This window comes from Vicia villosa, unplaced genomic scaffold (assembly GCF_029867415.1).
Source record: "Vicia villosa cultivar HV-30 ecotype Madison, WI unplaced genomic scaffold, Vvil1.0 ctg.001648F_1_1_3, whole genome shotgun sequence".
Classification (NCBI taxonomy): Eukaryota; Viridiplantae; Streptophyta; class Magnoliopsida; order Fabales; family Fabaceae; genus Vicia; species Vicia villosa.
In genome coordinates this window covers 111,529-183,617 of record NW_026705684.1, presented here as the reverse complement: position 1 = coordinate 183,617, position 72,089 = coordinate 111,529, and the positions used below count along the sequence as shown (strand labels likewise).

General features: G+C 33.2%; 6 protein-coding genes and 1 pseudogene across 10 annotated transcripts in view; 4 read left to right on the top strand and 3 right to left on the bottom strand.

Moving 5' to 3' along the window:
- Positions 1-693, top strand: part of LOC131636142 (uncharacterized) — a 1,493-nt gene extending 800 nt beyond the window's left edge. The window contains exon 3 of the mRNA XM_058906798.1: positions 182-693. Within this exon, the coding sequence (XP_058762781.1) occupies positions 182-187 (6 nt within the window). The 3' untranslated portion in view covers positions 188-693. The remainder of the gene's footprint in view (positions 1-181) is intronic.
- A 9,118-nt stretch (positions 694-9,811) lies between these two features.
- Positions 9,812-12,588, bottom strand: LOC131636138 (protein POLLENLESS 3-like). The gene is made up of 5 exons (XM_058906793.1): positions 12,200-12,588; positions 11,671-11,883; positions 11,365-11,582; positions 10,459-11,270; positions 9,812-10,368 (listed from the first exon to the last, which is right to left on the bottom strand). Exons 1-5 carry the CDS (start codon positions 12,404-12,406, stop codon positions 10,046-10,048), a joined length of 1,773 nt encoding a protein of 590 aa, XP_058762776.1. The 5' UTR covers positions 12,407-12,588; the 3' UTR covers positions 9,812-10,045.
- An 11,235-nt stretch (positions 12,589-23,823) lies between these two features.
- LOC131636145 (endoribonuclease Dicer homolog 2-like) lies at positions 23,824-32,538 on the top strand. 3 transcript variants are annotated; one of them, XM_058906802.1, is made up of 23 exons: positions 23,824-23,967; positions 24,248-24,338; positions 24,531-24,708; positions 24,823-24,936; positions 25,200-25,334; positions 25,682-25,766; positions 25,865-25,929; positions 26,046-26,186; positions 26,367-26,495; positions 26,585-26,705; positions 26,797-26,896; positions 27,356-27,551; positions 27,632-27,792; positions 27,958-28,176; positions 28,319-28,533; positions 28,664-28,935; positions 29,027-29,421; positions 29,516-29,619; positions 29,783-29,976; positions 30,304-30,513; positions 30,926-31,333; positions 31,604-31,882; positions 32,074-32,538. In XM_058906802.1, the coding sequence occupies exons 2-23, from the start codon at positions 24,262-24,264 to the stop codon at positions 32,425-32,427; spliced, it is 4,152 nt and encodes a 1,383-aa protein (XP_058762785.1). In that variant the 5' UTR covers positions 23,824-23,967; positions 24,248-24,261; the 3' UTR covers positions 32,428-32,538. The 3 variants fall into 3 exon arrangements, with proteins under 3 accessions (XP_058762785.1, XP_058762786.1, XP_058762784.1); XM_058906803.1 differs by having other exon boundaries at positions 23,832-23,961; XM_058906801.1 differs by lacking the exon at positions 23,824-23,967 and adding an exon at positions 24,006-24,155.
- Positions 32,539-34,187: 1,649 nt separating this feature from the next.
- Positions 34,188-34,547, top strand: LOC131636149 (uncharacterized). Its single transcript, XM_058906807.1, has one exon. It carries the CDS (start codon positions 34,188-34,190, stop codon positions 34,545-34,547), a length of 360 nt encoding a protein of 119 aa, XP_058762790.1.
- A 1,385-nt stretch (positions 34,548-35,932) lies between these two features.
- On the bottom strand, positions 35,933-44,649 carry LOC131636146 (uncharacterized; annotated as a pseudogene).
- A 9,214-nt stretch (positions 44,650-53,863) lies between these two features.
- LOC131636135 (probable 3-hydroxyisobutyrate dehydrogenase, mitochondrial) lies at positions 53,864-57,084 on the top strand. Its single transcript, XM_058906790.1, has 10 exons — positions 53,864-54,047; positions 54,473-54,561; positions 54,746-54,860; positions 55,095-55,245; positions 55,491-55,573; positions 55,812-55,907; positions 55,997-56,139; positions 56,271-56,355; positions 56,463-56,542; positions 56,820-57,084. The coding sequence occupies exons 1-10, from the start codon at positions 53,940-53,942 to the stop codon at positions 56,914-56,916; spliced, it is 1,047 nt and encodes a 348-aa protein (XP_058762773.1). The 5' UTR covers positions 53,864-53,939; the 3' UTR covers positions 56,917-57,084.
- Positions 57,085-62,563: 5,479 nt separating this feature from the next.
- On the bottom strand, positions 62,564-67,272 carry LOC131636134 (LRR receptor-like serine/threonine-protein kinase GHR1). 3 transcript variants are annotated; one of them, XM_058906788.1, is made up of 4 exons: positions 67,128-67,272; positions 65,225-66,478; positions 63,577-65,127; positions 62,564-63,413 (listed from the first exon to the last, which is right to left on the bottom strand). In XM_058906788.1, the coding sequence occupies exons 2-4, from the start codon at positions 66,279-66,281 to the stop codon at positions 62,830-62,832; spliced, it is 3,192 nt and encodes a 1,063-aa protein (XP_058762771.1). In that variant the 5' UTR covers positions 66,282-66,478; positions 67,128-67,272; the 3' UTR covers positions 62,564-62,829. The 3 variants fall into 3 exon arrangements, with proteins under 3 accessions (XP_058762771.1, XP_058762770.1, XP_058762772.1); XM_058906787.1 differs by lacking the exon at positions 67,128-67,272 and adding an exon at positions 66,806-67,053; XM_058906789.1 differs by lacking the exon at positions 67,128-67,272 and adding an exon at positions 66,806-67,053 and having other exon boundaries at positions 65,225-66,475.
- Between the last annotated feature and the right edge of the window lie 4,817 nt (positions 67,273-72,089).

Here is a 72,089-nt window from a genome sequence, read left to right as displayed (position 1 = left end):
TGCTGCGTATTTGTTGTGGCTGCCAGTGTGACAATCGAGTAAACATTTTCTTAAGTAGTAAGAGTAAAATATTTTCTTGATAATCAGTTGACTATGCCTTAAATATAAGTGTTATAATTATTCTATTGTGTCAAATTATTGTCAAGATCGACGTTCTTGATGATGTGTTTTTTAATTGCAGACATGAAGCAAAATCGGTCAGACAAGATAATTTTATTAGCTGCTGCTGAGAGGTGTCAATTCATAATGTTGATGATGCATAACTGTAGCCTCGAAAAGCACACTTTCCTATTGAGATGCTCAGTCATGAAGTAATTATTTCATCTCTTTGAAAAGGAGGGCTCATTTGTTGAGGACCTTCACCAGTGCATAACAGCTTATATGGAAGAACACATATTGAATGATCTCAAATCATAAAGTCATGCTCACAATCATTCCGGTTCGAAATATTTTTAGAAAGAGCTTCGGAAATCTACTTGGTTCTTGCTTCTAGCTTGTCTGTATGTATTTGAACCCGGTGGAACTTGCAATCTTTACGGTTTATTTTCTGCCCCTTTGTTGATAGGTTGGGGTAGCCACAACAAGGTGGTTACTGGTTTTTGTAATAACGAAGTAAATCATGAACAACAAGAATCTCATAACATGATGATTAATGTTCATCATTATCTTGATTCTTGAGAAATAATAGTAGTATTCAGCAGTGTCATCATAATTTCCAATGTTCTTTCTCAAGATAGTTGTTTTCTCAAGATAGTTGTGTTGTATTTTATTGTTGCAGCTGTTGGAGTATTAAAGCTGCCTGTTAAAGTCGGTGCAGCAATGTCGTCTCCACCGGTTGGACTGACTCTTGGTTCAAAGGGTTTTAATATTATGAATTGTGAGAACATCTTAAAGAGAGCATTCCAACGTGTTGCGGCTGCGCATAAAACAATTTTGAATGTCAGTAAAGTTGTCCATGCATATTTGGTAAGTAGTAGTTGTGAGAAGCTATAACTACAGTAAGTTTTTTCGGTGTTGAGTGATTGTGTCATGTCGTGTCCAAATATCTATTAGAGTTCGTGCTTCATAGGCAGTTAGTTATGATTAGTTTGAAGTTGATTATATTAGTTATATGCTTTGCTAATCTTTCAATTATACCATTCTGATATTTTAGAGTTCGGATATTTTCGACATAACTGACCATGCGATTGTTGTTGTTGCTGCAGAATGTCCGAAGGAGTTTAATTTAATGATTGTTATAAAGTTGAAACGCCGGTTTCTGAAGGTTTGAATTAAATCTTTCGTTGTTCATTTGGGCAATCCGGTATTGATTTTTTTAAAAACTGATTTTGTCACTTAACTGATGAGATTGGAAGAAAGACTATCCTCTCCAAAAGTAAGCATAAAAAGTTATAATAATGTTGTTGTTAATGGATTCAATGATGATGATTGGTTTGTTGTGCACTGTGACGACGATGATGACTGGTCTGTAGCTCAAACGACTAACGTATTCTCCAAAATTTTGAACTTACTCAAGAGTGTTGTGTTACCTTTATCCAGAAATTGTACATAACTTCATTTGGAAGTTGTAACTTCTGGTCCAACTTTCTTTCTACTTATGCATATGACTCTCTTTTATGTTTGTAATTAATTATAATGTTTGATTTTTTTTACAGATTTTACTTTGATTTCAGCATGATTTAGGTTGGAAGGTGAATGATTTATTTACATGTTGTCAAAATTTATCATTACTAAATCCTTGGGTGCACTTCAAGAAGATCATAAGTAGAAAGAGAACGCAGTAGTTGCAATCTACTTTATTAATATTCGGTCAAACTATATTCATTTTCTATGATGAATCTTATACTGAATCTTCCAGCCAGGGGCGGACCTACATTGTGGCAGGGTGTGGCTATAGCCGCACCAGTTTTCAATTTTTTTTCTTTCTATTATATATACACACTTAGTTAATTAAATTAAACAAACCAACATACAACTTAATGAAACAACTATTATTGAATATATGTTGTATAATTTATATTATTTTATTTAGAATAAAAAAACCTACAATCTAAAAGACTAGAACTCTTGACCTCCTTTTTAAAAACTAACTAATATATTCAGTAACTATATTATATAATTGATAATTGGGTTAAATATGTTTTTGATACTATAAATATTTTAATTTTGGCTTTTAATACCTATAAAAAATATATTGACTTTTAGTCCTTATAAAATTAGTTTTGCACTCATTTTTTGGTCCCTCTACGGGGACTAAAACTGAGTACAAAAGCAATTTTATAGAGATTTAAATACAATATTTTTTTTATAGGGACTAAAAGTCATTTTAGATAATTTTATAGGACTAAAAACATATTTCCCTTCATAATTTATTATAATATATATTAGGTGAAATCTAAGGTGAGAGTTTAATTGAGTCATACCGTTAGATTTAATCAATGATTAAATTTGTTTAAAAATAAAATTAAAATACTTATACATTTTCATATTGAATCTCGTCTCTCTCTCTCTCTCTTCTCCTCTGAGTCTTCTTCCCTTCATGAAAATTTGCAAAAATATTATTGAATGATAAATAAAAAAAACTGTGCACAAATTCTTTTGGTCCACAATTTATACATATAACACACACCTACACTTTTTTAGATCAAAGTAGTAAACATCTGTACCAATTAAAATTTCCCATGCAGCTTAGAATAATTGACATAAATGTAATTATAATATTTGCTGCTCCCTCTAATATTTTTGACAAGATCCGTTATTAGTAAATATAATTTATTAAACTATATTATTATTTTTTTGAATATAATATAATTTATATTTTCTTTACGTTTAGCCACACTAATATATATTGTCTGGATCCGCCCCTGCTTCCAACCTTATACTTTCATAACTTGAAAACTGCATGATTATCTTGGGACTGCAACATCAGTGGAAATAAGCATGATTATCTTGTGACTATGGCATGATTAGTCAGTAGTTTGGACTGTTTCTAGACCTTTTGTTCCATTACCTTTGAAGTTATTTACTTCACTTGCTTGCTAATGTGTGTAGATTGTTGTGATGTGAGTGATGAATATGATGGTCAAATAAAGTATCCTAATACCTGTTGGGAGGCTGGGAATTTTGGTCGGGATAAGCTTAAGAAATATGAAACGGGTTCACACATTGAAGAAAATATTGTGGCAGGTAATCATAATAAATATTATGTCATTCAAGCACATAATAACATACACTTCATAATCACAACGGAAATTAATACAACTATCAACAATGACAAAACATGGTTCATATATTCCACATATATATATATATATATATATATATATATATATATATATATATATATATATATATATATATATATATATATATATATATATCATTAATACATATATATTCGCATTCTCATCATATATGCTTCATTCACATATATCACATCTACACACATCAACAATTCATATCAAATGAATCAAACTTCGCAAACTATGCATTCACACATCATAGCATTCACTTCATAAACACAACAATTCAAAATGCGACTCAAACTATGCATATGCATGTGGTACTATTTGAGTAAAACTCTCAACGCTATCAATTGCCAGTAATTCTGAGGCATAAGGCAAAGCCTTCAACTTACAACACGGTCACATATCAATATCACACCGTTTAACTTTATGTTATGCTATGCGGCATCATACAACGACTCGACAACGAAACAGCGACACAACAACAGTCACATATCAACATCACACCGTTCAACTTTAGCCATATGCTCACAACACGACTTAACAACAGCACAACAACAGTCACATATCAACATCACACTATTCAATTTTAGTCAAAGGTTCACAACACAACTTATCAAGTTCATAGAAACATATATGCAATATTAAAATTTGCTAGGATTCACACCATAAGGCTATCCACATAACAATGCATAATAATCATATTAGCAACCACAACATTATCCGCAACAAAGGCATCCAAACCAAAACCATAATTTTGGTTCAATTCGCAAAATAATCACAATATGCCAATATATCAAGTAAACCAATTCAACTTTCAATTAACATTTAACTAATTTAGATATCATGTTAATTATCAAAACGACATCATTGGCATAGCAATATATATTTCTCAACATAAATATTTAACCAAAACACTATTACGGCCAATTTCTCAAAATACCGTAGTTTACCGATAAACCGAATAATTTATCCAAGTCTAAGTATTTTCCAATCAAATAGACTTATTGAAATTAATTCAACTATTAATTAAATCAACCAATTAATAATCATATTATATTAACTTAATTCACTTCTATTTCTATTCTATTTCTAATTCTACAACAAAATCCATTATTTCACTATCAATGGTTTACCCACAACAAACACAAAAATCTAATACATAAAGATCAACAATTGCACACAACTTATCACATTTATATCATCACATTCCAACAAACCACCAAATACCCAAAATTGCAACATAGAAGAACATGGATATCAAGTATAGAATCTTCCCACCATAACCCACTATCATACACCCCTTTATCATGAAAGAACCCCACCCTTACCTTGGTAAATATGAACTCTTTCACCATAGCTCTAAGCTTTTCTCCAAAAGAAATCCTTTCTAACATCATTTGGAGACACACCTAAAAACCAGTTCGGGAATCAGCTTATCAGACAAACATAAAACCCTCAAAATCAAAATCGCTCCGGTCAGAACTTACCTCTATGGGCCAGGAACATTATGTCCAAGTACCGCAACGATCCAACGGTTGGATTAATAGATAAGTCTGTTTTTCCAAGGTGACTCTATGCTGAAACTTGCTGTGAAAATTGAGGCTTCCTCCATAATTTTTCTTCTTCTTTCTCCCCCAAAATGAGTTATGAGACTCCAACTCTAAAACCCTAACTTTCTACTCTTAATATCTCTCTTATGTCAATTGGGCTTAACCCACCAATTCATCTATTATGTTTCTATCACTTAGGCCCATTTAGTTATATCTATCTAATAACTCAATTAAGTCAAACACTCACATAATTAAATACTTAAATAATTATTATATCACATAATAACTAAATAAATAAGTAATTATTAAAAACACCAAATAACATAATTACTAATATAATTAATAAAAATATTAATAAAAATTGGGATGTTATGTCATCTACGGTTGATTGGGATCTAATCCTACGAGTCATGGTGACTGTCATTGGTGGTGTGAGTGTTCGTTGTTGACTGAGGTGTGTCTGTTATCCTCAAAGGAGTGGGTATCTGTCGTCAATGGAGGTGGAGTATGAAGGTGTGTGAAGATGGAATTATGTGTCGACAGTTGTATATGTTTTCTTTTTAAATTGAATGGATCTAAGCCATTGATTTTATCTAACGATAAAATTTTATTGGTCCACCGACGAGGGACTTATCAACTCCCTCATCTTAGACATCACCTACTTTTTAAATAAAAAATGGGTAAGAGAAAAAATTAATTAATTAAGAATAGTCATCTTACATTGTTTTTTTTTTAAATTGGAGTATATGCCTCTACATTTTTACCATTATGATAATACTATGAATAATAGTTGAATATTTCATATCAGATTCAGGAGAGAAAAAGAGCACCTTAGAGATAAGGGTTAAAGATTTTTTTTTTGTTTTTCTTTAATCAGTTTTAGAAAAATAATGGTTCTAGATTCGTTAGTCATTGGATCGATTTAATTTTGAACACAAGATATTTGGAGACACAGTGCAACACTTTCACCATTCGGATCGTCAAAATAAGGTTTAAGGAGGGAGATACAGTGTTCACACGACATCAAGTTTTTTGGGATGCTATGTATTAATTTAAAAGAAAACCTAACTAACATGGACTTTTTTGGTGTCGACATTGCATGGAGACCTTACACAGTACTTTGGGGGATACTACGCCCATGGTGATGAAGGAGTTATGGTTTAACAAGGGTGTTCAGTTTCTCCTCTCCTGGCTTCGGGAGAGGTATACGACATTTGTGGAGCAGTCTATGTATGAGCAACCGCTAAGGTATACATGTTACATATTGTAGGATGTCTTATTTTAGCAGATAAGTCTCATGTACATATTGATGCTAGATACATGTCTCTATTTGTTGATTTTCACCATGTCAATTGGACATGAGGTGTGCTACATTGAATGTACTATATACTACACTTAGAGAGGCGTCTGTCTTTGAGACGAGGCAGCTTGCCAGTTATATGAGTTTATTTCAGGTATAAATTTATTATGTCTTATTTAGTTCTTATTTATGGCATTTGTTGATTTGCCTATATTTTATGTAGTGTTGGATATACGAACATATCTCGTCCATTTGTGACAGGCGTGTTAGTGTTCATACCATTGATGGCTTCCCACTGGCAAAAAAGATAGAGGGTAAAACATTCACATTCAGGTGATCTTTAAGAGTACATGCGAAGGATCGATAGACTGACCGTAAACGATGTTATATGGACACTCAACGCAAACCATAAAATGCATAAGGAGTTTGATGACACTTCCTTTTTCTTGTTATATGTGATGGGATATCTTATTGGCTAGATACTTACATGAGAGGAGTCTGGGCCTGTTTGGGTATGTTCAAGACATCCCTCAACCATCCCCTATTATGCTGGCTGAGGGCATTGATATATGGTTTGTGTCTAACATTGTCGGTTGTGTGTGTGCTATTATAGATCATGTAGTGGAGGTTTAGTTTCTTGGGTAGTGTGTGAGTAGTTACTTAGAGTGGTACTTTACAATATCACACCTTCGCATCATCCCACTTGTTCAGCATGGGGATGATGCTAGACCTTCTGATGCTGCGGGACATTCTGATGACGTGTCACCGACTCCACTGCTTACACTTAGTGTGGTTGGTCAACAGCGTGTGCAGATGATAATAGTACTTACAATTAACCTCGTGAGTTTCGTAAACCCGGATAATGAGGTTTAAACTTTGGCATCGTATATAACACATATCATGTGGGGGACCTTTGTGGATTTATTATTCTTGTATTATTTATATACTATATGTATATTACTGACATTTTAACTAAACAGTTTATTAGATAAACATTTAACATTGTATTATTGCATAGATTAACATAACTTAATACGAAAAATAACATGACCTAACAAAATAATAATAAATAACAACATTTAAACACTATTAGATGATTATGAACATTTCAACAACTTAATTATATCGTCGACATATTTAGTAATTGTCGTATCAAATTTGATCGATCCCTTTGTTGGCCTACGATGATATGTTCTCCACATAATTGTTGTATTTCACCTTTCCATCAATATCAATTAAATTTTTATGAAAATTCAAAACCCCAAAAATAAAATATGATAGCAATATGTCTTGTCACCCCTAAAACATGCTTTACAACTCCTAAATAAGTCAACTCTTAGTTGGTGGTGGTGAATTGTATCCTTTTAGATTCTATTGTTGAAAGCTTTGAATTTTTATTTTTAAAATCTAAAATAAAAGAAGGGAATATCATCATGAAAGATTCATGCCTCCATGGCTCCTCTACTCATCTCCGTAACACGCGGATAAACCGTCGTCAAACTTTCGGCTTGCTCGTCCTGAACCTCAAGTACCTTCAAGTTAGCTAACCTAGGTGGTTTTCTAGGAGCGTATGGTGTTATGATAGGGTGTGACACTCTATAGAACCATGTCATGTAGCCCTCAACATAAGCACGGTGCTCATGAGTGGGATCCCGGTGATACTCATTTGAAATCATCTAGTATAACACCAAGATCTCTACGACGGACGCTAGGAGGAACGACCTCATAGGGAGGTCTCACAATGATTTCCATGTAGCAAAAGTGGCACGTCGCTCGCTCTGGCAGATAGGGATACATGAGATATGATCCACATGTCATCCATCTGGAGTATAAGGAAATGACGTCATACAGACGTGTTTGGCGGTGACCGTCATATGGGCAGAAGCAAACGTCATATGTTACCATATAGTTAAGAGATATTTTAAATGGCTTGAATGCATCATTCCCCATATACTGAACAAATGTGGGTGCATGTGGTCAGTCCTCATTGTGGTCAGTCATGGTTTCTCATCCGATGATGCGAGGGAAATGAAAGATGATCCATCCCTAAAAATGGTTTGGATAAAATATTAGTAACAAGTGTAGCAAATGAATTATGAAAATATTAGAAATAAGAAATTACCTCAAGCAGCGTGCAACTCCATATCATTTGTTTTGTCTTCCAAAGACAACTCTTGTCCAATTTTGAGCACTGGTAGACCAAACAGGTGGCACCTCAGTCGTACTCATGAATTGCAGTCTCGTCAGTGAAGTACGTAAGGTAGACCATATCGACATAGGTTTCACTTTCATCTGCAAACATGGATAAGCCAACGAAGAACAAAAGGTTACACCTCAATGCGCAATGCCGATGGTACTCAACCCACACATCATCGCCTATGGCATCCAAGGCCAACTGCACATGGTTTTTATAAAGCTTTACCAAAAAACTAAACCTAGTATGAACACCTCTAGTGTGTCATGTGCGGCATCAGCTGGGTCAGCCTCCAATTGGGTGACCATCAAGCCGACATCTTCCTCTCTACCGATCCTCTTGTGGTCCTGTAATCTTCCCCGGATGGAAAGATGTTGGAGGCAAGAGAAGTCATCTAATGTCATGGTCATATCTCTTATAGATAAGTGGAAATATGACGTCTCTAAGTGCCACCTCTCAGCAAAATTCGCCTGCATATCATGATTTATGGTCACGTACGCAAAAAGATAAAATGCCAAGATCGGAATAAGGATAGCATTAAAGAACCAAGAAGTTGTGGGTTGTGCCAGCTCCAAAATCTTCCTGTTGTGGTTAATCATTTTCAAACAATCACATATGTGTAAAAAGAAAATATAACCACTACTTAGGATTTAATTAGTTGACAACATATGTATTGCAAAAGAAAAGAAATATATCTATCCATACCATACATGCCTAGCAGCATGATCTACATAATTATAAAGTAAAAAGATGTCAAATGGCTCTCCTGGATAACTCTCTAATGGGGGCATTCAGATCTGCAACGACTTCCTCATAGCTTTAGCGGCTTCAGGGACAACAGGGGCTTCAAGAACCTCAGGTTTTGCTGCATCAAATCATATGCCTGAGATGCCTGAGAGAGTTGACTATGAAAACTAGACGGTCGAGGTTGCGAAGTAAATGTACCATCAAACGACTTTTCAGTAACATAATAAACTTTTCATGGTGGTGTGGAATAACAACTAGGGTAGAAAGAGTATCCACTATTATTTTGTGAAGCCTTTGACCTCTTTCTCTATAACATTATCAATGGTGTTTTGCTTTGTTTTTTTGTCTTAAACCCTAGGTTTCTAATGGATCAGGATCCACTGCAGTTGATTTTTCCAGCAGTTTACTCACAAAATTGCTTCTTTCAATTTTTTATGTTTGAAAATTTGTCTTTTCTCTCCTTTCATAAGTAACACCCATCTCTCATAAATACATGTGTGTAATTTTCGGTATTTCTCATGGGAATCACCCATTCAACATGCCACTTGGAAGAACTCACATTTCCAAATCATGATAGAGTGCCTCAGTTTTACTATGGCCCATATTGTATTCTAGTTCACAAACCCTCAAAGACACAAACCCATATTGTATTCAAGTTCACAAACCCTCAAAGACATTTTTCTATTGAACTCTCTTTAACTGTCATTGTCAACCATAACAAAAATATTCATACCATTTGCTCTTATATTTCATTAAAAAAGAGTATGCCAAAAGAACTATTGTATATATTGCATATTTGTATCCTGCAGAATCATGGATTTACAAAGACATTACAAATAAAACACATGATTATGATGAATGAAAGAATAAACTAAGCTACTAATCAAAAACAAAAAATGGCTTCATTGAATGCTAAACCATGATAAGGATCTAATAAAATCTTAACATAATAAGGACATTTTTGGTCCCTTCAAGAGGCAAATAAAAATCTTAGGCAAAGGTGTTTTCAGGATGAGGAAGTAATATCCTGAAAAACCTGCAACCTCACTCTTCTTGTTAGCTTCTCTTCTCCAGTGAATAAATCCCTTTCACCCGGATTCGTAAACAACGAACGCCTTACCGTTGGATTCCTCGATAAAGGATCTTTAACAGGTGCAGCATTATATCCATTCTTCAAGTTCAATAACTCAATGTTTGAGTCTTCGTTTTCGTTACTAAACATTTCAGCACCAAAATTTGTATATCCATTTTTGAAGAATTCGTATTCTTCAGTTTGTTGCTCTTCTTCTACCATATCTGCCCAACTCTTCTTCTGAATTGGTTTTTCGTCTGCAAATTCATACGAAGATTGTTAAGCAAGTAACTGTCAATAAAATCGGTAAAACTAATAGTAGTTTTGATATAGATATTTTTCACTACCTTGATCTTCTTGTTCAGTTCTATCAACAGAAGCTGCAAATTCCTTGGCTCCATTCACATTTGTATCAGATTTGTTGTTATCGTCATTCTTTGTGAATTTCACAGCCGTCTCTGTGTTCTTAGGATGTATCGTACCAGATCCGTATACGGTGATTGTATTTCCTTGCTTTACTGTTGTTGTAGGTCCATATTTTACTATTGCAGTATTATCTTCAAATGTCCTTGTTCTCCAACTTGCATTGGTATCTGGAAAAAACTGATTCTGTGTTGAGTTTGGCTTAATTATGCATGGAACCTTCTCATTAGGATAAGTAACAGGTGAAGGTTTAGAATCTGAATGATTATTGAAACCCCAAGATGATCGTTTTGGTTTTGCGTAAGGATCGGGAGACTCGTATAATCTTCTCCTTGCGTGAGAATGACGAGGTTCTTCGGAATCAGAAGTCAAAGACCAATTATTTTCTGTCCTAGTTTTAACCATATTATCTGAGTTCTTTCCACTCGAGTTCTCCGTGTTCGGTGTGGAGTATTGTGATGATGACATGTTATTCCTCCCTGAAAATCTCTGAGTTTCTATAAACTTATCACCTTTATCTTTGACTGGATCTACTAATGATGTTGATTCCATCTCTCGCAGCATTTCTGTAGCGCGTTCAAAAGACTTGACGAAAGAATCGTCCATTTTTCTGTTCTTCGTTGCTGCGGTTACTGCCTGAAGTAGAAACCTTGCTTCTGTAATCTTGTTCATTTGCATTAAACATACTGCCAAATTGCACTGTTTGTTCCTATCAACCTCAAAGGAAAGTGCTTTTCTGGAAGAAACAAATAAGGAGCTTTTATTACTTCTCTCTAACGAAAAACAAAAATCAGAAAATGCATTTTAATTCCATCTACTAAAATGCTCACCTATAATGTTCTTCAGCCGTTTTATAATCGCCTTTTTGCAAATAAGCCCAAGCCAAGTTCCCTAGTATCCTCGATATCTCTTGTTCCGCGGTTATTTGAATTTTCTTCCCTTGAGACCTCGCTTGTTTTGTCGACCTTCCCACAAACGTCATACCGTCTTCAATTTGCTTCAACTTGTGATGAAGCATGCCGATCTCTTCATCAACCCTTCCTGACCTCTACAACAACATACAATACATACATAAGCTGTTAAACACATGATCTTAAAACTCTTCACCAATCAAATACTAAAGAGAACCCTTATACCTTATACAGTTCAACCAAGATGTTGTCAAGAGATTCCTGAGAATCAGAAGGGCAGAGGTGGCGGAATGACTTGATGGCTTCGATCGCCTCATCTGATCGGTTCAATTGCTTCATAACTAAAGCCATGTCCTTCAAAGCACTCTCAACGCGATCACCGGCATTAATGGCAGCCCAGAAAAGGGAAATAGCTCTACCTGGATCCTTTTCCACTAACTGTAATCAAACAATTCAAATTCCCAATCATTGAACAGAAAACCAAGAAACAAAATAAACTGATAAAAATCACTTCAAATCTGTAATTGAAGTATTCAAATTCACAATCATTACACGCACAAAAAAACTATAAAAAGAAAGCAATCTGATAACAACAACCCATCAAAGAAAGAACAAAAATTACTGAGAAAAATAAGAACTTTCAATAGAAACATGAATCAAGACCAAGAATTCAAAGAGACCAACCAAGAACATCATAACCCAGAAGAAAAAAACAATAAAAATAGAAACTTTAAGGAATGAAAACTCCCTTTACCTGAACCTGTTTGGCCTTAACATAAGGAGAATCCCCAGAAGGAACCTTATGAATGACATGAAAAAGATCATCTTTATGAACAGAAGCAGGAGATTTCTTTCTCTCAGAAAACGGCACAGTGGGAGAACGCAAAGGTCTTGACGACTTCCACGAAGACGGCGGCGGTGTCATGTAGCATCTTGCAGGAGAGTTTCTTTCAAAAGTCATTCTGATAAGAAACTTTCAACGAAAAAGGGAAGGTTGGGTAGGGTTTTTGGAAGAGTGCCCTCCACTTTTTCTTCTTCCTTTCAGAAATGGGGTGAAAGGAAAAGAGAGAAAGAGAGGAAATTTGTTGAGAGATGAAAGGAAGAGACAGTAAAACAGTGGCAATGAGTGTTGCAAATGATGGAAAGTGAGGATGAAAAAACGAGAGTGAAGGTGAAAGAAAAATATGGAAAAGAAACTAGCCGTTTTATAATTACTAGCCGTTGGATTATTGGGCCACGTTTCATGTTGTGCTTTTTGCACCTTGCCAATTTCATTATCCACCCTTTGATACTATCTATTAGTCACCTAGCGCATTTTCATTTATGTCCCCTACTTTTATAGATATATATTAGAAAGCACTATTTTTTTTTTCGCCAAAATTTAGTTTTTTCTGGAGCTATATATACCGAAATATTTTAAATTAAATAACATTGGGAAAAACTTCATAATAATTCAGTTCAGGGGATCTTCCGAAGCTACATATACGAAATGTCTTAGCGCTAGAATATTTCATAGATATAGCTCCGAAACTTTCTACTATATTTTGAACCAACATGATCACTCCCCCATTGTTGTTTTTCTTCTTCAACACTCACATTCACCAACCTAAAAAACATTGCATCATCAATATCATTTTTCACTCTAAAACTCCAACTTTTTAATGCTACAAATCAAAAGGAGGAGCAAGAGAAGATTGAATTTGAGGTAAAGGTTCAACTTTTTCCATTACATTGCTCACATTAATCACCAAACTTTTGTAAAAAAAAGTAGCGTTGCTTCCGTAGGTACAGCTCCGGGACGTGTTGAAGTTAAACATTTTCGGGTGTACATCTCCGGAAGATGTATGTGCTATTTTTTTTATAGCAGTTTTGTAATTGTTTGTTATTTTTTTCAAATAGTTATGGTGCACCCCGATAATATCTCAAAATAATTAATTTCCACAAACGATGTTTCTCCGAATGTTCAAGAGGTTATCGTAAAGTCGGTAGATGTCGGCGGTGACTGTAATAACAAGCAAGAGTTTGACGATCGTGATAGCATGCTCGCATGGATTCGTAGGACTGCAACTAGACTTGGTTTTGGTGTGGTAATATGCGAAAGAAGCGGAAAATACTAGACTCCTTCTACGAAAGTTTAAAAGAGACAACACGGGTAGTACAAAATGTGAATGTCCTTTTAAAATTCGTAGTTACATGTTGGCTAGCAAGAAGTGAAAATTTAGTGTTATTTATGGTTTGCATAACCATGAATTGTGCTCAAAGTTACAAGGTCATCCTAGTGTATGCCGACTCAAACCGAAAGAGAAGACATGTATGTATTAGTGACATGACCTTGAATCTTGTCCAACCAAAAAATATACTTGCCACATTGAAACGGAAGGAACACGACAATGTATCAAATATAAGGCAAGTGTATAACATACGGTACCGCACTAACAAGGCGATTATGGGAGATAGAAGTGAGATGCAACAACTGTTGAAATTGTTGGATGATAACAGTTCGTGTCCCGGTACAGAACTTGCGATGATGGAGTTACGGTCTGAAACATTTTTTGGACTCATCCGAATTCGATAAAGTTGTTCAACACGTTCTCGACAATGCTCATTCTCGATTCTACATACAAGACCAACGAGTATAGTCTTCCATTATTTGAGATGGTTGGTGTTACATCTAATGAGAAGTCATATGCTGTTGGTTTTACTTTTTTCGAGTGTGAAAAAAAGGATAATTTTACATGGACATTAGAGGTGTGTCAGTCACTTTTGAAGGACAAGTCGAGATGCCTAAGGCGATAGTTACGGACCGCGATAACGCGTTGATGAATGCAGTAGCAAAGGTATTTCCTTCTTTTAATGTGAGAGAGTTTCTACGAAAGTTTCTTAAGTTGCAATAACTGGGTATTTTCCGTAGATATGCCTACGAAACCAAAATATCTGGGTTCTTTCCGTGGATATAGCTACGGAAAGTTATGTGACAGAAAATAAGTGGTCCATAGTCCCCTAGGTTTCCTATAAATTTGGGGTTTCTTATGTTGTCTTCCTGATCGGTCACCAATTTTACTTAGGTTCCATCAATTATTTGGCAAAAATTAATCATTTTGTTAACATTGTGGTTCGTCTGTTCATTGTTTTGATTAAGTTATTTCATATTTTACAATTGGGTGTCATTATAGTTTTCACTGATAAAAAATGCTTTTGATCGTTTGTGTTGGTAGTTATTGATGATTTCAGGTGCAAGGAAGGATCACCAAGAAAATGGCACCAGAACGGAAGGAAAAAAAAGCAAGGAAGCCCCGGGGCAGAAGCTGACACGGGTGCCCGTATCACAGGACACGGTCGTGTCAGCCTAGAGGGTGCAAAGAAGAATCGCAAGAAGAGATCAGAAGCTGACACGGGTGCACCTCACATACGGTTCATCATATTCCTATATATATAGTAAGAACCCCACCCTTACCTTGTATTCTGAGTCCACTCTACAATCCGTTCCTCCGATTGAAATTCTGGTCGAATCCAAGTTTTCTAGCTTCGCATAATTATCCCGTTTTCTCTTTTCCGGCACAGCTCACGTATCACTTTTTTTTCTCCTATTTTCCGCTTCACTGCTACTCTTCTATTGCTACCAAATGTTATGTTTTTGGTTTTTTAAAAACCTAGGTGTATACCTCACTTCTCCATTATTCCAATTTGGACCTATAAAAATCATATGCACAGTAACTCACTTATTCACTTAGCCCACTTACTGAATTAATACACTTCCTTATGACTCTATGTCTTAAATTCTCGGTCTAATCTTAATTACTCGGATAATTCCCAAAACTTCAAATATTGCTCTATTAATATTTTTAATATTAAGAATATTAAAATTCTCGATTAACTATCAATCCGTTATCGCGAAATAATACTGACTAAATCGCTCAAAATACGCCAAAACTCAATAAATACCAAAATAGTCCAAATTAAATAATAAATCGAAATACGAGCGTTACAATATTGACCTTACCAAAACAACCACTAACATCTTTGTGAGTCTTAGCACATGCAACAAGTGCCAATTGAAATTGATGGGCGAAACAATACACATAATAAGCAGATGGATTCTCATTTTGGATTAAAGTTCTCAAACCACCAAACTTACCTTTCATATTGCTAGCTTCGTCATACCCTTGCCCCCTAATGCTAAATAAACTCAAGCCATTAATAGACAACAACTTCTCAAGTGTCTCCTTAAGTGACTTAGCACTTGTTTCTTTAACAATGCCAAGAAACCTTTATTTTACCAAACCTTCACTATTAACATAGCAAATAACAATGACCATTTGTTCTTTACCAACAACATCACCAGATTCATCAATCAAAACATATCATCTATAATATCACATATAATTTGTTGAGTTATTTCACATGCACAAGCAGCGGTAAGATCCTTTTGAATCTTAGGAGCAGTCAAAAGGTTATTTCCTGGAGCACAATCTATTACACTAGCTATCTCTGGGTTAATTTCCTCTAAAGTATCCACCAAATCAAGAAATGGCCCCTTAAATAAAGAGTTAAGTGACTGGTCACTCCCTCTAAATGGCATGCTACACCTCAAGAGAAACTTAGTAGCTATAAGGGATGTGTTTACACGAACACGATATTCAACATTCATTTGCTTAGTTTGAATAACAAACGAGGCTTTACTAATTTGGTTTAGGTTCATGAGGGCATAACTCATATGCACACAATCAACATGGCTATTAGAAGAAGTAGCATGATTAGCCAATCTTTGAGCATTCTTCCAATCACCAAAATCGTCTTCCACAAAGTGAACCCCCCCCATATTTAGAGACATTTTAAAACAAAAAACATGGAAAATAAAATGTTAGATCCTTAGATTCATTATAATTAATCCAGTCATACAAATCAAACCAATTTTTGCAAAATTGATGTCTTTGTTTACCTTGAACAGACCAAGGGTAAACAAAATTGTGAGGAGGTTGATGACGACCTATTTTTAAATAAGCTTTTCTTACCTCGTTTTGGATGTCAGGATGATAACTTGGAATTGGAAGTCTAATTCCTGGACCCGTTTCCAACAATTCATAATCAACATCTTTGATAGTCTCATTTGGATGTTGAGTTTCTGATGCTTCTAGGTTAGCCGAAGAAGTAGCTTTGTCTCTATAAAGTACTAGAAAAAATTTCTTCATCCTATAAAGAGATCAATGAAACCATGTAAAATAGTTATTTATACTAATATTATAAAGGCAAAATACTCTTTTTGATCCCGTAAGTTAACATCGGTGTTCAATTTGGTCCCTTAACTTCCAAAATTTCCATTTTGATTCCTTAACTCTTCAAAAGGTGTCATTTTAGTCATTTTTGTCATATTAGCGACGGAAAAACTCAAAAATTGGTCGCTAAATCCGTCCCTAATATGCCAAAAAGGACAAAAATGACACCTTTTGAAGAGTTAAAGGACCAATATGAAACTTTTTTAAATTAAGGGATCAAAATGAACCCCGAGGTTAATATACGGGATCAAAAAGAGTATTTTGCCTATTATAAAAATAACATTGAAACTAATTCATTATAAAAGAAACCATTATGATAAATTGAAAAAATTGAATTTTTTAATAAATTGGGGTTTTAGTATTGAATCAACAAAGAAGAAAAAATAAGGGAAAATTAAAATACTAACTTTATCTTAGATTTTATATCACCCATAAACAAATGTATCCAAGCTAAATAGAAAAATTAGAGAAGAAAATGAAAGATTAACAATGAGATGGAGAATGAAAGATTAGTAATGTTTGAGATGGAGAATAAGATTAGTAATGTTTGAGAGCATTTTAAAATGAGAGATGAGAGGAATAAATATTAATCATTGGATTCATCAAGAAAGAGAAATTAATAGCCATATTAATGCATTAAGCTTCTCTCTCTTGATGAATCCAATGGTTGATATTTATTCCTCTCGTCTCTCATTTTAAAATGCTCTCACTTGATATGCTCCCTATATATATATATATATATATATATATATATATATATATATATATATATATATGAGGAGAGATATATCTACTCCAAGAGTAAGTTATTATAACTTACTCCATATATTGACTATTTATTCTTTTCAATTTAATCGTTAAAAATAATAAGTAATTAAATGTAGAGAGATAAAACTATTACTTATTATTTTTAACCATTAGATTGAAAAGAAATAATGGTCAAGATGTGAAATAAATTATAATAACGGAGTAAATATATCCATCACCATTATAATAACGGAGTAAATATATCCATCATCTCTCTATATATTGTTAGGGGTGGCATTTAGCTCCATTATTCTGTAACTTTTTCTACCATATTGGTTTTAAAAATGGTAACGTAAACTTGAACGTAAATATATCAATAAACTATTACCTATGTTGTCGTATTTATTAAAGGATATAATTTTATGTTTTTTTTAACGTTCATGTTTTTTTACCATCTTATAAGAAAATAAATTATAAAAAAAATAAAATTATATTGATATGCTACTTCTTTTAAACCTATCATCCAATAAATTTTGAGGCCTAATTAATTCAATTTTAGTTTGTTTTATAAGAAGCATTTTATCATAACATAAGAAACAACCAAAGATAATTATTTTTTTACTGTAATTAGTACACACAAAATTCTAATAGCGCGAGAAAAAAATTTAATCACATTAAATAATGTAGAAAATATTATATATTAAATAAATATTTATAATTTTATTTATTTGTGTTGTTCTTTTTAATATATATATATATATATATATATATATATATATATATATATATATATATATATATATATATATATATATATATATATATATATATATATATATATATATATATATATATATATATATATATATATATATATATATATATATATATATATATTTGTTACTCATAAATATTTTGTGTTGGTTTTGAACAAAGTATAATCTATTATATAGGATCAAAATTTATATTTTTCCAACGGCAATTGCTCCTTAAAATCTAAAATAAAATTCATTCTCAACCGCATGCGTCCCAAAAAAGGGGCGGGATTAAGAATTTTATTTTGTTGAGTTTAAATTGAAAACAAGAATAATAATTACCTTTAATATTATTTCAATTGATTGACTTATCTAAATTTAGTATAACCAAAACATAGGTTAATTACTTATTTTTTTATTACTTAATTTAATTTTTAATTATTTCAATTTCGTAACATAGAATTTTAAGCCGACAAACTGTAAAATCAAATAAAAGAAATTATTTAATTTATACAATTTTTTTGTATTGCATTAATAATATTTAATAAAATATAAAATAATATAATTTATATTATTCATTTGTATTGTATAAATTTTATTTAATAAATATTTTATTATAAATTAAATATTTATGAAAAAGATGAATAAATTAATAAACCCACTCGAATAAAAGTGCAAACGCGACTTAATTTATGTTGGCAAGACAATCTATATTTTTTAAATAAAACAATTCTATTAAATTTCTTGATCATCAAACATAGGCTCGCCTTACGAAATATACAAACAAAATATTTATCCACAATTAGAAACTCAAAAGATTTTATTCTTTCAGTTAATAAATAATAATAAAATATTTATATGATTAATAAAATAATATTTCATTATCCAATATGCAAATGGATTCTAGGTTATGCAAATTTATTAATGTAGATTAAAATAATTATAGTAGATTATATTTAATTCTTGATTTTATATTATTGTTTTTATATATCTTCAATACTAATTATTAACTTTTTCTAATATAATTGTAGTAAATTCAAACAATTCCAAATTATAATTATTGTATTCAAAATTAGAAAAAAATATTTGTGTTTTAAAAGTTACTACAAAATATTAAATTTTTCCTTATTTAATATGATTTCTTTTATATTTTTTTAGATAAACAAACATATACTTAATAAAAAAAATGATATATGATATTATGAATTGTTATAAGAAAAAATAAATTTGACTTGAAAAAATATTAATTTTTTTATGATAAAATATTAACATTTGTACTAAAAAATATTTAAGTATTTGTTTTTATATAAAAATAAGAAGAGATAATTATGATTGGTGAATACACAAATTTCTAATGAAAAAAATATTTGTTATTCTTTTTATATTTTACATACATTTTTAACCATTACTATATTATATTTATTTACTATTTTTAAATTTTCTATTAATAGAAAACATTCTATATATATCTTTAACTTATTTTTTAATTATTTAATTTGTTAATTTCTAACAACTCTATTTTTTATTTTGTTATATTATTAATCAGAATAATTAATAATAGCAATTAGTAAACTAATTTTAAATTACTTAAAACATTTTTATCAGACAGTTTAAATCTATAAATTATTCCAAACATGAAATAATAAAACTAAGTTGTTTTCAAAAAACTAAGGGCCTGTTTGTTACGGTTTTTAAAAAATGGATTTTTTCTTTGTATTTTTGAAAATAGATTTTTCAAAACCGTTTTTCAAAATATTACAAGTTTTTTATATTCGTTTTTTCTAAAATGAAACACTAATTTTGACATCCTATAACATAAACATACATTATTGATGACCAAAACTTAGTCCAAATTGTTATTTTTTTTAAAAAGTTGTATTTCAAAAATGATTTTTATGAAAATCTATTTGAAATATCTTCAAAATTAAGTAATTTTTTGAAATTTTGATATCCAATTTTTTTTCCGATAAATAGATGAAATACCTAAAATCACATTTTAAGAATAACTATTCAAACAAAATTTCCATTTGAAGCTTTTATGAAAAGTTTCTTTGTAAAAATTTTTTTTCACAAAATTATATAACACTATAAAAATCATTTTTAAAAAAAGCCAAAACAAACGGACCCTAAATCTCTTCAAATCATAACATACTATAAATATTTAAACTTTTGATTTCTATAATTTCTTTGATTGGATTCTTATCTTTATCATTTTATTCACAAAAACCTATAAATATATAAGTTTTCTAAATTAAAATTGATTTCATATAGATTATTTTTTAGAAATGAAGGTCATCTTTAAAATGAGATCTTATTTATTAATTTATTTATTTCATATCGAGCAACTGTGAAAAAGGTTTTCGTTTTGATTTCTTAATTGATATTATATATTTAAAGACTAAATAATTTTTTTGGTAACTTACAAAAAAAATTCTATTCTTTTTAAATTAGCATCATAATTTAAAAATGAAAAAATTGTTTTATAGTTAAATAAATTAAAATTTTAGTAATAAAGATATTTTTATAAACAAAATATAGTTTATTGTTGATAAAAAGTTTTTTTTTTGTTTGCAACTAAACACAAAGACAGATAATGTTAATATAACTTTATTTTTAAATTATAAGTAATTATAAAAAAATAGTATAATAAATTTTATCCCGTGTCTCGCACGGGTAGAGACACTAGTGTGTGTGTATATATATATATATATATATATATATATATATATATATATATATATATATATATATATATATATATATATATATATATATATATATATATATATATATATATATATATATATATGGGACGACTGAAGTGAGAACACTTGGTTATTATGAGAAATGAGAAATGAGAATAATGAATCACGACCATTAAATTTTAATTTTGTTGATTTTAATGGACTGGATTGGTTTCTCTTTCTATGATCCTTAATATTTATTTTAAATCAATATAGAAAGAGAAACCAATCCAGTCCATTAAAATCAACAAAATTAAAATTTAATGGTCGTGATTCATTGTTCTCATTTCTCATAATAACAAAGTGTTCTCACTTGAGTCGTCCCCTATATATATATATATATATATATATATATATATATATATATATATATATATATATATATATATATATATGAGGAGGGATCAAATTACACCCGAAGAGTTACACCATGAGTTACACTCGTTCAATAACTACATCTCGAAATAATATTTTTTAAATTCAACCGTTTGATTGAAACATAATATCATATAGATCATTCCTATAACGTTTGAGCTTAATCTATAATGATTTACTATGTCATTGAATAACATCAAAATTAACGATATATGAAAGCTCATTTTGACGTTAATCTTTGGATATCTTGATGATATAGTAAATCATTATAGATTAAGCTCAAACTTTATAGGTATGATCTGTATGATATTATGTTTCAATCCAACGGTTGAATTTAAAAAATATTATTTCGAGATGTAGTTATTGAACGAGTGTAACTCGTGGTGTAACTCTTCGGGTGTAATTTGATCCCTCCTCTATATATATATATATATATATATATATATATATATATATATATATATATATATATATATATATATATATATATATATATATATATATATATATATATATATATATATATATATATATATATATATATAGAGAGAGAGAGAGAGAGAGAGAGAGAGAGAGAGAGAGAAAAGAAAGAAAAAATGTGACACTATTTCAAAAGTTAAAGGACCAATGTGACACAATTTAAAATTAAAGAACCAAACTAAACCAAAGGATATAGTTAAGGGATTAAAAGGGGTATTTTTCCTTCATCTTTACAAAGATACTTTAAACTCTTCTTTTTCTTTTCCTTTCCTTATCCCTTAAGTAATCTCTCATCATTAGGGTTTTTCTTCTTTTGATTGCTCGGAAAAAAAGAAGAAATAAACTTTCAATCATTTTCACTTTCACAATTCATCCTTTTCTTCTTTTTGAGTTTTAAGTTTGTGTTTTTTTTACTAGATCGTTTTCTTACTTTAGCCAGGAAGCTGGTCTCTGGGTGAGAGACTCATTGAAGTGTTAGTCCTAAGGCCATTCTAGGACGCTCATACGAGTATTTCTTAGTTTGGGTGAATCACCTTGATTTTTGTCCCGTTGAAGCGGGTGAGGTACTCCCCTAGGGATTCATATGAGCCTTGGCAAATGTTAAAAAGACTGGTGGTAGACATCTTCTTGTGACTGCTTGCTGCGAAGTGATGAACTAGCTTCTTCACAAAGTCTTGATAGTTGGTGATGGGGAGCTAAGATCGACTCATATACCATCTTAGGGATGCGTCTCTGAAGGTGCCAATATGAGCCTACACTTCAAGAAGTATGACGCTCCAATGATTTCCATTTGCATATTTATAGAGGCAATGTGTTCATATGGGTCGCCGCGCCCATTGAACTTAGCCAATAAAGGATATTTAAAGTTCTTCGAAACGAGCGCCTCTCATATCTTGTTTGAAAGAGGTTAGGGGTCTAGCATTTCCTCCTCGCCAGTAAGGATTGTACCCTATTGAAGCTGTTGAATGTGGAGGACATCATCCTCTAGAGCTTGATTATAGAGATATTAATAGTCCATAGTGTGACACATATTTGCTATGGTATTTCTTCTCCTTCAAATTCTTTGCTTGTTGGAGTTGTTGTCTTCTTGTTCACCATGATGGTAAGAAAAATTGAACGTGAGACGACAATCCGACAAGGTCTTGTTGTGGTTTTCGAAGTCAATTTTACCAGATTCCATAGTGAACACTAGTTGTGCTTTCTAAAAAGTACAATATGTGACAACCCATATTGATTAAAAGCTATCAAAGACTTAAAGGTATTTTGTGGGGATGAGAGCCAACTCACGTATGAGGTGAGAAACTATATATATATATATATATATATATATATATATATATATATATATATATATATATATATTGCAAGAATGTGATCGTCCTCCTTAAGTTTAACACTTATGTACTTATATCAATGCTGGACTTGAATCTTATATCCTTTGAAAAAGACAACTATCTCAAGGAGGATGCAGAACTGGACGATTAGTCCACTATTATTATGGAGAACACGGACAAATACATCCTTCCGTGGTCAAACTTATATAAAATTTTAATTTTAACTTATTTAACCTTTTATTATATTAATTTTTAAAGAATATTTATGTTATTTAATAAATATTTTTTTCCATATCTTTTACTTTTATATTTTTTCAAGAGATTAAAGGTAATAAATACATTGTTCATTTAAATCAGTTTTACACATCATCTAATAATATTATAGTATTATGTCATGTTATATCAATATTTTTAAATTAACACTATCACTTTGATTGTCCTTTTTTTTTTTCCAAATCCAATTATTAATATGGTCATATATTTGAATTTTTTTCTTTCTTTATGTTTATAATTTTCTATATTCTTAATAATAAATTTAAAAGTGGTGTATCGTATCCGGAAATATTTACTATATTTGATGTGGTTGATTAAAAAAATAAGAGTAATATTTCCTTTCTTACGCTAACAGGTGTGGTCAATTATTGGAAGAATATGAGAATCAGTAGACTCATGTTTTCTTCCGTTTCAGTCTCTTAAGTTTCCATTCGCGCTCACACGACCGGTTACATCACCCAATTCAAAATTCAATTCTTAGATTCCCCTCAACTGTGGTCCCAACTTCCAACCATCATTATTCAATTAACCATCTGTACGTGTAAGTTCATATTTATTTTTCATCTTTTCAAAACACACTTTAACACTCTTCCTTTTTCTTTTCATCTCCTTCTCCTCTAAGGAATCACTCATTATTAGGGTTTTTCTTCATTGCTCCCAAAAAAACCAAACTTTCCATCATCATTTTCACTTTCACTCTTTTCAGTTCGGGTTTTTCTTACTAGATCAGTATGGTTTTTTTTTGTTTGATCATGCTATTACATTCAATTTCATTGCTTCGTTGTTTGAATTCTGATTATTTTATTTATTTGACAATGTAGTGTCAGCGGATGTTATGGAAGAAGCTCTCATGGAAATGGATCACTATAGTCAGAAGCAGGTTGTGCCTGATGCTCTTTCCTTTGCTAGAAGGTTTGTTCAATCCTTCCATTTCGATATATGAGTGTGCGACTCTCAAGGTTTCGGATTCAAATCCCGCTAGTGACGGTAGAATTGCAAAAATTGATGTTAAGTGCTGCTGATTTCTTTGGTTTTTTTTTTTTTTTTGTTTTTTTTTTTTGTTTTTTTTTGTTTTTTTTTGTTTTTGTTTTTTTGTGTGTGTAGCTATCAACTTGAAGCGTTGGACAGAGCGATTCGTGAAAATACTATAGTGTATTTAGAGACTGGTTCTGGAAAGACTTTGATAGCCATCATGCTTCTCAGAAGCTACGCTCATCACCTCCGAAAGCCTTCTCCTTACATTTCGGTTTTTTTGGTTCCCAAAGTTGTACTGGTTTCTCAAGTATGCTGCGTTTTTATGATAGCTTTAGCATATTTGAGATACATTTTGATTAATTACTATGTGATTTTTGAGGATTCATTGTGCTTGTTTGTTTTGTTCAATTGTGTATTCTAGCAAGCTGCGGCATTGAGAAATCACACTGATTTGAAAGTTGGAATGTACTGGGGAGACATGGGTGTTGACTATTGGGATGAAGCTACATGGAAAAAGGAGATGGGCAAACACGAGGTGAGGGTTTTTGTATTTCTATGGCGGCTAAACGATGTCCTTGTTATTTTGTATCAATATTAATTTGGTTTGCATAGCTCTAGTATCTGTTTGTGTCATATATGAAATGTATCCTCTAGTTTGGTATCTGTTGTCTGCACTTTCTACAATGCAGATTCCAATAGGACAAGAAATGGACAATAATTTAGTACAATGCTTTTAAATTTTTGTTTTCTTTGTACCATAGACTGTAATCACTGTTTGTAATGCTTTTGAGTGTATAGGTACTTGTAATGACTCCAGCAATATTGCTTAATTGCCTGAGGCACAGCTTTATCAAACTGAATATGATAAAGGTTTTAATAATGGACGAATGCCATCATGCCGCGGGAAAACACCCCTATGCTTGTATCATGACTGTAAGTGTTGTACTCTTTTCTTTACATGCTTTTCTTACGACTGCTTTCTGTATTAGAACTTACTACCAGAGTATATTTTGGTTCCGATATTTTAGTATACACTTATTTCCAAGTGACTAAATAATGAACTGAAGAAGATTTTTAGATCCATTCACAGATTTGCCGTGCTATGTTGTTATATAAATAGAAGTCAGTGTTGTCAATCGCAGATCATTTTAATTGGTGATATTGTTCAGTTGTATCATGTTGTAAGCTACAACGTTCATGCTTCATCTGCATCACGGGGCTGTAGTACTAGTTTTAGCCGTGGAAGTGATAGGTAGTTACTTTTGTCGGATTGCGTGCAGGAATTCTATCATCATCAACTAAGATGTGGTATCACCGAGCTTCCTAGAATTTTTGGGATGACTGCTTCCCCAATTAAATCGAAAGGTATAGAAACCTAGAGAAAGTTTCTATTCATTTATTTGCATTGCTAGTTTTTTTCTGCTTATTTATCAGTGTTTCTTCACTTTTATTTTTTAATGCAGCTGCAAATTCTGAATCGACCTTGTCAAAAAATATTCGAGAACTAATGACTCTAATGCATTCAAAGGTTGTTTTTTATTTTCTTGCTCTTCATGTACAAGTTTTAAAAATTTCTCTTATTTATTAGTGTTTGTTCTTGCCATGTTTAATTTCTCTGATTTTTCTTTTAATTTAAAATTTAAGGTATACACATGTTTAAGTGAAGCTGTCATCTCACAGTTTGTACCAACCTCTACACCAAAATTCTGGTTTTACAAGGACAATGCGATTTCATTTACGCAATTCGGAGATTTGGCCAAGAAACTCAACATATTAAAACAACAGGTGTGTACATTTAAGCAAATCATAAATGTTCAAAGATAGAGTTCAAATTAAACTAAAGTTACTGTACACCTTTTGTCATCCTTTCTCGCATTTTGTCACTGAATCCAAACTACAGTACCATGTGTTTTTGTCTGATCATAATTGATTATTAACTTGAAATGGTTCTAATTTGTTCTTCAGCACGAGCTTTACATCACAAGTTCAGATTTGACTAAATCAGCTGTGGAATCTGCACTAAAAAAAATAGCAAGGATTTTTACTGCCTCAATATTCTGCTTGGACGAGCTTGGTGTTTGGTTGGCTTTGAAGGTCCTCTCCCTTCTGCTGCAGTGATGTCATTTGTGACTCTATTTTATGTTGATTTTTGTATAACTATCAACTGTTTTCTTACGTGATAGGCTGCAGAGTCCTTATCTTCCATTGAAATTGAAACTTTCTTATGGGGTCACTCAGGTGATCAAATTGTCAAAAAGTTTAGTTCAGCTACTATGATGACACTGCAAAGTTACATACCATTTGGTAATAGTTCTGTAAGCATTGAGTGTTAAATTTTTAATTTAATCTGTTGTCATATTCTTTTATTAAATTTAGAGAATGTCTTCTTACACAGATCCTCCGTGGACTATTGGTAACAATATGAATTTTGACGTGGATATGGGTCTATTGACCTCCAAAGTGTCCTGTCTTATTGACTGTCTACTTGAGTACAGGTAATCATAAATATATTTCTTTCTAAATATTTCAAATGTGGTGGTAGATCTTGTGGTATTTTTTTTATCTTTTCTATGCTCACTGATTAAACATTGTTAACATATGGAGCACATAATCTGACACGGCCACTAATACGTGTCATGTGAATGTCATATGAGTCTCGACCACCAATCCAATGAGTGTCGAGCGAAAGGAAAAGAAACATTTTTTTAGGATACTTGTTTGAATTTCCGACACGTGTTATACATGTGTCATGATTGTCGGACACCGCGACATGCTTAATCTTCAAGGTGCCTGTGCTTCATGGTTAACTAGCTGATCAATAGTTAATCTCTGTTTTTATTGTCTTTAGTGATTTTTTTTTACCTCATTTTGGTTTTGGTTTTGATTTTGATTTTGATTATTAAATTTATTAAACCTATTTTAATGGTTATACTGTGTGCATACTACAAATACAGGGGTTTATCCGAAATGAGATGCATAGTTTTTGTGGAAAGGGTCATTACGGCTATTGTCCTTGAGATTCTATTGAACACTTTGCTTCCGAAATACAATAGCTGGAGGACTAAATTCATTGCAGGAAACAGTAGTAAATTGCAAAACCAATCTCGAAAATGTCAAAATGAAATCGTGGAAGAATTTCGTATGGGATTGGTATGCTGATTTCTTAGATAATCCGTTGTACTGTAATAAACAAATACTATTACTTATTGATGAAATATTTTAATCTGTAGGTCAATGTCATTGTTGCAACATCAATTCTTGAAGAGGGTTTAGATGTTCAAAGTTGTAATTTGGTTATTAGATTTGACCCATCCCCCACAGTTTGCAGTTTCGTACAGTCTCGAGGCCGTGCAAGAATGCAAAATTCAGATTATATATTGATGGTTAAGAGGTAATAGTGTTGTTTCTCCTTAGTATTATGATTTCTAATTTACTCCTATAGCATTTAGGCATGGGCCATTATACATGCTGCAAGAGAAAGTTATAATATCAAACCAATACATATCCTTTAAAGTAAAGTTTCCCCAAAAAACCTTATTTTATTCTAAAATTACAGTGGGGATTCAGTTACACGTTCTCGATTAGAGAAATACCTTGATGGCGGGGACATGATGAGAAAGGAGTCTTTGCGTTATTCTTCCCTTCCATGTGAATGTCTTGAAAGTGATCTATTTCATAATCAAGCTTACCGTGTTGCAAGCACTCAAGCTGTTGTCAATCTTAGTTCTAGCATTACTCTGTTATACTTATATTGCTCAAGGCTCCCTTCAGATGGGTAAGTTCATATATTGCTGGTCTTGTTTTATATTATTTATTTTTTCTTTTTTTTAATGAACCTAAGATATACTTTCTTTTGCATTAATCTGGTTCTCTTCATTTTTTACTCTGTACTTCATCATTCATCTTTAAACCCCTAGGTACTTTAAACCGACTCCAAGATGGGACAAAGAGAAAGGAATATTGTATCTTCCTAAGAGCTGTCCTCTACATGCTATTCATGTACAAGGTGACACAAAGTACTTAAAGAATATTGCATGCCTTGAAGCATGCAAACAACTTCATCAGATTGGAGCGTTGACAGATAATCTCGTTCCTTCTATTGCCTTTGAAGAAGCAGAGGCGGAGAAGTTTGGTAACTTCTCGTGCTTTCAATTCATTTTTCCTTTTATTGCTGCCGTTCATTTTTCACATACTTAAACATATAACTCTATTTAACTATATAATTCCTTTGAACTTTATTGACATCAAACAAAATCTGATAGGGAATGAACCATATGATGAGGAGAAACCAAGTTATGTTCCATCTGAATTGGTGAACCGCGTGCCGAATAATAGTAACACAATCTACTATTGTTATTTAATAGAGTTAAAACAAAATTTTGTCTATGATATCACCGTTCAAGACATTTTTCTTGCAACTAGAGTTGAACTTGATCAAGAAATTGGATGCGTACAATTTGACATGGGTTTCGATAAAGGCAGCTTGTCCGTGACCTTGAGATACAAAGGAAGCATTAATCTCTCGCCCAATCAGGTATCTCTCTAGTATTCTTCTAATTATATTTGACGTATTTGCAAGTGTTCAGGAAAAGTCAATAAAATAATGGTTTGTGTTTATTATCCAGGTTATTCTGTGTAAAAGATTCCAGGTTAATGTCCTTGGAGTTCTTATGAATCATAAAACCGAAAAGGAAGTCGTTTTAGGGAAATGTTGTTTGGAAGATGATTTTGAGATTGATTATCTTTTGTTGCCATCTATTGCTATAGAGCAAACACCAGTTGTTGATTGGTTAACTATTAATTCCGTTCATCCATCTCTAATCGAGTGTGTGCATCATAAATCCAATATACATACCAAAAAGGGTTTAGTTTGCAGTTGTTTATTGCAAAATGCTTTGATTTGTACTCCGCATAATGGTCGGACTTACATCACCACTGATATAATGGAATTAAACGGAAATTCTCCTCTAGAAGTAAGAGATGGTGAAGTTACCACATATAAGAAGTACTTTAGACAAAAGTAAGTGATTTTTCGTAGTAGACGATTGTACTCAAGTTAATCTATCTACTTGGCTGCCTTATATATCATCCTATTTTTTCTTTTCGAATTTCAGGCATGGCATTCAATTACATTTTGAGCATCAACGCCTACTTAAGGCTAGACATGTTTTTCCGGTAAAGAATTATTGTCACGGATACAGACAAGCTAAGGACAGAGGTTTGAGCTTTAAAGTTTTTATTTGTTTTTTTTTCTTCGGTTGCTTAATCTTTCCTCTTTTATCATAAAAATCTTAGGTTTCCACAGTAGATATGGTTTCTTCTATCACTATTCAAACACTATTAATGTAATCACATCTTAATCTTGTGTCTTTCTTTTTCAGATGTGAGCAAGACATTTGTTGAATTACCTCCTGAACTCTGCTATATAATTATGTCACCATTACCAGTCAGCACGCTTTATTCATATGCATTTATTCCATCCATCATGCATAGAATTGAGGGAATGCTTGTAGCTTCGAACTTTAAAAAGATGCATTTGGATCATTGCCCACAGAATGGGATTCAAACATTCAAGGTGGGCTAGGTTTTCTCCTTTCCAGATTAAATAATTTTGCAACTTTTTGTTTATTGCCCTTAATAGCTAAAAATTTGTAGAAAAGGAGAATTATTTTTACTGTATTTATTAATAATGGAAGTAATTTCTAGATTCTGCCCTACTTTGCGTCATCTGCTTCGGCTCATACACGTTGAATATTTTGAGAAGAAATTTTGTTAGGAACCTCCTCCGTATTCATTTTTTGGTTAATCTGTGTTGGTGGTATCTGAATGTATGGTTTTTATTTCTAGCTGTCAAACATTTTAAGGATATTTGCACTAATGGTATATGCATTTTGCATTGTAGGTCTTGGAAGCAATGACCACAAAGACATGCAAGGAGACCTTTCATTACGAGTCTCTAGAGACACTTGGAGATTCTTTTTTAAAATATGCTGTTAGCCAACAGCTATTTTATACATATCATACTCACCATGAGGGTCTTCTCAGTGTGAAGAGGGAGAAGATAATTTCTAATGCTGCCCTCAGTAAGTTAGGTTGCGGTTTTAGTCTTCCGGTAATCTTTCTCTCCAAGTTACATCTCTTATGATGCTGTCTTTTTGGCAAATTTTCATGTTTTGTTATATGCTATTTCATAGAAGTAGAACGTATCCATTGGTATACTTTTTCTTCATTTGTATGATTGGTTTCTTAATTAGTTGACATTGTTTTTTCCGGAACTTTGTAGATGATTATTATGGCTGAACCACTTTGCATTCTTTCCCTGCTTTCTCTAAGCTAAAAAGATCAAAATGAAAAGTGTACATGATTTACCATAATATGTAATGTATTTTCTAAACCGTTGTGCACATGAGATGAGATTATATTGTATTAATTGGCTGTTCATTTTGCATTATTCTCTTGAAATTTTTTTACTTGTGGATAATGTATTAATTTTGTTATTGAACGTGTATTCTTTCGAGTTGCAGGGCTTCATACGAAATGAAGCTTTTGATCCTAAGACGTGGATCATTCCTGGAGCTAAATCAAAAAGTTTTACAATAAAAGAGATAGATTTCAAGAGGACAAAAATTTATACTCGAGGAAATAGAAAGTTGAAACGGAAAATTGTTGCTGACGTTGTTGAAGCACTAATTGGTGCATTCCTTAGCACTGGTGGTGAGACAGCTGCATTGTTGTTTATGGATTGGGTTGGTATCAAAGTGAATTTTAATATTACACCCTATGAGCGACAATTGAATGCTTGTCCCGACAATATAGTTAATGTAAGGTTTCTAGAATCCTTATTAAAGTACTCTTTTAGGGACCGGTCTCTGTTAGTAGAAGCAATGACACACGGTTCTTACATGCTGCCTGACGTGCCTAGATGCTATCAGGTACTTATTCACTATCTTCTTCATGACAATCATGTTTTCCTCTTTGGAACTGTTTGAATTGGTTTATTCGGGCATAGCTAACATAAACACTTGCAAAGACTGTTTTGACATGACCATAAGCTGTTTTCAGCTTATTTGCAGAAACAACTCGGTTTATCTTCTGTTGTAGAAATTATTAACGAAACCTATGATATAATGCTTTATTAAGTTGTTTATGCAACTAGGACCATTTTGTCTCAATTTTTGTATGATGTATTTCTTTCCCTGCAGCGACTTGAATATCTAGGAGACTCGGTGTTGGATTATCTAATTACTATGCATTTGTATAAAGAATATCCTGGCATGTCACCTGGGCAGTTGACTGACATGAGGTCTGCCTCTGTGAATAATGACTGTTATGCAATGTCTGCCATAAAGGTTCAATTGCATAAACATGTACTCCACGCGTCTCAGGAGTTACATAAACATATTGTAGCTACGCTTGATAAATTTGACCAACAGTCTTCATCATCCACTTTTGGATGGGAGTCCGAGGCATCATTCCCCAAGGTTAGTTTGTCGAAATCTTAGAATAATGTTATTACATCATTGTAGTTTTCGAACAAGGCGAAAATAGAGAGAAAACCAAAACACATGGCGAAGCTGTTTGTTTAAACTACACCAAAAAGAGACACTTTTTATATAGCGCCTTTTTACGTTGTAACACATGTAATAATTCTGCCTTCTATGTCTGTCTGCAGGTGCTTGGAGACATTATAGAGTCTCTAGCTGGTGCTATTCTAGTTGATTCAGGATACAACAAGGAGGTTGTGTGGCGAAGTATAAGGCCTCTTTTGGAACCTCTTGTAACACCAAATACATTAACGATTCATCCCATCAGAGAATTAACTGAACTTTGTCAGAAAATGAATTATAGTATGGATAAGACCTTGTCCCGGGATGAAGAAGGTGTTACTAGTTGTAGAGTTGAAGTAATAGCTGATGGAGTAGCTCACCAGTATGAGTACATAGGTACTGCTGACAGGAAAGCAGCCACAAGGCTAGCCTGCAAAGGTGTTTTGAATATCTTGCAGAAGGAAACTTTAGGTAATTGATATACATAACTTGTGTATATCTCAGGAATTGTAAAAATAGCGGGATGTAATTATAACTGTGACATTAGATTTTCATTAAAAATGATATTAAGGGTTGCAAATTTTTGATCATTTTGGTCATAATTATTTTGGACAAGTTAATCTAAACTGCCTCTAAAATGGATAGTAAGTTAATCTAAACAAACATTATCTCTTGTCATAAACCATATGTGAAAGAAATTGGTTTGGTTTATTAGGCTCTTGAGATTGGTTTGGTAATGCCCTTTTAGTTTATGATCTATATGTGTGTTGTAGTTCTAGAATTAGTTCAATATATGGTTGGGGACTGCCCAAATGATTCTTTCCTTCTTTTTTTGTTGGCTTTTGCACCGGTTTTCGACCTACATAGTAGATCGACTAATCCGACTCGTACTACGGAGACACGTGCACTGGTCAAACGTTGTTTCTGTCATGAATCGAATTAGGTATTCTCCGAATGATTCATTCTGGCTATGAGGCTATCTGTCTCTAGTTTCACTTTTCATCAGCATTTAATTAATTAAAGAGGTCAAAACTATGCAGTTAGGATATATAGTACAAAAACAAAGTGCACTCTGAATATTGGGGTTTTACATGGGTTGGATAACTCTGTCAATCCAACTCAAGCCCAACCATGACAATCGGTTGGGAATTTCTCATTGCACCCATATCGGAGAAAAAACACCTCTGAAATCCCCAAAATGTTCTTCGGATGTGCATATTCGAAGACATCTTTTTCACATTTTCAAATATTTCATATTTGCACATCTATTACATTTGAATATGCATATTCGAAGACACTTTTAATTGAATTTTTCAAATATTTCTCACTGCACCCATATATGGGGAATACCCCTAAAAACTTGAAAATACCCTTCGGATATGCATATCCGAAGGCACCTTTAATTGATTTTTTTTTCTTTCTGAATATGCATATCCTAAAACATCCATATTTGATCTTTTTTCATTTTAACGTTGGATTTAAAATGTCAGGTGTTTTTTCGGATATGTATATCCGAAAAAACCCTTCATATACATTTTCCCTCCTTCACTATTTCATTCATTTTCTTCCACACAAAACATAAACCCTCTCCAAAACCTCAACCATTTTCAATGAATTTTTCGTTTCTAAACCAAGTTTCAAGTGGTTCATCATAGCAAACAGAGCATAGAAAGCTACAATTTCAGGTAAAGTTTCCTCATTTCTTCTCTTATTTCACTGCATTGCTGTTGATTTGTGAAGAAGAAACATCGTCACTTTGGAAATGCACTTTTGAAATCCACCAAACTTATTTCGAAAGTGCATATTCGAAATAAGGTCTGTTACAGAATTCAAAAAACAGTTTTGACAGAGTGTAGGTTTTGTGCACATATTAGGTATGGTGTATCCTGATAACATTACCAGAGATGCGTTAGAGGTTTCAGAAGAGGTCAGCGAAGATGCTAATCCACAAGAGGTGATTAACGATGTCAAAATGGTTGTCGTTGCGGTGGACGTTCGACCATAATTTACAAATGAAATGACTTTCACTTGTCGTGAATATTTTCTAGAGTGGGTCCGAAATGAAGCTTGCAAACTTGGATTTGACGCTGTGATAGCAAGGTCCGATAATGGCACTAATAGAAGGCATTTTAGCATCGTTTGCGGCCTTCATAATCACGCATTGGAAACCAAGCTACACGGGCATCCAATTGTTTGTCGGCTAAAACGCAAAAAGAAGGATGCTATTTCAGAATAATCGATGATCAAAGTTACGCCGAGAAACATACTTTCCGATTTGAAACGAAAAAAACCAGATAGTGTTTCAAACATTAAGCTGGTATACAATGAACGTTACAGACTGAACATTGAGAAAAAAGGTCCTAGGTTGGAAATGCAACAACTGTTGAAACTTTTGGGTGATAATAAATATGTTTCAAGGTACAGAGCTTGTGAGGACAATGTTATCGTTCGTGACATATTTTGGACTCCTCCCGAAAGTATCAACTTGTTCAACACATTCCCAACCGTAATTGATTCGACGTACAAGGCCAACAAGTATAGGCTTATGCTTCTAGAAATTATTGGTGTGACATCTACTAACAAGCAATTTTCGGTTTGATTTACTTTTTTGGAATGTGAGAAAGAAGATAACGTTACATGGTAGTTAGGAATATGCAAGACTTTGTTGGTTGTTCCAAACAATATGTCTAGTGTCATCGTTACCGACCGGGATAATGCTCTTACGAATGCGGTTGATACCGTCTTTCCGTCATCATACAAAAGAGGTAGACACTTGGCCGAATCCTTTTTTTGAAAGAATGGTGGAGTTCGAAGAAATGATGAAGCAAGAAAGGGAAGAAAATAGGGAGAAGTCGAAGATTTTACCGGCTTTAGAATTAAGCGGTGAGGAATCGTTTGGCGCATTTTAGATTTTACTGGGTTATTTGTTTATGTATTGACCAGGTGTGTGTCATTTTTTGTATGTATTGTTGTGAGGAATGTAAAACCAATACGATTCAATACATATATAATATATCTATATTTAATGTAGTCACCGTTTATTCGTACCAATTTAGCCATTTTATTTGGTATAATACTAAATTTGCACAAAACAGACTGGTTTATTTGGTGTGATGGTGAATTTGCACAAAACAAAATGAGTCCATTTTTTGATGAGTCTGTTTTTGCATAATTCAGATATGTGTTTTCGAAATTTAAATGCTTCAGGGCTTATTTCGGAAGTGCATATCCGAAACTTCCACTGATGTCCAGATAAATTTTTTTGGGTCCATATTACTCCAAAATGTCTATAAATAATGTTTTTATACATTTTCATCAACATTTCAACCCACAATCAGAAATGACTCAAAATTACCCTCACCTTACATTTGTCTACTTCAGTAGTGGTTATCCGATGCCGCTTCAATTTAGGTTCTCGCGCGACACGTCGTTTGCAGAGTTGATTCCGACACTGGACTCTCTCTCTTTGACGCCGAAGGAAACGTCAAGTTCACCCCGTTTAGCTCAAGAGCGACGACGATTTAAAGGTTATGTGGACAACTTTTCAACAATATTCTTCGAAGGGTCTAATCGAGTTGGATGCGAAACTTCAACGATCGGGAGAAGACATTCTCAAAATGTTGTGTCGACCTCAACTACCCGTGTTTAACAATATGTAACTTTAAATTTATGTTCAACTATCTATGTAATTTTGATTATTTACGATAAATCGGTGTTTTGTTGCTAAGTATTTTGTCCCAGAGATTATTTCGGATATACACATCTGAAAATAATTTTTTCTAAAATAGGAGGTGTTTTCGGATGTGCATATCCGAAGACACATTTTTTTAAAAAAAATCGGATGACTTCGGATATGCACATCCAACACCTATTTTTTTAGAAAAAGATGTCTTCGAAAATGCACATCCAAAATATAGAGATATTTTAGAAATTTCACAGCGGGTCTATGAGTATGTATATGGGTGCAATGAGAAATTCCCGTGTGAATATGCTCTCATTGACAAAGAGTTATAAAAAATATACTGAAATATTAAGACTACAACATAATGGAGAAGTGTTCACACAATGTTACTTAAACTTCTCAATTGTTAACTAAATTGTAAACTGAATACAACATAATACACAAACAACCAAATGATAACAAAAATCAAACAGAAATTCAAATATTCAAATTTAGCCTTCAAAGAATGATAGGAACATTAGACATGATGGTGTGGTAACTTTTCTGCCACCAAGAAATAGAAAAGTCCCATTACACCAGAATGCCTTATGCTGCTACTGTGATTAGCCTCTAGAGTTAAGGTTTCACCATCAAATATCTTGATAGAACCTGGTTTAGGGTAACAAGTTGACATTCCTACAACATACCCTTTCTCATTTCCTGCTCCTTTTCCTTTTCCATATTTTGGAATTGAAGTACATATAGCCCTCCCATCCTAACATGCACAACCAAAATTTCAATGATAATCGAATTCGAATCATCTACCGAATGTAAATGGTTTCAATCATGTAATGTTACCTGTCCGTAGAGTTAATCCTAATGCACCTGCATGCTGATGACCGACTCCATAGATGACATAGCCTCCGGTTTTCATCGGGAAGCTTGTTCTCTTGACATCAACACAATCACTACCATTCAGATGACTTGTGCTGCAAGGTTCAACTTCATATTCAATCTGTATGTAGCAAAGAAGCTGTTATCACACATGAACTAGTATAATAATATATATATAGTAATATGAATTACCTTGCAATCATGCTTTAGACTCATTCCTATAGACTTATCTGAAATCTTCAAACTATCAGTCACATCAAATATATAAATCTTGACAGGTACCATAAACTCTTCCCAATTCATCCACATAACTGTGTATTTCAAATAAAGCTTTTGTTTTGAGCCTAAAAACCCTTTCATCACCTTACAGTTACCATTATCAGGACAACATTGCAAACCGCCTTTATAATTCGGACTCAAATTTTCCGTAACGTTGTACAAATCGCATTTACACTCAGTGCACCCCATTCTATCTTCCACACCTCTTGTATCAATAGCATGAACAATGATCAACCATTTTTCCTCATACCCTTTTGGAATTTCTTCCGGATTACCAACTTCAATTCCATAAGGATCTGGAATATATGTTTTTGTGCCTCTTGTTTCAGATCCAAGACCATAGTATTGTCCAAAAACATTGTCTTGACAGAAACCACTATTTCTTACAAAAACAATACTGTTTTCGCTATTGTTTGTCGCGTTTATAGGTTGATGGTATCGTACAGCGACCCAATGGTGTAGATAGGTTTGATGGAGAGGGACTGATTTCCCTGATTCATCAACTAGTTCAGCATTCAAACTCTTGAGTGATATATGACCTCTAGGAAAATCAACATCATGGTATATTTTGTTTGAAACAGATCCTGGACTTAGCTCAATCTTGGGAGACAAGAAAACTTTTGTTTGGATGTTTTTTCTAATACCAGCTGATGAGAATGATGTGCTTGACAACAACACTAGTAGTACTAGTATTGTCCACGAAAGCTTCCGATTTTGCGATACGAATTTCATGTTTATCTGTTTATAGCAACAATTAGTTAAAAGCAAATGATGGTGAATACTATATCAAGACAATATTACTATACTACTTATAATGGAGAAGGAAGTACCTGTCAAATTATCACTTGGGATGAAACTGAGCACTAAAAGATGGTTGAATTGTATTGAAACAAGAAATATTTATGTATGAAAAGATTGAGTAAGGTGGCTTTTGAGAAGGTCTAAGGTGTGGCGTTTACCAAATATGGATAGTAAATGGAAAGCACTATGTGTTTGAAGTTTCAATGCTTGTAACTGAATACGGTCGAATGAATCACTTGGAGAATGTCCCTGACTGCCACGGGTTATCTTGGTCTCGGATCTATGTATCTTTTGAATTTGTTGAGTGACTCTATAAAGGACATGAAGGACAATAGATGTACAAGCTATGATAATACTCCTATTTTGACTTTGGGTGGATATATAAATGTAGTAACATCATACTAATAGATAAATGATAATGAGACACTCATTTCTATATTTGTTTTGGATAAATACTTTATTTTATGTATTAAAAGCGTTTTGTTGAACTTTGAAAGATTAGTCTAGATTTGGCTTGATAAACTTTTAATGATGATTTTTTTTTCTCTTCAAAGAACCTATTATACTATACTAGTATAAAGAATGTTATTTATATAGGCTCTTTCGAATTTAATATTCAGATTTTGAGTCATATTTAGCTTGAATTGAGGACATGTTGGTGTTAAAACAGGCTTTGAATTCGACATATCAAATTTGTCGAGAATCTTCCTTAGACATGTCTCTTGAGATAAGCATAATGTCGACTGCTTTCTATCTCTTCGGATGTCAATCCCAAAAATCCTGGTGGCAGCTCCTGGATCCTTCATTTCAAATATCCAATTCCACTGTCAAGGAGATTGTTTCAGGTCATACAATGACCTATTCAGTTTGCACACATAATCCTTCTTGCCTCTTTCAGCACACCCTTCATGTTGCTTCATTATAATTGTTTCATATAGATCACCATATAGGAAGACGGTCTTCACATCCATCTCTTCAAGTTCTAAGTCGAACTTCGCCACCAGGGCCAACAACATTATGACTTTCAACCATTCAGTCTTGTTTTAACTCCTCACGACTTTCTTGTAATTCATAGGTTCTTTAGTACATCACTAGTAGAGATTAAACCAAACACTATGAGATTTACATAACTAAGTATCTGAGGTGGCTTGATAACTCTTCTCGACTTGTTTCTTTCCATCAAGTAGTCATCAATAGTTTGCTCAGTTTCTTAAGTATCTTGTGCTTCTTCATTGACTTCATCTGGGTTACACAGTTCAACATCAATATGCTTCATCTCAACATAAATATCTTCTTCATAAATCTTTGCATTTCGACCAGCATCATCAATTGTCTTGAACGCCATTTCAGCTTTAAAGAAAACAACATCACGACTTGCGATACAACTTTTGTTACCTGCTTCTAGGCATCATATCCTATAGGCTTTTGTTCCCTCAGGATACCCCATGAACATGCATCTCAGCATTCTAGGTTTGAACATGTCTTGCCTAATGTGAGTATATGCTACACATCAAAATACTCTAAGTTTGTCGAGATCTGGTGGATGACCCGACCAAACTTCTTCAGGTGTCTTCATCCCCACAACACTCGAGGGACACCTATTTATCATCTATGCTGCAGTCACAACAACCTCATCCCAAAACACCTTCTTCAATCCAGCACTAACCAACATGCATCCAACCCTTTCAGGATTGTTCGATTAAACCTCTCAGCCAGGCCATTTTGCTAAGGAGTAACCACAATAATCTTGTACCTTGCAGCACCAGACAGAGCACAATAACTGTCAAAACCTTTACTGTAGAACTCAAGGCCATTGTTGGTTCTCAACTTCTTGACCATTAAGCCATTTTGATTTTTGAACAGAGTCTTCTAACTTTTGAAATTTTTAAAAGTTTCATCCTTAGTCTTCTGAATCAATATCCTCAACTTCCGTGAATAATCTGTGAGTGCAATATCCTCTCTTAGATGTTTTGAATAATGTCAAAATTAGATAATATATAGTATTTATATATTAGACCTTATTTGTCTATGTCTAGGTTGCATTTTCATCTTAGGAAATTTAGGGAACAATTCAAAAGCATTTGGTCAAGTTAAAAAATATCAATTTTTTTGAAAAACCATGCTTGGAGCCGACTCACCCGTGTTAGGAGTCGACTCCCTCTAAAGCATAATTGAAAACAAATATTTATGTCAAAATGGAGTCAACTCCCAGGACCTTAGAGTCAATACACAACATGAAGGGGTTGACTCTCTCTAAAGCATAATTGAAAACAAATATTTATGTCAAAATGGAGTCGACTCCCAGGACCTTGGAGTCAATACACAACATGAAGGAGTCGACTCCCTCGAGCTGTGGATCGACTCCCACTGAAATCTTTTCTGAAAATTAAATCTATGTCTAGGACGGGTCGACTCCCAAGCATTTATAGTCTATACAAAACACGAAAGACTGAACTCCCATGTGTTATGTCTCGACTCCTACTGAAGCAGAATTTATCAAAAAAAGTCTGTTAGCTTGGAATCGACTGCCAAGCAGTATGGGTCGACCTCCCTTTCCCTTACGAGCCGAATCCCACTTCGAATGAGTCGACTCCCATTGCATCCCTATTTTTTCTATTTCATATATATATATATATATATATATATATATATATATATATATATATGGTCATTCGTGCATCATTTCTCATGATTGAAACCAAAAATATACAAAGATTTCCTCCAACTTCATCGTCTCTCATTGCATACATAAAAAAATTAAACATAATCATTTTTATTATGTGATCAAGAGGTAGTTTAATAAGGTCCAATTTATGATTGTGTAATCAAATTAGGTTGAGATTTCTTTGGGGGTTTCAAGATAAATCCTTTTGGGATTTTCTTCCAATATCAAGGATTGATTTAGCAGTTTTTCACAAAATTATGCAATTTAGATTTAGCTGAGTGAAAGCTTTGAAGAACGAGGATTTATGTCAAAGAAGTAACGGTAACCGGAGGATCACTTTGGTAATATTGGATCACGATACGTTTGTAATTTGGATTCAACCGAGTGAAATCTTTTGAAGAAAAGGGTTCTTTCAAAGGAGTAACGGTAACTAGAGGATCAAATTTGAAGTATTAGGTTACTTGATCAAACTCAAGATCAATGAAAGAGAAGAAAATATGATCAACATTAACTATATGATTTGGAGAGTTGGATTGCTACTTTTTCTCTTGTAAATTATATTTGGAAAGGTTGATTTTCATTATCTCAATTCCTTTGGAATTGGGGACAGACGTACCTACAGCAAGGCCAATTAATGAACAACCTAAACAAATCCTTGCGTGTGTCTCTCTTTTACGTTTACTTGCAAATTGTGAAAATATTGATTGTGCAATCGATACACAGAGATATTTTCTTCGTTTAATACTTAAAATTGTTTTCGTTGAGTTGATTGTAATCTATGTGATTGTAATTGGTTTCTCATATCAACAAAATGGAAGAAAAATATGATTTGAATTGGTTGCACACCAAGTATTCGATAAATTGCTTAAGTAGATTTTTGTTTGATGTTTCATTGGAAATTGATTACTATAGTGTGATTTATATTCAAACATAGTTGCTGAAAATATATAATTTTTTCTCATCTTACATATTCATTCTATCGGTTAACGCATATCCGGTGTACTTAATAATGGTTCGGGATAGACGATTGTCAATCCGAGATTTTTTCCGCATTCCATAGTTAAACATTTTTCAAAATAGAATTTTAATAAGAAAATTTGATTTGCAATCTATTCACCCCCTCTAGATCGTAACATATCGTCTAACAAGTGGTATCAGAACACTGATTTATCTTGTGCTTCGAAATTGCTTATTAGATTATGACTTCCAAACCTAAAGGGGCATATGGTAGAGTGCCCATTTTCAATGGTGAAAACTATGGTTATTGGAAGGATTGTATGCGTGTCCATGTTAATTCTATTAATAGGAAAGTATGGAACGTCATCCAAAATGTTCCTTTTCAAATTACCATGACCAATGCAAATGATGTTGTCATACCTAAATTGGAAGCACAATTGAACACGGATCATGAGAAATTATGGTTGTATGATTGGAAGGAAAGGAATATTAGCATATCCTCTTTAGGAGTTGATGAATGTTACCGTGTTTTCCAATGCACAACCACAAAGCTATGTGAGACTCATTGGAAGTTGCCCATGAGGGCACAAATGAAGTCAAACAAGCTAGGACAGTGAAGAAAAGGGAAAAGTAGGTAGACAAGAAGTCTATAGCTCTTATGGCTTCTAGCTATAAGTACTCTAATATAAAGTAAGATGATAGTGGAACTAGTGATGATGAATGTTCGAATGATGAAGAAATGAAGTTTTTTGTTAGAAGGTACCATAAGTATATTAAGAGAAATGAATTGAAGCATTCTAACAAGAATCTCTTGAACTATAGAAGGAAATCAAATTCTTCAGGCAAGATGAGAATAAGAAAGAAAAATAAAAAAGTTCATGCTATAATTGTGGAAAGGTCGGTCACTACAAACCGGATTATCCATTGCTTAAGAAAGATAAAGGAAAAAGTCAATATAAGAAGTCTAGCAAGCCTTGAAGAGCATACATTGCTTGGAAAAATGATAGTGAATCCTCAAGTGAAGATAGCTCAAGTGATGATGATGAAACGACAAATTTCTGCCTCACGACCCATTATAAAAAGAAGAATGTAAGTCATTATAAATATGAACCTATTAATAAAATATCTTATTTTAAATTGAAGTTTGCTTTTGAAAAGTACCGATGTTTATTATTATCACTTTACTATATTTTATTTGGGTTTAATGGAGATGTACTCACAGTGTAAAATTTTTTTACACTGTTATCCAATAAGAATATATTATTCTGCTATGTCATATAACTAATTAAAAATGTTCAGTCTGATTTGATATAATATATGGTCTTCATTAGTTGACAGTGTAAATGTTGATATAAGACCATTGAGTTTGTTATAATATCTAAGATCATTGACTTTGTTCCAATATCTAGAAAGACATTAAGAAATTAATCTCATTTACTTCACATGTGTATTTCTTGACATGCGTATTCATAATTTTACTTTTATATATTTCATTGAGAAATAAGACGTATATATCAAGTATGTGTAGGCAACATCAATTTATGCAACTATCTTCAAATGTATGAATATGTATACCACATGACTAAAAATTTAAATGTATTATAAAATTGATATTAGTTCTTACATGAGGCCAAACACAAGATATATCCTAAAGTTGCAACAAACTATTATTACAATAAGATATTATAATCACCATTACAACATCTCATTTTAACCATTTATTCAACATAACAAAATTCATTAATTCATAACACAACAAAATAGTCCTCAATCCACTTGTAAAAGGATCCTAAGCAGGGATTGGAATTTTAAACATGGTTGTGTGATAGTTTTTCTGCCACCATGAAATAGAAATGCCCCATTACTCCAGTATGCATCATGTTGCTGTTGTAGAATATTTCTATTTTTAAATTTTCACCATCAAATAACTTGATTGAACCTGGTTTAGGGTAACAAGTGGATATTCCTACAACATACCCTTTCTCATTTCCTGCTTTATTTCCTGTTCCGTATTTTGGGTATGAATTGCATATAACCCTCCCATCCTAACAATAATATGTCACAATCAAACTTTTAGAGAAAATAATAGGATCAAAGTAGTATTGTTCGAGTCATATTCATCTATTTTGAGACTCATAACAGTGACAAAACCGTCTTTGAGAACATGCAAGATAGGCTACCGCATATAGTCTAAAATTAATCACAGTTAAACCATGGCAAAATAAAATCTCATAAAATATTTGTCACGGTTAAATCGTAGTTAACTTACACAGAGTCTCTAAAAACTTAAGACGACTCTGATCAGTATATAAATATAGTATTTAAATGTTAAGAAGGATTGTAATAATCTCATATATACCTGGCCATATAAAGTTGAATTAATAGCACCTACATGTAGATGACCAACACTATAGATAATATAACCACCACTTTTTATAGGAACACTTGCTCTCTTAACATCAACACAAGCATGGCCTTTGCTGCAAGCTTCAACTAGATATTCAACCTATATACATACCAAATAATATCAGATACTCAATCCTAAATATTTTTTTCATATATAAAATTTTGAGATTCAATTCCACTTACCTGGCAATTATGCTCTATGCTGATCATTCCATTGGTTTCATATGATCTTTTCACACTATCAGTTACATCAAGTATATAAATCTTAACAGGCACCACAAAATCATCCCAATCAACCCACATGATTGTGTATTTCATGTATATGACATGTTTTGGACCCATAAAACCTTTCTTCATTTTGCATTGACCATTATCAGGACAACATCCTAACCCTCCTTTATAACTTGGATCCAAAGGCATTCCATCAAAAGCATTTATTGTAACATTATACAAATCACATTTACACTCACTGCATCCTATTTTATCTTCTACACCCCTTGTATCAATTACATGAACATTGATCATCCATTTTTCCTCATACCCTTGTGGAATTTCTTCTGGATTACCAATTTCTAGTCCATAAGGGTCAGGAATATATGTTTTTGTGCCTCTTGTTTCAGCTCCAAGACCAAAGTATTGCCCTAGAAGATCACCTTGACATGACCCACTATTTCTTACCATGATAATATTATTTGTTTGGTAATTGTTTGGTACATTCTTAGGTTGTTGGTATTTTTCAACAATCCAATGGTGAAGATATGTTTCTTGGAGAGGTACAGAATTTCCTAATTCATCGACTAGTTCGGCATAAAAATTCTTGAGTGCAATGTGACCTCTTGGAAAATCAACATCATAATATATTTTGTCTGAAATAAATCCCGGACTTAACTCGATTTTTGGTGAATAAAAAACAGCAGTTTTAACATTGTTTTTATTATTTCCAGAAATCGCTGATGAACGCGGTATACTAGACATCAACTCTAACCCTAGTATTAATATTGCTAATGAAAGCATCCAATCTTGAGATACAAACTTCATGTTGATCTGTAATTAGTAGCAATAATAATTAATTGAATGTAATTAAAAAGATCTAGAATTAAGTTTAAAGAAGACATTATCATAGTGTTAACCATAACTAATAACAAAGTTTTTTTCATTAGAGTTGCTATCTATATACATTGATTTGAAGATGAAGAAACATACCTCAAAGTACTTGTAAGAGAAATGTGGAAATGTAACTAATAGGAAGATTAATTATCAACTACTAATTAAATTGTAGGAGTGTTAAGCTTGAAATACGTATTTATATAGCAAATTATGGAGCAAGTGCATTTTGAGATGCTCTAAAGAAATGGCATGGCGTTTACTAAATATATGGATAATAATTTTTTATTGTGTATGAAGTTTCAATGCTTTAATCCAATGCATGGCGTGAGCCACACAAGAAAGTAAATGCAAAAATATTATTATTTTTTCTTTCTGTGTGATGATCATTCTTTTTTGATAAACAAGTAACAATAACATTCTCTTTTGTGCATGGATCATGGCCTTCTTCAATTTCTTAACGACCAAAGCTATGTCTCTAGAAGTTTAATTCCAACCAATCAATATTTTAAAGTGTTATTGAAATAATTCTCATACAAATTATAATTTTTGTTATTACAATAATACATTCTATCCTTTTTTTTTTTGGTTTTTTATATGCAATTTTTCTTTTAGTTTATCATATTTATAAATATATTTTTTCTACTAAATTATTTATTAAAATTATAATTTTATTAATATGAGATTATTTAACTAAACTATTGTTATACATTGTCCCCATCAATTTATCCTCAAATATTTATAAGAATAAATTCGTATTTTTAACTCCGAGCATAATTAAGTTATGAGGAATGCTTCTATGACATTTAAAGTGACACATACACCGTATTTTTATACCATAATTAATATTCACTAGTTTATTAATAATTTTTTGTCTCACTTTAAAATATGTGCCAAATCAAATCAACTGCATGTATACGGTGTAAACATATTTGGTGTAATCAATCAATGTCAAGATAGCATACCTCTTAATTTATTTCATGTTGTAAATTCTCTCACTACCAATTATCATCATTAAATCATATCATATTAGTCTCCATAAATCAATTCAATTGGGTCTCAGATTCATTGCAATTGTTCATTGCAATTGTTCACTATTAAATCATATCATATTAGTCTCCATCATCATTTCATACTTCGGTTCTAAGTTCTAACACAAATGTTTAAACGACAATTGTCAGTAAATTATATCCTCTTCTACCCTAGCCGTCACTTTTCTTCTTTTTCCTTTCTCTCTCTCAAAGAGGGGTGATTTAGGATCAATTTTGATCCAAAATCACCCATCCAAATCGTTTTTGTTTATCTATTACTTTAATAAGTGATTTTCACACTTTTTCTTTTTGTTTTTTTGTGATTTCGTGGGTCATCGTTTGTTTTAATTTCCCATATTTCTGTGGTGTATTTTGATTTCTCGTCTTTGTGCGGGTATTTTATTTTTCCGTTTTTGTGCGGTGTTCATTTGTTTCAGGTTGAAAGATTAGTTTCGATCTAGTGTAGATTCAATCAATGACTTTGGTGCCGTCAACGCTACAGATCCGGAAGCATGAATATTTCGGACATCTCAATACAGTCAATACATTAATATTTGTAGGCATATGCAATTTGCCGTTTTATGCTATTAACATGGATGCTGTTGATTTGTTCGCAGATTCATCCTTTTTGTGTACTCTATCGATTTGAATGAATGAATATCATTTATTTTCTGTAAAAAAAAAAAAAAAAGTAAATTTCAGCCAAAAAAAATCTAATCTCATATTAAATTATAATTTTAATGTCTTTATTAGTTTATTTCCTTTAAAATATATTTAAATTGTTTTATAACCCCAGAGGGCCCGTACGCCTCTTTCCTTTTTTTTCCTGATGACAAAACTGCCTTGGGTCTATTCCTTTGCGCCTTGCCAATTTGCAATGACATACCTCTGTTCTCACACAGTATACCCCCTTGGCTCAAACTTTATTGCTTGTTAGATTTAGGTTTTACTTATAATTTTTTCTATTATTATCTATTGACAATAACCTTGATAAAAAACTATAAAGAAAACACTTTGATTTTCTTAATGCTTTTAGGATATCTTAGTATAATTTTTTATATAAAAAACTCATAAAACATGTAATTTTTAAGACATTTTGTATTCTTCTATGTGCCATTTTTTATACAAATTTGGTATGAATCTTCTTGTATGATGTTGTTGATTTGTTTTGGTCACCGTTCTGATCAATTTGTGACGCCTTCTATGCATGCTCCCATTAGATTTTAGGTTTTAGGATATTTCTTTTGCATGTTAACATTAGATAGTGTTCTCTTCGCAAAAATCCTAACACTTAGATAGAATTTGCATGATAACAATAGATCAGTCATTCCCTTATCATTTCCTCTTTATAATAAGCTCAACCTTTTTTTCTTTTCAACTTTCAAAACAGTTAACAAATAATGATGAGAATCATACTTCCGTGAGCCTTAAGCAATGAAAAAGGATGGGCGGATGCAGTCACTACCTCATTCTTCTTTCATTCATAGTTTTTGGTGTGGTTCAAATCACAAACTCTTCCCATAAAAAACACACCACATAACACATAAAACACTTAATAAATGTTGATGAGAATCATACTTCCACGAGCCTTAAGTGATTAAAAAGGGTGAGCGGATGCAGTCCCTACCTCGCGTTTCTTTCCTCCACAGTCGTTGGTGTGGTTCAAGTCCTAAACTTTAATAAAGTAGAAAGGTGATGGGTGTCCTTGCAGTGGGATCAACTTATAATTATATACAACAAAACACTCAACAAACAATTCTCTTCTCTCTTGCCTTCAGGGCTTTCTTTCCCTTAATCGCACATGTTACTTCCTTTCGGTCACAAACAAGTAACGCATAAGACTCCACTCAGCGAGTAGCTATCCTAATGCTAGAATGCGAATGTCACTTCGTCCACTAAAAAACACAAACAAAAAGAAACTGTTTAGCCAAACTACGACACTCTGATTCCTCAAAAGGGATCGTAGGAATTAGGCCGCGGGGCCTAAGCAAACACAACTTTGTAAATCTTCCTTCTTTTCCCCGTATTTTCTTTCTTTTGCATGCATTCCCTTTTAGAATTAGGCTTTAGACTCATAGATAACACCCTTAGATTAGAACAAACGAGAGTGGATCCTGTGGAGTACCACAAACGTGAGAGGTGCTAATACATTCCCCTTGCGTAACCGACTTCCTTACCCGATCTTTGGTCGTAAGACCTTTTCTTATCCTTTCTTTTTTCCGGGTTTTCTCGATGTATTCCCTTTCCTTCGGGGATAAATAAAGTAATGTGGTGACTCTGTTGTTCTTGCTATTTTTTGCGAGCGTGCGACGACAATCTAATCATAAAAATTCTTGCCTCACACTAGAGTATTTCCTCGCCTTACCTTCTATAACAACTTACTTACTTTAAATCATTAAGGACTTGCTTGCCTCACGCTACAGGGCTTTGAAAAATTACAAAGACTTTTGTTTACAACTACTCTCACATAGTGTTAAACTTAATATTGCTCGATTATAAGTGATTAACTTTTCTCAGAAAGAATAATGAATAGTGATTTGTTCCTAAGTGGTTGTTCTTTGCTAATATGATAATACCTTGCAAAGTTTATAAAATCAAATTGACACAATCATAGTACAATTCAAAAGTATTATATGTGTGTGTATTTCGATGTTGGAGACTGTCTTATATATAGAACTAGAAATTACTAAATGTTGTACATATCGTCTTTTCCAATCATTTAATTGTCTAGAAAAGAGTTGTTGTAGTTGTATTATATGTATGGAATTTGTATTCATTCATTTCTTATATTGATCCTTATCCTTTTATTACTTGTACCGACACAAATGTTATGATGTGACTATTGAGAATATTATTCTTTAAGCCATAGATGGATGCTAGCATTAAGTATAAATGATCAAGTCTCTTTTGATGCATATAATCATTCTTACCTTGAGTTGTAAGTGACCACAATATCTTTGAACATATGGTTGACTTAAGAATAGATGATCATTTCCTTTCTTTTAAGGATAGAAGATCATTGTTTTTATCTTAGTGCATATGACCATTTTAGTCAATCTTATTAATTGTAGTGCATATGATGATTCTTTCTCTTCTGGTATTAGATGATCACTCCATTTTTTCTGAGGGATAGATGATCGTTTTTTGACTTGGTACTATAAATGATATTTTTTTGGGTTAAATACCTTTTACCCCCTGCCAAATAAGCGAGTTTTGATTTTGCCCCCCTTAAAAAAATTTTGTTGCACAGCCCTTACCAAATGCAGATTCCAACCATTTAAACCTTTTACCATGATTTTACCTAGAACACCAGGTTATCATCCTACGTGTAAGTTGCTATTTTTTTTACTGTTACTAATGCCATGTTGGATCTTCATCGTTTTCCCTTCTTCTTTACAGACGGAATTGTGTTCATCATCATCATCAATCGTGTTAGGAAAAGTTGCAGTCTTCTTCTTCTTCATCATCAGTAAGCGGCATGGATCAAATCTACAACAATGGAAGCAGCAACTCGTTTGAGATTTCAAGTGTTCCCCAGTGTGGTTGTCGTATGCCAATGAAGATGTGGGTAGCAAATACAGTGCAAAATAAAAACTGAAAGTTTTGGAAGTGTCGTTTGGCTGGGGTAATTTGTCTCATGATTTATATGTCGTTTGGTTGGGGTAATTTGTCTCATGATTTATATGAATTTTATGCCAATTTCTGTTGATGTTTGCAGGATCTTAATTCTTGTGACTTGTTTTTATGGGACGATGAATTTGCCACGACCATGAGTGAAAGTACAAAGAGTGAAAATCGTGACTGCAAGAAATGTAATGTTGCATTGGTGAAGTTGGAAATAACAGTGAAAAAGCTTGAAAAAACCAAGTTGAAAGTTTCCATCATGCAGAAGAAGATTTATCAGATGAAACTAGCCTTCATGTTGTGTTTGATTTTGTTTGCAGTGGTTTTGAAGTTCAAGAATTAGGCATTAGAGTACTATTGTAACAAGAATGTTGTAGTAGGATTGTGTTAAGTTGTTGTATTATGCTTGTGTTAAGTTGTTGTAGTATGCTTGTGATGGATTTGGTTAAAAACAGTCATGAAGAAAATTATGTAAACTTCAAATGACTTAATGGAAATTTTTGTTTACAATTTATGGCATTAGATGTATTAAATTGTCTCATTGTTTTGTTTATAAGGTGTAATGAATTACATATGAAACAGAAAATAAAATGTAAACAGAATTTTGGCACAAAATGTAGTTCATATTAATTAAGATCTTAAGTCTTATATTGTCATAAACATTAACTTACACAAAACATTAGTCAACTTACAAAGTCACTAGATCAAAACATCCAAAAGAACATAAAACAACATAACATTGTCATAAAGATTACACAAAATGTAACACCCGAGGCCGAAAAAGGCGAGGGGTGGTTGCACCGCATGGAACACCTGAGGCCAAAGAGGGCAATGGTGGTCGCCACATCGGAATGAGAGGGATCCTAAGGCTGTGCAGGTATGAGACTGCATGGTTGAAGGAAAGCTTATAAGGATTGATGGGTACTACCTATACCAACAAGATGCATCTTCTTTTCGGGAGCCCGTTCCGTAAGAACTCCACAGTTAAGCGTGCTTGACTTGGAGTAGTATTGGGATGGGTGACCTTCTGGGAAGTTTCCCAGAAAGCGTGCGAGTGAGGTCAAAGCATGCTGAAAAGACCCGTGTTGGTTTGTGGGGTCAGTCAATCATCCCGAAAGCATTCTGGGGCGTTACACAAGACATGAGACAACTCATAAAGAGACAAGATTCTATTTCTTGGCTTTCTTGTTTGATCTTTGTGATCCTCTTCCCTCCTCTTCATCTGTCAAAGACATTGGTTGATCACTATTGGATCCAGGCCCTGTAAATGGTTTTGTTTTTTTAAACCAATGTATCTTGATTCTTTCACTTGACCTCCTTCTCATTGGCTTGATCTCTTTCACTCCTTTCCTTGTCTTGGCCTCTTTGTAATCCTGAGCAGTGGTGATATCTGGTAGGCTTGTTATCATATCATCAGAAATTCCATCAAAATAGTCAGTCTGAGATGCATCATTTGGGATGGTATCAGTTTCTGCAGCACCTATATCTTGTTTTGCATCAGTAGGAATAACATCATGGCTTGCATCAGTAGGCATGGCTTCACTTGCTTGTGTTTCTACAACACCTTCATCATGATTTACAGCATTTTGAGTAGTGTCTTCTCCATTTGCATGCTGAGTTGTTTGAGTTGTCTTCTCTTTTTTCTATCAAACAACAACATAAAAATTTAGTTAGATGCTATGTCACACAGAATTATCAGTATCATATGTCACACATAAACAACTTAAAATTTTGTACATCATACCTTTCTCTTGAGAGCATTTTGATCCTGACTTAAGCTTTTACAAGACTGTGCATTATGCCCAAATTTATCACATGTTGTACATCTATAAGAGACTCCAGGCAACCTTCTTCTAGCCCCATCTTCACCAGTCTCTAATCCTGAGCTTTCTAGGCCTCCCTGGACCCTTTTTAAACATTGGTGACAACAATTCCTCCGATTCTACCTCAGGCCACATATCCTGTCCATTAATGGGACTAACAACAAAACTATAACACAACTTATACTTCTCTCTAGAATAACACTCATCCACAAAATCCTCAGGATTTTATTGTCTAAAACCTAATGATGCTACAGCATGCCTAAAGGGAATGCCCACCAGTTCCCAAAAGTTACAATTGCATGACCTATTTGAAATATCCACTATAAACTCTTGAGTATTGTAAGAATGTGTGACCTGAAACTGTTCATTCATTGCCCAAGTAGGCAGCCAATGAGCACTCAAGGCAGCCTCATTGGCTATGAGCTTTGCCTTCCATGCCCTTGCAACAGTGATGCCCACAGAAAAATTCTGCCTCAAGTCTTGAATTATGTTAGTAATCCTAACACTTTGTGATGTTTGCATCTTTTTTACGACAGCCTTAGCCACCCACCTTGAGCTTGCAGATCTGCTGTCTAGAACCCTAGCACATGTGTGCTTATCAAATATTGTTTTTATAGCAAAAGTATGTTTGTGGCCCACCTTTGAACAAAGTATTAAAAACCCACACATGGCCCTACATTCCACCCTAACCCTGTAGCTCTCGTTTTCACAAACTTTATTTCCCTACCATTTAATACTGACCACTCACGTATAGCTTCTCTAAACTTATCAAGACAATTAAATTGCATACCCCACTCAAATTTAAAATTCTTGTTGAAATGCTCCTTTTTGAACTTTTCAAACTTGTGAACTTTGTCCTCATCTGATAAGTCAGGGTCTGAGTTGTCCAACTCGTCAGTTACATATTCATCTTTATCTTCCATTTCTTTCTTTTTTGAACCCCTCATAACATTTGATAAGGAAGGAGCTTCCTTTATATGTACAGAAACATCTATGTCCTCAAACCCATCCTCCAAACCAGTGGCACGTTCATCCTCACTATCTCCCAATCCTTCCACTCCATCTTCATCACAATTATCCATCACATCTGTTTCATTAACACATCTAGGACTAACAACTGAAAATGAAACATCTACTACATCATGCTCTACATAGATGACACCCTCAACTTCGTTGGCATAAGAAAATGCAGCTAAATCATAACAGTCATCATCTTTCTTAGTTTGGAAAAAGTTGGGATCAATTTCAACAACCTTTGTCCATACCCTAAATGTGCCTTCATTGTAACCCCATTCATTCAACAGCTTCTTAACGCAGACCATAGTAAAGTTGTCAATGTGAATGTCATTAACATGTGTCGTTACCCCTCCCCTGTATATCATAACCCCATCACTCATGCTCACAAATTCCCCTCCATGATGGAAAACAACACTGATTAAATGCATATTCTGAAATTTTTAAAGGAAATGAAAAATTTGTTAAACACTAAAATGATGACAAACCCTAAAATTCGTACCTTTCCATCTTCAATAACTTCTTTTTCTACACGTTCGTCCCGGTTCACGACCTTGGTTTTCTTGGATGTCTGGCTTGACTGCATCGTCTTCTTACTCTGGCTTGACTGCGTCGTGTTGGTTTGGCTTGACCGCGTCGTCTTCTTGGACTGGCTCGATTGCTGCGTCGTCTTCTCCGTCTTGCTTGTCTGCGGCACCTTCTTCGTCTTCTTCGACCTCTTCGCCATTGTCACCTTGCTTTTTTCAGAAATGTTTACCCTAATTTTTTTCAGGGGGTAAAATGAGAACAGTAAAATGGTTAAACAATGCGTTATATACTCTGGCTTACGTGGCATTAGTAATAGTAAAAAAAATAGCAACTTACACGTAGGATGGTAACCTGGTGTTCTAGGTAAAATCATGGTAAAAGGTTTAAATGGTTGGAATCTGCATTTGGTAAGGGCTGCGCAACAATTTTTTTTTAAGGGGGGCAAAATCAAAACTCGCTTATTTGGCAGGGGTAAAAGATATTTAACCCTATTTCTTTTGTCTTAATATAGATGACCATTTCTTATATTGTAGACAATTATATCGTTACTTCTCAGTAGATGATAGCAAATATATTACTCATAGAAACAAACACTTAATTATCAATTGTTCTTAATATATTATTTTCATCAAAACTATTCAAATCAAGGTTGTTCTTGAAATTATTTTTTAAACCAATAACCTCCTCTTTTTAATGATGACAAATATATATAATTATTTAAAAAAGTATCTAATAAATAATATAAAGGGTTAAGTTTGTAATTCTCTGTAAATTAACTTAAAATAAAATAAATTTATTAATTTGTAATGCTTCCGTAAACTCAAAATATTGATAAATTCTTATTTACCTAATTCAAAAAGTTGAATAAAGTTATCTTTAGTGTAAAATAGTTCCAAAATAATAAATAACTATACTATTTAATAAATAATTAAATATATTATTCATATTCTTTATATTAAATTTATATACTTTTGAAAATAAATATGATAAGAAGTAGAAAATTAAAATAGACAACTATTATTTTACTTTCCATAATCATAAAGAAAACAAAAATACAATAAATTTATTAATTATCACTTTACTATATTCATTAAAAAAAAAACAAACATTTAAAATTAATCATTATTAAATTAGCAAAGCAAACCAACTCATCATCATCATCTTATAATGAAAAACGCCAGAAGTTGGCATAAAGAGGATAGCTATGAAAATTTGCAGGTTGAGATCTCTGTTTTCTCTTGCCAAATGCAATTCTCAAACCTTACCACCAACAACACCACGCACTTTCTCTTCAACAAGTCATCACTTGCAGGTCAGGTCTCTAGTACTCTCTGTTGTGATGAATGATGATCATGATCACCCCTACACAAAACTCGTCTTTCTTAACATGCCCTTTTTCTAAACCCTTCTTCTCATTACTTTTAACATGCAAAGCTAGCATCTTTCATACTAATTCTTATCTGGGTACTTAAGTATTTATTCAATTGATAAATTGATAATTGTAATGTTCTTCCCTTTGGGGTTTTGTGTTTATCTCAAAGTGAATATTTAAAGTGATTGGTTTTGCTCTTATAAGCAGATCAATTTTACTGTTTTCAGTTGTTGTGATTGTGTTGAAAGACCATCAACTGTTTGTTTATGGATATATGAATTTGATGCTTGTTTTGTTTTGTAAATTTACTATACATTTTCATAGGCTCATAGCTGATGATGATACTGTCTATGATTTCACTTCAGAATGTTGGATTCATTGGCCTTGGAAACATGGGATCACGAATGGCGAATAATCTAATCAAAGCTGGATTCAAACTTACAGTTCATGACAAGTAATGTTTCAAACCCTTTTCTTCAACTTAATGATCATGCATGTCTTATGAGGAGTAGCAAAATATTCTCGTTTTGCAGAATGTATATGGTGTTACTGTTAATGTAGCAGCGACGCTTTAGATTGATCACGCTTTCGGACACTAACACGTCCTTTAATTACTTTTGTTTTTTAAATGTTGGCAGAAACTCTGATGTTCTTGAGATGTTCTCTCAGATGGGGGTTTCCACGAAGAAAACACCATATGAAGTATCAGAAGCAAGTGACGTTGTAATTACAATGTTACCTTCTTCGGCTCATGTGAGTATATTCATTTGAGTGTTGTTTGCTTCCTTTCCGTTGAGTGCATCTCATCATTTGTTTGTAGATTCAGTTTCCTCTATAGTCCTGCAACAACTTTTTGAACTATGATTTCGATTTTCAGTTAACTATATCTATGATATGATTGTTGATTTCCCATTAAAGATCCTTATTAAGAAACAAAAATCTTAGATTGCAAGTTTAGATGAATTTCTTACTGTTCCTAATACATAGGTGATTGATGTTTATACTGGACCAAATGGTTTGCTTCATGGTGGGAAACTCATAAGGCCGTGGTTATTGATAGATTCATCCACAATCGATCCACAAACTTCAAGAAATCTTTCCGCTACAATATCTAATTATATTCTAAAAGAAAAGAAAGGTAACATAAAATGAAACGCCGTCTAAGTAAATTACATTTAACTTGAATCGCAATTGTGAATTTGTTATTCTTTCTAGCACCATAGAACTTATTTATGTCATACACATTAGCAAGTAATTGGTTGTTCATGAAAATTCCTTCACAATTTTATGTGAATATCTTTTCACTTGTTGTGTATAGTATACTTTGTTGAGTTATTTACTCCTTTTGATGTCGTGGTACTGAATGATTTATGGACTGTGTAGGTGATTGGGAAATGCCTGTCAAGTTGGATGCTCCTGTCTCTGGAAGCATAATTGCAGCAGAAGCTGGATCACTTACTTTCATGGTAATGCTTCGCTTCTGTTTTGATACATGCATAACAACAACACACCCTTAGTAACCATTCTAGGTTTAAAGACCGTGCATTTGATCATGGAACCTGAAGAGTACTAGTATGATAGTCACATGACGTTGTATGTTAGACATTGTATGATAATCACATAACATTTCCAAAACAGTTGTAGCAAAGTTTTCGTGTTTATGGCAAAAAAAATTAGTAATGAACAAGATATGGATTTTCCCAGGTTGGTGGCTCTGAGGAAGCACTTGTCGCCGCAAAATCCTTATTCCTTTCAATGGGTAAAAGTACAATATATTGTGGAGGAGCAGGGAGTGGTTCTGTAAGTAACATCTTAAAATTGGGATAGGATTATTAGCACTCTTGGTTGCTATTGTAAGTTTATATATTGTCCCTGGTTTTCATTATTAGGCTGCAAAAATCTGTAACAATTTGGCTTTGGCTGTGAGCATGCTGGGAATATCAGAAGCCCTTGCTCTAGGCCAATCTCTAGGTGTTTCTGCTAGCTCCTTGACACAGATATTTAACTGCTCCAGCGCCCGCTGTTGGAGTAGGTACGTTGTTCTTCTCTCTCAGTTTATAATATTTTACATACATAGCTTATCGTCCAATCATATGGAAAATTTTAGACTTAATGTTAGTACTTTGATGGTAAAGTTAGTAGGTAATTGTTGCATTCTTACAGTGATACTTACAACCCGGTTCCTGGTCTGATGGAAGGGGTGCCCTCTTCAAGGGATTACAATGGAGGATTTGCATCTAAGCTTATGGTAAGTAACTGATGTTTAACTCGACTTTCAATCGTTCTTGTTTATTTCGGTGATATGCAAATGTACTCTTTTGCTGTTTATTTCTTTTATTTGCATGTATGCTTCAGGCCAAAGACTTGAACCTAGCCGTGGAGTCGGCTAAGCTGGCTGGATGTAAATACCCACTAACTTCTCAAGCTCAAGAGATGTAAGTTCCCTTCTTGCATAACCTTAAAGTATGTCATGACAAGTCTCTTGCGGTTAATAAATTGTGAGAACTGTGTTGCCTTTTAAGCTTAATATTGAAAATTTTCAAGAAATTAATGTGTTTGGTGAAGCATTAAGATGCAAACACACTTTTCACTAGAAAAAAATGGACTTTTGAAAGAACTTTTCTATGGCAACCTTGTCATAATAAATACATCCAATCCAACAGTGTGAGTATTATTACAAATTTGCTTACCAATGGGCTTTGTTTTGCACAGATATAAAGATCTCTGCAATGGAGGCCATGATGTAAAAGACTTTTCATGTGCATTTCGTCATTATTACTCAGGAAAGGACGAGCCTCTTGACAACTAAATTATACATATAACATGTACCTGCTATAGTTGTTTTCTTGTATGTCAAGACAATCAATTTGATGCAATGAAATTTAAGAAAAAAAACAGTGTTCTTATTTTTGTCTTGCAATTACGAGTAACTTGTGAATAGCCTAAATCAATACAATTCTGAATGCAATTTCGGAAACACGAGTATTACAATAATAAGTTTGTCAAAAATGAACAGCTGATCCCAAAGACAGATTGACTATAACTGAGAATTCCATACATTAATTATTGTATATTTAATGGAGAAAACTAGAAAGACAAAAACTTCTCCACACAGAACTTGGGCCAGCACATTGTCCTTTGGAATGTCCAAATTTCCAATCTTTTAAAAATGCTGCAAAACGGTGAAAACACAAACATGTATTAGCAGAATGAAAAAAGATTCAAAGTATGGCAATTCTTTTAAGAAGAAAGAAAAAAGTAAACCAATATCACAGACATTATATTAATTTAAATTAAAGTGCCTTTAAGGCATAAAGGAAATGTTTACAAAAATCACCATTATTTAGCAATAGCTGCCAACATTTTTATACTACTAATTCAAGTTTACGTTATACTAAAGGAATTACATGCTGCTCAAACCATTGAATTCTAGTTGCCACCACGCTTAGATTTTCATGCTGTCTTCCCATATGCCTTACGTCTCGACTCTGATAACTTTAACTTAGTCATGTTTTCCCTTCTCCTTGCTTTCCTTGATTTTCATTCTTCTGTGTTTGCTTTTTCGTCCTCTACAACATTAATAAAATAAATAAAACAGAAATTGCTAAAATTATAGAAAGTAGTAAAATGTTGTTTTTGGCCTGAAACAAATTGAAATGACTTAAAAATCCATAGATCACTGCATATTAGTGAGTTGGATTTGTGGACCGATTTTCTTTCAGAAAAGGTATAATACGAGTCATTTTGACATCAGACAACAAACTTGCTCATATTATGCCAAACCTTTTCGACACGCGGCTTCTTCTTTGATACGTGCAGTCAGTCATCCTTCACTTATGAAGAACTCGACCTTGAGTTCTCTTCTTGAAAAAGAGCTTCATTTGGCTGCAGCTTCCTGTAAGTACCAACTAGAAACTTCTCCTTATGCAGAAACGTCATCACATCTTCTCCCATACAAACTTTAACTTCCATGTATTTTTCTCGCATAGGAGGAAAATTTTTTGGTAGCTCATATGCTGTTAACTCCTTAAAATTCTTTAGGACCCCTAGCACTTCTTGTGAAATTGTTGTTTTCTCTTTTAGAACACTCATCATCCCTTTAGTTAGTATTGGACATAAAAATTTAGTTTCTTTAATAGTCTCATCAAGCTCCTTTTCACTTTGTATCATCACCAAGAAACTAGACTTTTTCTCTCCTGGTTTCTTATCAAAATGAAAAATAGGAGCCATAGCAATTTTATGTGTGCCTCATGTAAACATCATTACGTTATCTCGTCCCCGATAAGTGATATCACTATCAAACTGCCAATGTCTACCAAGTAAAATATGACAAACATCCATATCAAGATTTTCATCTTTTACATCATGGATTTGCTAATGTTTCACCTTTTTATCCATGTCATGATTTTCACCTTTGCTTACAGATAGGGGTGGAAATGGGTCAGGCCGACAACAGGGGCATATAGGCTACCCTATATAGGCTCAGGTCAGGCCACGCATTTTTTTTAAATAGAAAAAGCCTAAGCTTTTTTATATGCCTATTTGGTTAAAAAGGCTAGGCCTCAGGCCCCTAAAAAGCCTTTTAAGCCTATCAGACCGGCCTATTTAAATAAATATTAATAATTTTTTATTATTATTATGTTATGTTTTGTACTTTGAATTAAAATAGATAAATAAAACTTGGTTATCTTGAAGAACTTGTGAAAATAAGATGAAAACACCTGATGAACATTGTTTTCATAAGTTCTCTTAAACAAATAGTCTCTCATAACTTATGCTAATAGGTAAGTTAAAATAAGCCAATGCAAACAAACTTTTAGTCTCTTGATCTTTTAGTTAGTTAGTCTATTTAAATATTATTTTAATTGCTTATTTATATGTCTAAAACAAATAGGATTTTATGTAGGCTAACCAGACTTTCGAAAAGGCGAGGCTTAGGCCTAAAAATAAGCCTACTACAAGCTTAAGCTTCAGTTTTTTGACAGGTCAGACTTAGGCTTGGCAAAGCCTAACTCGGCTCAGCCTATTTTTACCCTTACTTACAGACATATCAGAAGCTGGTAATTTTCACTTAAAAGACATTGCTCCTTAGATTTTAAAGCAACTGCAATTGTAAAAGGACCTTTACTCAAATTAGTACAAGAATCAAATTGAGTAGAAATAACGTTATCATCGAGCTAATTTTCGCAATTGATTATGAGACTCTCACTCCATAAACGCCCTAGTGCATCTCCTTCATATATACCAAATTCATCATCATATTTGCAAAATACCTTAAAATAACACGATCCTGTCTTTTTGGGCTAGCCTTTCGGGCTTATGTTTTTTATGGGCTGGGCTGGGCCGGATCAAGCGGGCTTCGGGATGACCCATTAAAAAATATTTTGGTAAATTTTTTAGAAAAAAGATTGAGATAAGATATGATTGCACAAATGTGTTTTCAAGTGATAAAGAAAAGTTAAAGAGGATGAAGATATATTTTCAAGACGATGTGATCAAGGAAATGGTTGTGAGATGAAGAAAAAATTTGATAAGTATTGGTGATAGTATTAAGTTACTTTGTACTTTTACATGGACGTTTTTGTAGTGTGTGTGTGTGTGTGTCTATATATATATATATATATATATATATATATATATATATATATATATATATATATATATATATATATTTATGGATAAATATTTTAAACATTACTTATATACGTTTATGATGACTCTCTGCTTATATTATGTTGCATTTATCCATTACATCCTTTTTAGAAATTAAAACTATAATATTGAAATACGGGTTGGACTGAACCATCGGGCCGCATGGGCCTGAGAAATGGGACGGGCTCATTTTATGTAGTCCATTAAGCAATCGAGTCGGGCTAGCCCGTTTAAACATATTGGCCCACCAGGCCGAAGCGGGGTGGGTCGGACCGGCCCATTTGGCTGCTCTACTCTCCGGCTTGCAAGGTATAAAGCTTTTCTGCAAGCTGTGTAAATTAGAAGCTTTTACTTGAGAAAAGAAATCAATGAAAGGAGATGGCTTTCGTAGGCCTGTTGATTTTATTATCCCTGTTTGATTCGTTATTTGATCCATTTTAGATGGTGGACGTAGAACGGAAATTGGGTTATCTGAAAGTTTTCCACCCCTGACTTGTTCTCCTTTCCTGTCTCTTAGCTAATTTCCGTTGTTGTTAGCCTTGTTCACTTGATTTACTAAATTTTCCATCTGTTCAGTGAAAGCAGTTAGAGTCGCGGTAAAAGTTACGGTAATTCCCTCAATATCTACTATGGTTGATCCGCCATGGTTGTCAAGCTAAGAAAATAACATGAGAAACCAGCTCTGATGCCAACTAACATAGTTAGAAACTCCAAAGGAATAGCAAGCGCTAAACCTAGAATGAAAACATAGGATTGCAAGCGCAAAACCAGTCAGATGAGCTCTGAAATCCACCAGAAAGAGAAAAGAAAACTCTGAATTTTATTATAATGAAAGATAATCTTTATGGTCGCACCAAAAGTCTTTAAATATAGAAAACAAATAAATTTTAATGGACATTATGGGCCTTTAATCCAAAACGGAAATAAATAAATAAAACAAATAAAACGAAAATTGATAAAATTGTAGAAAATAGTATAATGTTTTTTTCGGGCCTGAAACAAACTCAATTGGCTTAAAAACCCATAGGTCACTTAAAAGCAATGAGTTGGACTTGTGGGTCGATTCCCTTTTCGAATAGGTATAATACGACTCGTTCTGACATCAGACGTCAAACTTGCACAAATCCTGCTGAACCATTTCGACGTGCGACTTCTTCTTCAATACACACAGTCAATCCTCCTACATCAATAAATAAATGAGAGCAATCACCTCTCATTGGGCTTAACTGAGTGGTCTAACTCATCGCACTCCATTCAAACACAAAACTCAACCAAATAATTCATCTATAATTAATGTTTAATAACAATTGACCATAATATATTTTATTATTAATTAATTCTGTCAATTCACGTGTGATTAATTAAATAACATGATAAATTCTAGAGAATTAAATTAGTACTTAGTGTTTGAGTTGCCAATATTTTAGAGTGCATATAGATTTACTTTGAGGAATGTGCAAATAAATTGTCGTGTGTATGAGAGTACGAGGTTGTTGCGTCGCCTATATCCTTATCGGAATTATTAGTATGTGTTTGGCAAGATAAGAAATCTCAGCCTCTTCTAGGGTGGGGTGATCGATTTTTAACAATTCGACTCCACGTAAAGTCAAATGGTGTCGCTCTTTATTAGCCGTGGCAAAATGGGGGGCCGTCAGACCGGCCCGTTAGACCCACCATTTTTGTCGGCCAAGCCGAAGTTTTTGGCTTAGTGTCTTAAGTTGGTTCATCCCACCTAACCCGCTTTAAAAATAGGGTGGGGCTGGTTTTGTCCTTGTCTTTTTATTAATTTCTTTTTACTTAGAATGAAAATAGTCAGTGCATTAAGGACGCCAATTCACTCATTTTTTCTCTTTATTGATAAAAAACGGGAATTTAGATATTTACGTGTAACGTCACAATAAATTGGAAAACTTGTTTTCATGTGCTTTTACTTATATTATAGTGATGATATGGTGGATGCAAGTTGTAACTATTAAAACTAATCCTTTATGAGATAAGAATTAAAAAATTGAGAAGTAATTAATAAATAATTTTTATTATTGTTTAATAAAATATTATAACTATTTATATACTTTATTATTTAATGACTTTTAAAGGTGTGTATTATTTTATGGATGGTACACTTGAATGATGACTTTTGTTGGCCATATATGGTCCTATTTTACACCTCATTGACTCTTAAATTTGTATATAAAATCTTAGTCCGTATATGCTGTGTTGTATTCTTTTCTATATTTCTAGATCCCATCAAAAAAGTTCTCTTTTAAACACTAAACCTAAATTCTAAGTATTGTCAATTAGGAATTTTATCTTATTTTGAATGTCTTGTTGACAACAAGGATTAATAATAAGATAAGAATGAGATTTTGGTTCAATGGGTAGGGAGTAATAATTAGCAATGTGATTTCAGGAACAAATTTACCTTGCAGTAGTTCATAGTGAGATTTGACCGTTTTGTTGGGACTTTTTAATTGCAACGTTGTTGAGGTTTATTCACATTGTTAGGGGAAGGAAGTGAAGGTGTAGTGGAAAGTGTGGAATGTGAAAAAAAAATTCAAGGTTGAGGTGGGACAGTGTCATGATGGGTGTTGGTATATACATGTGTGTAGTTAAAGTTCTTTAAAGGTCTTTTATTATGTAAAAGATCTTTAAAGATGCAAAATTAGGGGTTATGGTGAAAAAGTAAAGTGAAAGAAAAAAATTATGAAAAAATCAGATTCAAATGATACCATGTGAGGTGAAAAAAGTATGCAAAAATGAAATTATTGCAAATAACATTTTAGAAAAAAACACTTGTTCTAAAATGAACCAAAAATAGAACTACTAAACCTTTCATTTCTTGTACATGCAAACAAATGATCATCTCATGCCACATTCCCATTTTAAGATAAAATTAAATATGCCCATATCCAACCATGTACTAGCCATGTATGTGCTTTACATCAAGAAAAAAAATGGTTAATACAAACATGTTAAAAAGCCATGCTCTAAACAAACATAGGATGATACCAATGAGACATTGATTCCCATGACATGTCAAAGTTCCAAGTAGTTAACATGACCCACCAAACTATATAGAAGAAAGATCTTCATATATAGTCTTGATACCAGGCCTTTCGGAAACCGATCGAATACATCGGATCGCTATTCCTAAGACCTCTTTCATTCCCTTTTCTACAACTGGATTTCCCATCTCTGACATCAAAGTAGAGTCAAAACACTCTGAGCCTCGACCTTCTGCTACTCGCAATCTTAGCCAATCTGTAAGATCAACACCTCCCTCCTCACCGGATACCACATCGCCAGCACACCTTCCGGTCAAAAGTTCCAAAAGTATCACGCCGAAAGCATAGACATCTGACTTGAAGGACGGCATTGGCTTCTTGGAAGCGGCTAACTCTGGTGCACGATAACCTAAGACACCAGCATCAAGAATCTGTTCGATGGTACCAGCTTGAGTCATGAGTCGGTGAAGACAATAGTCAGCTACGCGTGCGTTCATATCAGGTGTGTCTAACAGCACGTTTGTAGCTTTAAGGTTCCCATGAGGAACAGCTCGGTCGAAATGGAGATAGTTCAGGCCACGTGCTACATCAACTGCTATTTTGAGCCTCTGAGCCCATGTTAACAGTGGACCGTTTCTTCCTGGTCGATCTGAGAATTCCAATTTGCCAATAAGTTCAAACTTCAAATATTTATAAATAATAACAAACATAATTGATGAAACATGAAACATCTATTAGCAGCACAAGCAAATATTCATAATCGAGTTAATGCGGCCATATTCATAATAAATAGATGTAAAGTAAGATATTACCATAAAGAAAACTTGAAAGACTTCCTGGTGAAATGTAATCTGAAAGAATGAGCTTCTCGTGCTGCGTAGGACCCCAATAATAACCTCTCAAACCGACGACATTTGGATGTCTGATGTTAGCAAACTTTCTTATCTCTTTAACAAATTCTTTCCTTTGTTTCGCGACTCCTTCTCTCAACCACTTCACTCTCAACAACACGCCGTTATCCAAAGTTGCCTTGTAAGAAGTACCGTGACTACTTCTTCCCAAAACTTCAGCTGGTGCCCTGGATAGCTCCTCAGGTGTCATCGATATTGTATCATCAAGAAAATGCAGCTCACCAATCAACCTATCCGGAGACCTTGTATCTAGTCTTGTGAGATTTTCGGCAGTCAATGAATCGCCAGATCCTGGTGACCATGAAAAGTGGCTGTGTTTTGATGGGGAGAATCCAGCTACAGCTGCAGTTTTTTCATCGGGACTAATTATTTCTGATGGTGATCCTTTACGCGAGGATACAAGATCTTCAGCGGATACAACCAAAGGGCCACCTCTCTCTGTCGGACGAATAGGCCCAGAGATTACCGGTTGAGAGCGTCCGCGGATATCCTTACTTGTATCATATTCTTGAGTAGATGATCTTGACATACGTATGTAGTGTATGAAGACAGCCAGTAAGATTAAAATGAAGAGAGCAACCACACATGACACTATAATTATTACCTTAACAACCGTGGTCATAGACTTCTTCCCCACGGAACTATCGGCTGGTGAAACGGTTGATCCAGGAGGACCATTTGGAAAATGTAACTTATCATTTCCAGGAAAGAAAGAAGAAGTAGGGAACTTCCTAAGAATTTCTGGGACAACTCCAGATAGATCATTTTCCGAAGCATTGAAGTCTTTGAGTCCAATTGGCATGTTATTTGGAAGTGGACCGGTAAAACGATTATCCGATATATCCAAGGAGTCTAGAGAACTCATGTCAGAAATAGTAGTTGGAAGAGAACCGGCAAAATTATTTCCAGCGATATTGAGCACTCTCAGGCTAGTTAATGATCCAAATTTATCGGGAAAAAAGCTATTAAGCTGGTTGTGAGAAAGATCAAGCACCTGAAGATGTGATTGGTCAAGAGTAGATGATAAATTGATGCCACCGTCAATCAAATTACTTTCGAGATGAAGCTCTTGTAATGTCGGCATTGTGAAAAAATCTGCTAGAAGAAAGCCTTTTAATTGGTTGGAACTGATATCAAGCACTCTAAGCTTTGGATACCGTGTTAACACTTTTGGAAGGGAGTCACCGAGATCATTACCAGATAAGTTCAAATAATTCAATCGCAAAAACTGAGGAGTTGCCTCAGGGATGTTCCCTGTCAAACGATTCCGACTGAGATCGAGATATTCTATGTTCCCCCATTTAAACATCCTCGTTAAATTTCCTTCGAATTTGTTACTTGACAGATCAAGTACAGCGCAACTTCCAGTCAGCGGTGGCAGCTGGCCAGTGAAACCATTCGACGAGATATTCAGAAAGTGAAGTGTCGTTGATGTAATTATACTCAGTGGCCCTGCAAGACAATTTCAATATTAGATTAATAGCAAAATAAGACAGAAAGTGAAACCATTTTGACGTAGAACGAAAAAATCGGAATTAATGATCTCTACCTGAGAGATTGTTGGCGCTCAAATCAAGTTCAGTTAAAACCAAAGAATCTCCTTTAAGTAAGCCACTAGGAATAAATCCTGAAAATTTATTGTTGCTAAGCTTAAGGATTTGGAGATCGTAAACGAAATCGAATCCAGGTAATTCACCATTCAATTGGTTGTAACTGAGATCCAACACCTTCAAGTTTTGGAAAACAGGTTGTTCAGCTCCACCAACCAATGAACCAGTAAGCTGGTTATGGCTTAGATTCATATACTTAATGCTTTCAGATATTTGCGGAAGAAATTTCCCGGAATCGGAACTCAGCAGCATGTTATCACTTAAATCAACATAGCTAGTACTTGATAAAAGCATAAACTCAAGATCTAAAGGACCGTCAAGCATATTCGCGTGCAAGTCGAGTTTATCAAGGTTGGAAATAAGCTCGAAACCTCTGGGAATTTTTCCGGTGAAGCCATTATGAGACAAATTAAGAGACACAAGACTATCCATCTTAGTCAACGATTGCGGAAGCGCTCCGGAAAGGGCGTTGCGGCTCAAGTCTAAGGATTTGATGGAAGACATCTCGGAAATAGAATTCGGAATTTGACCGGAAAAGTTATTTCCAGCCAATGACAGATTCTGCAAGCTATCAAATTGACCGATTCCAACCGGTAAGGACGAGGAAAAGAGGTTATTGGAAATATCAAGAAACTCAAGGCTTTTGAAATCAGCAACATTGTTAGGTAATTTTCCTGATATGGAATTGTTGGCCATGGAAAGTTTCACAAGCTTCGACAGATTAGAAAAAACACTCAAGTCCGTATCGGCAGAGAGACCTAAGTTATCAAGGACAACACCAGCAACATTACCACCATTACAAAGAACACCATTCCATGAAGACGGACAACCGTCAAAGTCAATCGATTCTTCATTCCACGAATTCAGGACATAACCAGCAGGGTCATGCTTGATGCATTTCTTAAATTCCAACAATGCTAAAATGTCCTGAGAAGGAAGCTGCCCCATAATGGTAAAGAAAGATAAAGATAACACAAAAAGGGTAAAGAGCTTCATAGCTTTCACTCTTCTAGTTCAAATGGATATATCAACTAATATTTTTCACAACTACCAACAAAAACATGTACAAATAAAATTCCCAAAATACCCTTTTTGTGTGTTCTTGTTGAAGAAAGTAGCATAGAAATAAGCTCAATCTTCAAAAACCCAAAGAACCCAATATAGCTTCTTCAACTTCACACTGACCTAATCTTCTGCAAGCAAAGAAAAAACAGCATTTTACAAGAAATTCAAAATAAATAAATAAATAAAAGAAAACTTTAGAGTTATAAAATGCTAAACAACCACCAAATAAAACCAGAAGCTTATCCTTAAAAGAAATAGATTGTACTAATGCAATGTAGATTTAACAGAGACAAAACAATAACTACACATAGTAAACAAGAACATAAATGCACTGAACTTAGCCATAAAAACAAAAAAAGAGTAGATTTTTAGAGATCTGAAAACTTAAAAACATGATATTTCTAACCAAAATCATTCCTTTCAAGTACAATGTAGACTGCAACAGAAAACCCTACCTTCAAGTATCAAACTTTAGAACTCATCAGTCATTACAAAGATTAAAGCTTTCAAACCCCTCATAACTAAGGTACAAAGAAGCAGCATTGTGGTGGCTACAACCAACTCATGAAACAAAAAGGGTAATGAATGCTCAATTTGACATCAATGTTGCAATAAAGAAGAAGGGACCCATGAACTTTTTTTGGTATCAAAAAGCTTTGATGGAAGGAGTGATATCTTTTTCAAACCTAAAAAAAAGTATTGAAATTTCTGAAAACAGTAAATAAACCCATCATTTACTTTAATGCTTAATGCCAACAGAACCTTAAAAAACTATACCTTTGTCCTTTTTAGTTAGTTTCTTTTAGCAGACATGTGACAATGAAAGACCTTAACACAAAACCCTAGTTTTAAATTTGTAAAAAGAGTGTTTTTTAAAGTAAAGTTGTGTGTTTGAATTTCATCCTTTTGAAGTTTTTTTAGTAGCTGCATTATAAAATGGATGCAAGATAAAAAGGGTAAAATAGGGGGAAAAGATAAAAGTTTTGATTTTTATTTTAGTATTTTTTTTGGGCAAAAAATTAGGGATTTACCCGCCAAAAAAAAGAGTGAGGGAATCTAATCTAATAGTATTCTCTAACTTTCCTAGTGGACGTGAAAAGATTTTATCAAATGGGGTTTTAAGATTTTAGGGTTTTGTGGGTCCCATACTGACCCTTTGACTAGGTTTTATTGGTTTCATCAATAAAGACACAATTACGTAATCAGAGGAAATGAAGAGGTGAAGTTGGTGAATGAATAATGAAGATGGGTTATGGAATGGGGCCCATGGGCCATGGGCTTGTCCTATAAATAGGGCCCATTGGCTAACTTCTAGACAGACAAATTTAGAGTAGAATAAAATAAATTGGGAAATTTGATAGCCATGTAAAGGAAATTGAATTCCTTTGCTAGAAATTTTGCGGCATTCACACTTCTAAATAGTGGTGGACAAATTTGAACCACCCGATTATAATCAACTGATATGTTTTTTGTTTGTGTAAACGAATTGGGTCAGATTTCCGGATGATTTACCGTTTAGTTTTGATTATAATGTCAAAAAATCATATTTGATTTTTCTAAAATTATCATATTTAGGTCGGAATGATTTGATCTTGATCGGATGGTCAATTTTACTTAAAAGTATAGTATTTTTACTGCAGAGAAATGTGTATCCCATATAAAGTAGTTTCCACTTTTCATTATTGTTGAAAATTATTAAATGTCTTTGTAAAATATGTTACTGTAATGATCATCTATGTTCTTATTATTATTATTATTATTATTATTACTACTATTTTTCTTTTAGAGTAATAATTAATATGAGTTTATTAATACTAATTGTGTAAGCAAATTTTATAAGAACCTTCAATCATTTTAAATCATATTACAACATTACTATGTAATGCAACAACGTGATGTGACATAATAATTAGATCTTTTAATATGTGATTGTTAATAAGAGATTTGTTCTAAAATGTGTTAATAGAATGATTAGCTACAAATCGACTAGAGTTTGGACTAGTAAAAAGGGTTAAGAACAAATTAAAACTAAATTTCAATCAAAAGTTATTCACATTTAGTATTTAATAATGGATCGAACAAAATATTTTCAATGTGAAGAATTTATGGGAAATAAAATTATCTATGATAATTAAAGAATAGTGAATTTAAAGATTAAAATTATAATAAATTAAACAATTCAACCTATATACATTCAACATCATGATGTGCATGATGAGTCGCTTAAGTAAAACATGACATAGTGAGAAACTTTATTTCAATTAGCTTAAAATAAAAACAAGCAAATCAAATTTTTATTTAGAAAATTTCTCCTTTTTTTATATTTTCTAAATTACAAAAATTATCTTCCATATTTGAAATGACATTTGTCTGAATTTTACATTACTAACACATTGTTTATATAACACGAATTTCACTTCTTCCTTCTTAGTTTTGGTCTTTTAATAATTACAATTCTTACTTCTTCCTCTTTATTTTTAAGTTTTTAGACGTCACAATTCTCAAACATCTAAAAACATCAAAATACTAAAATATTTTTAAACTGATTTTTCATCAAAACCACATCCAAAATATCATATTTACAAATTTTGAAGTTATCAACGGTAGATGAGCTCTCATTTTTTATTTTTAGTTTGCACTTCTTTTGAATTAATTTCATTTGGGTTTTAGGGTTATGTCATGTATGATTTGTAAATGTTGGACAACATGCACACTAACTTTGAGTCTCGTGATTTCTAAGGTTTGTGTTGTTTATTATCCCTTTATTTTAGCAATGGGGAGAGAGATGTTGAAGTTGCTAATCATAGTACGCTAAAGGGGAATACAATCACTTTCTATTCGGTGCTAACATTTCAGAGAAATTCTTGCATGGAAATAATCATAAATCTATATTCTTAAGAACAATTAATAATAAGTGAGCAATTTTTTAATTTATTTTAATTTTAATTTTGTTTTTAATTGGATTCATGGGATAATTTAGATTATGAAGGAGAGAGAATACTCTTGATTTGTTTTTTAATTAATTAAAATTGTGTAATTGGTTGTATGTAAAACAATTTCTTATGTCTGTATCCACCTAAGAAATTTTCAACATTTTATATGTTGGGTCAATAAAGTTGGGTCATCACTGATGAATGGTAGGATTGGTCTCTTAAATTAGTCGATTTTTAGCCCAGATAACGAGTTTCCAAAAAGTTACATTAATTTACAACTTAGTCATTTTTACAAAAAAATGTGATTATTGGAGTGTTTGTAGTTCGACGATTTGTTTCGAAAGAACAATATATATCATCTTCTTAAGGACCGATGCGAAAATACAACTTATAAGCAATTGTTACTATTTTAAATAAATAGGGTTTTCAATATTTTTTTGATAAAGATTTCAGACTAAAAAACAATAACAAAGTAAAATGAAGTTTAAATAATGATATAGATAAGTTGGGGTTAGATCTCAATTATTATAATCATATAGTCCTCTCTACCAAGCTCAACGTCAATCAATGTGGATCTCATGTATAATATTGTTAATGTAGTATTTTTTATATATATAAATTTATTATTATCAAATTTGGGCGATCTAGATCAATCACAAATAAGGGTGGAAATAGGCTGCGCCAAGCTAGACTTTGTCAAATCTGAGTCTGGCCTGATAAAATATTCAAAGTCTAAGTCTGGCCTGTAGCCTATCAGAGGCTTAGTTTTAGGCCTGAGTTTGGCCTTTTTGAAGACCTGATTGACCTACAAGTTTATTTAAAAACCTATTTCATCTAAACATTTGTAAATAAGTAATTCAATTTTTTTTAAGTAGACTAACAAATTAAAATATCAATGAGACTAAATTTTTGTTTGCATTGACTTATTCGAGTATAGCTAGTAACATATGTTTTGTATACTATTTGTTTGAGAGAACTTATGAAAACAACATATCACATTGTCATAAGATTTTTTCAGCTTATTCTCATAATTTCTTCACGATAACTATCTTTATTTTTATATTTTAATTCAAAGTATAAAATATAATATAATAATAAAAATATGGGAAATGCTAACGAGTGTCCCCGGGGCACTCGTTAAGGATTTAAAAAGGTATGTTGAGTTTATTAAAGACTTGTATTCAATGTAATGAAAATGGAAATAATTGACTTTTCTAAGAAATAAAAGGTATATTTTATTAAAACTACTTGTATTCAATGCATTGTAAACTAAAATATTTTATTTATTTATAGAATATTTTTTATATTTGGAATCCTTAACTAGTGCCCCTGGGGCACTCGTTAGCATGACCCTAAAAATATTCATATTTATTTAAATAGATCGGTCTGATAGGTTTAAAAGGCTTTTTATATGCTTATGGCCTAGTCTTTTTAACTAAATAGACTTATAAATAAGCCTAGGTCTTTTTTATTTTAAAATAAAAGTTTGAACTGGTCTTGACCTATGTAGGCTAGATCGTAAGCCCCAGTTAATTAGACTGACTTATTCTCACCAATAGTTACAAGCTACCTAGAGATAACTTGTTGAATTTTTATTCCAAAATTAATTGTGAACTCTAGATTTTTCCTATCATATATAATTATTGTTACATTTTTTTCTACACGGACACGCACACACATACACACTATTTTAAACACACACTATTTTAAACACAAAAATGTGAGAGAATTAAAATTGTTTGGATTTGAATTAGAGAGACTAATTCTGTAAATCAAGCTAAAATATATGGATTAAAAAATGTAATTAAATCAAAAAAAAAAAGATTATTTGTTGAGTGATAATCTAATGCATTTAAATTTTAACTTCAAAAAAGAAAGAAGATTACTTGTTGAGTGATAATCCAATGCATTTAAATTTTAACTACTAGTTAAATTTAATAATCACTCAACCATCTTCTCTGTATTATTTTCGTAAGCACTCATTTCAATTGTAAGTATATTCTTACAATTTTAAAAGAAATAATTAAACTAAAGTGTTTTGCATTTCTTATGAAAAAAATTCATTTATTTTCTTGTTAAGTTAATTAGTGACTAAAGTCACACATCTTAAAATCTTGAAAATTTCTTTACCCACCTCCCTATGGGGGTCACCCCAGCGAAATTCCCAACTTACCCCTGCTTCGGAAATGAACTTCCGAAGTTATTTTCTTTTGAATTTTTATAGATTTCGGAGATGCATTTCCGAAATGCATCAAAATTCATTTATTTTTTACAATCAGATAAGAAAACCATTACATGACTCAGACGGTTACCTTCTAAGAAACGTGGTAACACTTTCCTACTTAATTTCATTTTGTTACTTACAGTACGTAGTACGTATTTTTATTAAAAGAATAAAAAAACCTTTTGAAATTTCGAAGTTCCCTTTTCCTTCTCCCCACCACTCTCAGACGGTTAACTTCTAAACACTTTCCTATTTAAAAGCTTCTCACCCATTTTTCTTTCAAAATATCCCAAATCATTTTCGATCCTAAGTCTTCTTCTTTGCTTTAACGTTTTCTATCTCTTGTTACTGCTTTCATCACAATGTCTCGCCGCGGTGGAGGAAATCATCCGTCAATGATGCAGGATCAGGCCGTGGTGGTGGTGGTCGTGGTTCTCGCGGTGGACGTACCTCCGGTTCTTCTTCCTCCGGATATCCACCTCCTCCGTCATATGCTCCGGCCCCGGTTACCTCTCCTCCGTCTGTTGTTGCAGCTCCGGTTGTTCGTCCATCTGTTTCAGCGCCGTTTGTTCCATCTGTCGC

What these genes read in the sequence shown, in the direction of transcription:
- LOC131636138 (XM_058906793.1), bottom strand. Translation starts at nt 12,406, where the DNA reads ATGACTTTTGAAAGAAACTCTCCTGCAAGATGCTACATGACACCGCCG. An exon ending in ACGGCTGAAGAACATTATAG is followed by an intron (nt 11,271 to 11,364) that starts GTGAGCATTTTA and finishes TGTTTCTTCCAG; the next exon opens with AAAAGCACTTTCCTTTGAGG. An exon ending in AACTGAACAAGAAGATCAAG is followed by an intron (nt 10,369 to 10,458) that starts GTAGTGAAAAAT and finishes ATGAATTTGCAG; the next exon opens with ACGAAAAACCAATTCAGAAG.
- LOC131636145 (XM_058906801.1), top strand. An exon ending in GCTCTTTCCTTTGCTAGAAG is followed by an intron (nt 24,339 to 24,530) that starts GTTTGTTCAATC and finishes TTGTGTGTGTAG; the next exon opens with CTATCAACTTGAAGCGTTGG. An exon ending in ACGTGCCTAGATGCTATCAG is followed by an intron (nt 31,334 to 31,603) that starts GTACTTATTCAC and finishes CTTTCCCTGCAG; the next exon opens with CGACTTGAATATCTAGGAGA.
- LOC131636149 (XM_058906807.1), top strand. Translation starts at nt 34,188, where the DNA reads ATGATCAAAGTTACGCCGAGAAACATACTTTCCGATTTGAAACGAAAA.
- LOC131636135 (XM_058906790.1), top strand. Translation starts at nt 53,940, where the DNA reads ATGAAAATTTGCAGGTTGAGATCTCTGTTTTCTCTTGCCAAATGCAAT. An exon ending in AAACTTACAGTTCATGACAA is followed by an intron (nt 54,562 to 54,745) that starts GTAATGTTTCAA and finishes AAATGTTGGCAG; the next exon opens with AAACTCTGATGTTCTTGAGA. An exon ending in GAGGAGCAGGGAGTGGTTCT is followed by an intron (nt 55,908 to 55,996) that starts GTAAGTAACATC and finishes TTTCATTATTAG; the next exon opens with GCTGCAAAAATCTGTAACAA.
- LOC131636134 (XM_058906788.1), bottom strand. Translation starts at nt 66,281, where the DNA reads ATGAAGCTCTTTACCCTTTTTGTGTTATCTTTATCTTTCTTTACCATT. An exon ending in GAGCGCCAACAATCTCTCAG is followed by an intron (nt 65,128 to 65,224) that starts GTAGAGATCATT and finishes ATTGTCTTGCAG; the next exon opens with GGCCACTGAGTATAATTACA. An exon ending in TCTTTCAAGTTTTCTTTATG is followed by an intron (nt 63,414 to 63,576) that starts GTAATATCTTAC and finishes TGGAATTCTCAG; the next exon opens with ATCGACCAGGAAGAAACGGT.